The following is a 69,346-nucleotide window of genomic DNA, read 5'->3' on the forward strand; positions in this document are numbered from 1 at the left end:
GTGAAATTCTCAGGAAGTCTCAGAAAGGGAATGAAGAGCAGGTGATTGGATTTTTTAGGCTCCATCATGTAAAGAAGTCATGTGTGTTGTGGAGCTGCAGTGGAGCCGATGGCGTGGGCAGTTTCCACATCGGTGCTGGTAAACATGGAGCTTTCAGAGCATCTCTGGAATAAGCCGAACCGAATCCAAGTGAAACTGGGAGAACATAGAAAACTTTAACTGGCTGCTCTGCTGATCACTGATGATCTGACTAAAGCCAAACACTGAAACCTGCTCAGAAATGCTTTCTAAAAGCAGCGCTTGTGTTCCAGGAACTGCAGACTTTGGCCGGGTCTCCTTCATGTGCCGCCATGTGTTTCAGACTCTGAGCTGCACCCACACCTTATCATTCGCTGTTCATCATGAAAACACACACCCACACACACTGCAGTGAGTTATGGGAAGGAAAACAGAAGCTTGGAGTCAGAACGGATGAGGTCAGCCTGAAGGAATCTGCAGTCTTTCTCAGATTCTCGCCATGAGGAAGAGCTCCTCTTACACCGCCTGTGTTCTGGTGTGGATGCGTCCTCATGGTTCAGGAGAATCCTCAGCTTTGCCTCGTCTGAGGTGAAGATGTGAGGTGCTGCAGGCCTGTCTGGCCTCCAGCGAGCAGCTGCCGCTCTCTGGGCGAGGGAGGGCCGCCTTCAGAGCGTCGGAGAGAGATGAGGTGACGACTGAGCTCGCCACCCAGGGTCCAGGTCAGCCATTCATGGACCAGCTGAGTAGAGGAGGAGTTGAGGATGAGGAAGAGTTTGTTTACATGTTGAGATATCTCAGAGGATCTTTAAGAGGTCAACAGGCGGGCGAGCCACCCGGAAAGCTCTGCAGCATTCCTCACTGCTGCCCTGCGCTCTAACAACACTGGTCTGCACTGGGACAGATGAAGGGGATGTAAATTCATTATAATCTGCTTTTTATTCACACTCTTCTGTATTATATACAGATATATACACTCTCAAAAACAGAGATACAAGATCAGGACCTTTCTGTACCTATAGGTACATTTTAAAGAAATGTTCTCTCAAAAGTACAATACTGGTCTTTAAGAGACCAGAAGCACCTTCAGAGTACGAAAAAGGGTTCAAAGTGACATAAAGTACAAATTTGTACCATTTTGACCATAAGGGAACCTGCAGCATTGAAAAATGTGATGTTAATGGCTGTAATGTTACAAACTAGAGCAGAGTTGAGTGATGACAGTAGAACTACTTAACAGTCATTTACTACACCAGACAATGAAGGTCAGATGCTGCAAACTAAGTGTATGGCTGGTCAGTATTTTGAGTTTTTGAAGATTATTTCTAGATTAAAGATAAGATAATATTGCTAAGTGGAATGGACCAGGCCTAATGCTGTGGAAACATAAAAAACATAACTTGATAAGGTACAAAAATAGACCAGAACTGAAGGGTACAGAAATGTCTCTCAAAAGAGTACACCCCCAGCGACAAGCATTTGTACCTTTTTAGGTACAAGCTGGTACCTCTATTTTTGAGTGTGTGTATATATATATACATACATACATACATATATATATATATATATATATATATATATATATATATATATATATATATATATATATATATATATATATATATATATATATATATATATATATATATATATATATATATATATATATATATATATATATAAAAATAAATCCTATATTCTATGTCAACTTCTGCTCACAACTAATTTGAGGTAACTGATGTGTACTTTTATTTTTAATTTTGGGAGCTTTTAGTAGTAAAAATAATCCTGTACTTTTATAAAGTATTTTATTTATTTGGTTTTTCAGACATTTGGTGCAGAAATGATTCTAATAGTTTAATAGTTTCAGTTCAGAGAGGAAAATCTCTTATAAATAAATGAGGAATGAACAAATAAACTCTAATATCTTGTGTATTTTCTCATTTTTTCCTGATTCTTCCTTCTTATTTTTGTCTCCCTGATGATGTCCAGCACCTCGTCTCCTACTGGGAGGAAACCAGTTCTCAGGAAAACCTCTTCTGGTCTCCATACGGAACCAAAATAATCCTCCTTTCACCACAGACAGAGGTTCTCCAGATCTCTAAAATGACTCCAGACTCCCATAGACTGGGATTATCCAGCTTCTCTTCTGCAGCTCCTTCAGCTTCACATCAGGATGAATCTTCTGGACCTTAGAAGTTAGAAATTCTTTTGCTTTTTATCTTCCTGACAACAGACTCTTTTCTCTACAGTTTCCTTAACTTCAGGAAGAAATGAGCTAAAATGATCTGGCTTTACTTTGGTGAAAGTTTTAATCCCATCCATGGAGTCCAACCTGTAATGAATGATTTTTCATGCAGTTTGGACACTAAAATCCACAGCGATGCAGCCCAGTGGGTGAATCTGCTAAACCTGGACAGACCATCACCACATATTTATTTTACTTCTTTACTTACATGTTTATTCCATTGATTAACTTTTATTCTGGATTGCTTGACTGTGTATAAATATCACGTGTAAACGCACAAACAGAAACAGCCGCACGTCTACAATTCACAGAAATAAAACTCCATGAATCAAAGTCCATTTTACTCATCGTTCCCAACATCAGCTGTAAGAACGACAATAGAGAACGGAGGAGAACGGAGGAGAACGAGGAGAACGGAGGAGAACGGAGAAGAACGAGGAGAACGGAGAAGAACGAGGAGAACGGAGGAGAACGGAGGAGAACGAGGAGAACGGAGGAGAACGGAGGAGAACGAGGAGAACGGAGGAGAACGAGGAGAACGGAGGAGAATGAGGAGAACGGAGAAGAACGAGGAGAACGGAGAAGAACGGAGGAGAACGGAGGAGAACGAGGAGAACAGAGGAGAACGGAGAAGAACGAGGAGAACAGAGGAGAACGGAGAAGAACGAGGAGAACGGAGGAGAACGGAGGAGAACGAGGAGAACGGAGGAGAACGAGGAGAACGGAGGAGAATGAGGAGAACGGAGAAGAACGAGGAGAACGGAGAAGAACGGAGGAGAACGGAGGAGAACGAGGAGAACAGAGGAGAACGGAGAAGAACGAGGAGAACAGAGGAGAACGGAGAAGAACGAGGAGAACGAGGAGAACGGAGGAGAATGAGGAGAACGGAGGAGAACGGAGAAGAACGGAGGAGAACGGAGGAAAACGGAGGAGAACGAGGAGAACGGAGAAGAACGAGGAGAACGGAGAAGAACGAGGAGAACGGAGGAGAACGGAGAAGAACGAGGAGAACGAGGAGAACGGAGGAGAATGAGGAGAACGGAGGAGAACGGAGAAGAACGAGGAGAACGAGGAGAACGGAGGAGAACGAGGAGAACAGAGGAGAACGGAGGAGAACGAGGAGAACGGAGGAGAATGAGGAGAACGGAGAAGAACGAGGAGAACGGAGGAGAACGGAGGAGAACGGAGGAGAACGGAGAAGAACGGAGGAGAACGGAGGAAAACGGAGGAGAACGAGGAGAACGGAGAAGAACGAGGAGAACGGAGAAGAACGAGGAGAACGGAGGAGAACGGAGGAGAACGGAGAAGAACGAGGAGAACGAGGAGAACGGAGGAGAACGGAGAAGAACGAGGAGAACGAGGAGAACGGAGGAGAACGGAGGAGAACGGAGAAGAACGAGGAGAACGGAGGAGAATGAGGAGAACGGAGAAGAACGAGGAGAACGGAGGAGAACGGAGGAGAACGGAGAAGAACGGAGAAGAACGAGGAGAACGAGGAGAACGGAGGAGAATGAGGAGAACGGAGAAGAACGAGGAGAACGGAGGAAAACGGAGGAGAACGGAGAAGAACGAGGAGAACGGAGAAGAACGAGGAGAACAGAGGAGAACGGAGGAGAACGAGAAGAACGAGGAGAACGGAGGAGAACGGAGAAGAACGAGGAGAACGGAGAAGAACGAGGAGAACAGAGGAGAACGGAGGAGAACGGAGGAGAACGAGAAGAACGAGGAGAACGGAGGAGAACGGAGGAGAACGGAGAAGAACGAGGAGAACGGAGGAGAACGGAGGAGAACGGAGAAGAACGAGGAGAACGGAGAAGAACGAGGAGAACAGAGGAGAACGGAGGAGAACGGAGGAGAACGAGAAGAACGAGGAGAACGGAGGAGAACGGAGAAGAACGAGGAGAACGGAGAAGAACGAGGAGAACAGAGGAGAACGGAGGAGAACGGAGGAGAACGAGAAGAACGAGGAGAACGGAGAAGAACGAGGAGAACGGAGGAGAACGGAGGAGAACGGAGAAGAACGAGGAGAACGGAGGAGAACGGAGGAGAACGGAGAAGAACGAGGAGAACGGAGGAGAACGGAGGAGAACGAGGAGAACAGAGGAGAACGGAGAAGAATGAGGAGAACGGAGGAGAACGGAGAAGAACGAGGAGAACGGAGGAGAACGGAGGAGAACGGAGAAGAACGAGGAGAACGGAGAAGAACGAGGAGAACGGAGAAGAACGAGGAGAACGGAGGAGAACGAGGAGAACGGAGAAGAACGAGGAGAACGGAGGAGAATGGAGGAGAACGAGAAGAACGAGGAGAACGGAGGAGAACGAGGAGAACGGAGGAGAATGGAGGAGAACGAGAAGAACGAGGAGAACGGAGGAGAACGGAGGAGAACGGAGGAGAACGAGGAGAACGGAGAAGAACGGAGGAGAACGGAGAAGAACGAGGAGAACGGAGGAGAACGGAGAAGAACGAGGAGAACGGAGGAGAACGGAGAAGAACGGAGGAGAACGGAGAAGAACGAGGAGAACGGAGGAGAACGGAGAAGAACGAGGAGAACGGAGGAGAACGAGGAGAACGGAGTAGAACGGAGAAGAACGAGGAGAACGGAGGAGAACGGAGAAGAACGAGGAGAACGGAGAAGAACGAGGAGAACGGAGGAGAACGGAGAAGAACGAGGAGAATGGAGGAGAACGAGGAGAACGGAGTAGAACGGAGAAGAACGAGGAGAACGGAGGAGAACGACGAGAACGGAGGAGAACGGAGAAGAACGGAGAAGAACGAGGAGAACGGAGAAGAACGAGGAGAACGGAGAAGAACGAGGAGAACGGAGGAGAACGGAGAAGAACGAGGAGAACGGAGGAGAACGGAGGAGAACGGAGGAGAACGGAGGAGAACGGAGAAGAACGAGGAGAACGAGGAGAACGGAGGAGAACGGAGAAGAACGAGGAGAACGGAGAAGAACGAGGAGAACGAGGAGAACGGAGGAGAACGGAGAAGAACGAGGAGAACGGAGGAGAACGGAGGAGAACGAGGAGAACGGAGGAGAACGGAGGAGAACGGATAAGAACGAGGAGAACGAGGAGAACGGAGGAGAACGGAGGAGAACGGAGAAGAACGAGGAGAACGGAGGAGAACGGAGGAGAACGGAGAAGAACGAGGAGAACGGAGGAGAACGGAGAAGAACGAGGAGAACGGAGAAGAACGAGGAGAACGGAGGAGAACGGAGAAGAACGAGGAGAACGGAGGAGAACGGAGGAGAACGGAGGAGAACGGAGAAGAACGAGGAGAACGGAGAAGAACGAGGAGAACGGAGAAGAACGAGGAGAACGAGGAGAACGAGGAGAACGGAGGAGAACGGAGGAGAACGGAGGAGAACGGAGGAGAACGGAGAAGAACGAGGAGAACGGAGAAGAACGAGGAGAACGGAGGAGAACGGAGAAGAACGAGGAGAACGGAGGAGAACGGAGAAGAACGAGGAGAACGGAGGAGAACGAGGAGAACGGAGGAGAACGGAGAAGAACGGAGGAGAACGGAGAAGAACGAGGAGAACGGAGAAGAACGAGGAGAACGGAGGAGAACGGAGAAGAACGAGGAGAACGGAGGAGAACGGAGAAGAACGAGGAGAACGAGGAGAACGGAGGAGAACGGAGAAGAACGAGGAGAACGGAGGAGAACGAGGAGAACGGAGGAGAACGGAGGAGAACGGAGGAGAACGGAGGAGAACGGAGAAGAACGAGGAGAACGGAGAAGAACGAGGAGAACGGAGGAGAATGAGGAGAACGGAGGAGAACGGAGAAGAACGAGGAGAACGGAGGAGAACGGAGGAGAACGGAGGAGAACGGAGAAGAACGAGGAGAACGGAGGAGAACGGAGGAGAACGGAGAAGAACGAGGAGAACGAGGAGAACGGAGGAGAACGGAGGAGAACGGAGAAGAACGAGGAGAACGGAGGAGAACGGAGGAGAACGGAGAAGAACGGAGGAGAACGGAGAAGAACGAGGAGAACGGAGGAGAACGGAGAAGAACGAGGAGAACGGAGGAGAACGGAGAAGAACGAGGAGAACTGAGGAGAACGAGGAGAACGGAGGAGAACGGAGAAGAACGAGGAGAACGGAGGAGAATGGAGGACAACGGAGGACAACGGAGAAGAACGAGAAGAACGGAGGACAACGGAGAAGAACGGAGGAGAACGGAGAAGAACGAGGAGAACGGAGGAGAACGGAGGAGAACGGAGGAGAACGGAGAAGAACGAGGAGAACGGAGGAGAACGGAGGAGAATGAGGAGAACGAGGAGAACGAGGAGAACGGAGGAGAACGGAGGAGAACGGAGGACAACGGAGAAGAACGAGGAGAACGGAGGAGAACGGAGGACAACGGAGAAGAACGAGGAGAACTGAGGAGAACGAGGAGAACTGAGGAGAACGGAGGAGAACGGAGAAGAACGAGGAGAACGGAGGAGAACGGAGGAGAATGAGGAGAACGGAGGAGAACGAGGAGAACGGAGGAGAACGGAGGACAACGGAGAAGAACGAGAAGAACGGAGGACAACGGAGAAGAACGAGAAGAACGGAGGAGAACGGAGAAGAACGAGAAGAACGGAGGACAACGGAGAAGAACGAGAAGAACGAGAAGAACGGAGGAGAACGGAGAAGAACGAGGAGAACGGAGGAGAACGGAGAAGAACGAGGAGAACGGAGGAGAACGGAGAAGAACGAGGAGAACTGAGGAGAACGAGGAGAACGGAGGAGAACGGAGGACAACGGAGAAGAACGAGGAGAACGGAGGAGAACGGAGGAGAACGGAGAAGAACGAGGAGAACGGAGGAGAACGGAGGAGAACGGAGAAGAACGAGGAGAACGGAGGAGAACGGAGGAGAACGGAGAAGAACGAGGAGAACTGAGGAGAACGGAGGAGAACGGAGAAGAACGAGGAGAACTGAGGAGAACGAGGAGAACGGAGAAGAACGAGGAGAACGGAGGAGAACGAGGAGAACGAGGAGAACGGAGGACAACGGAGAAGAACGAGAAGAACGGAGGAGAACGGAGAAGAACGAGGAGAACGGAGGAGAACGGAGAAGAACGAGGAGAACTGAGGAGAACGAGGAGAACGGAGGAGAACGAGGAGAACGAGGAGAACGGAGGACAACGGAGAAGAACGAGAAGAACGGAGGAGAACGGAGAAGAACGAGGAGAACGGAGGAGAACGGAGAAGAACGAGGAGATCTGAGGAGAACGAGGAGAACGGAGGAGAACGGAGAAGAACGAGGAGAACGGAGGAGAACGGAGGAGAACGGAGAAGAACGAGGAGAACGGAGGAGAACGGAGAAGAACAAGGAGAACTGAGGAGAACGAGGAGAACGGAGAAGAACGAGGAGAACGGAGGAGAACGAGGAGAACGGAGAAGAACGAGGAGAACGGAGGAGAACGGAGAAGAACGAGGAGAACGGAGGAGAACGAGGAGAACGGAGAAGAACGAGGAGAACGGAGGAGAACGGAGAAGAACGAGGAGAACGGAGAAGAACGAGGAGAACGGAGAAGAACGAGGAGAACGGAGGAGAACGAGGAGAACGGAGGAGAACGAGGAGAACGGAGGAGAATGGAGGAGAACGAGGAGAACGGAGGAGAACGGAGGAGAACGGAGGAGAACGGAGGAGAACAGAGGAGAATGAGGAGAACGGAGGAGAACGGAGGAGAACGGAGGAGAACGTTGAGCATGAGAGTGTTGTGATCCATCTCTACAGGTGTGTTTGAGTCTAAAAAGACCTTCTTATCTGAACGAAAAAGCTTTTCTGAAAAGGAAATGGTTTCATCTCGGTGGATGTGTCCTGAAACCCTCTCATCACCACTCTGAAGCACGGTGGCGGCAGCGTCATGGTGTGGGGACGTTTTCATCAGTCACATTGGATTGTCGGAGTGCGACTGACGCCCCCCCCCAACAGAAGAAAAGCGCGAACTCTCAGTGGTCTGACAGAATGTTTATTGAGGTAGTTTCATGCAGACAAGCAGAGACATGATTGGAAGAGTTTTTAAGGCAGCAGAACTTATAAAACTCAGTCATTTAAAAACATTTCATTATCAAAATATACATCTGTGTCACATCATCAGGCCACATTCAGTCTAGTAGGTAATCTTCCACATCATGGAAACTATTCCTCAACTAAAACGCGCGTGTCCACATATAATTTAAAATTCTGTCATTGCAAACATTCACATATAATTTGGTCACATTGTCAGAAAACACCTCACAGTCTCCTCTCTACTGTCTGTCTTCATCATGATGAGACGCATCCAGTCAGTTCTTCTGAGGAGGAAGGAAACGGAAACTAAATATCATCACTCCCTGCTCACACACACCAGCCTGAGTCTAACAAGCCACATAAATATTTCCTCATCCTGAAAATAAGAAACATTTCATCACTGAGTTTGTCTGAAAATGGAGCCCAGTTCAGTGTTTCACGAAGACCTGAGCAACCTTTAAACTCCAGAATATTAATAACAGCAGTGACAAAAGCAGCTTCAATCCTGAAAACAAAGGTGGGATTTTCCATCAGAGACCCCGGATGAAGCTCATCTGTTTCAGCTGGTAAAGAATCAGGTTGGAAGAATCTCACCGGAATAAATCACTTTACATCAGTCACCGAGAGCTCCAGGTGACCGCCGTACAGAACTAGATCTGGAAGACATCATCAGCAGATATTTATATTCACTTAAATATCCCCAACCCCCCCCCCCCCCCCCCCCCCCCGATACACACACACACACACACACATCATCATCTTCATCTAAATCATCTTCATCTAAATCATCTTCATCGTCACACACCAGAGGCAGCATTTTGTGTGCAAAGTGTAAAACTCTCCGTCTTTTCTAAACCAAACAAATGTTTTGTAGAGAAAAAAAAAACTGTGGAAAAATATTAAAAAGTCCTGATCAGAGATGGATCCATCAGTTTCACGTCATTTCAGATGAGCGGTGGCCTGACATCATCGTTCCTTCCCAACCAGGATGTTTATCTGCATCACGCAGCTTTAGAGGGAATAAAACGCTCCATTCTAACCCCGAACACGACCTCGTCTGGAACGCTAAACTTCTCACTGACAACAGATCCCAGTAAGGAAGACTTTAAGCTGTCATTTTTCCTCCTTGTGCTGACTTTTCCCACCCCGAAACTACACTTGAATGCATCATGTCTTATGAAAGGCTGAGAGGTGATGCCTTCAGGTGTCTTAAAGGCTGAGAGGTGATGCCTTCAGGTGTCTTAAAGGCTGAGTGGTGATGCCTTCAGGTGTCCTATGAAAGGATGAGAGGTGATGCCTTCAGGTGTCTTATGAAAGGATGAGTGGTGATGCCTTCAGGTGTCTTATGAAAGGATGAGTGGTGATGCCTTCAGGTGTCTTATGAAAGGATGAGAGGTGATGCCTTCAGGTGTCTTATGAAAGGCTGAGAGGTGATGCCTTCAGGTGTCTTATGAAAGGATGAGTGGTGATGCCTTCAGGTGTCTTATGAAAGGCTGAGAGGTGATGCCTTCAGGTGTCTTAAAGGCTGAGTGGTGATGCCTTCAGGTGTCTTAAAGGCTGAGTGGTGATGCCTTCAGGTGTCTTATGAAAGGATGAGTGGTGATGCCTTCAGGTGTCTTAAAGGCTGAGTGGTGATGCCTTCAGGTGTCTTAAAGGATGAGTGGTGATGCCTTCAGGTGTCCTATGAAAGGATGAGTGGTGATGCCTTCAGGTGTCTTATGAAAGGATGAGTGGTGATGCCTTCAGGTGTCTTATGAAAGGATGAGTGGTGATGCCTTCAGGTGTCTTATGAAAGGATGAGAGGTGATGCCTTCAGGTGTCTTATGAAAGGCTGAGAGGTGATGCCTTCAGGTGTCTTATGAAAGGCTGAGAGGTGATGCCTTCAGGTGTCTTATGAAAGGATGAGTGGTGATGCCTTCAGGTGTCTTAAAGGCTGAGTGGTGATGCCTTCAGGTGTCTTAAAGGCTGAGTGGTGATGCCTTCAGGTGTCTTAAAGGCTGAGTGGTGATGCCTTCAGGTGTCCTATGAAAGGCTGAGTGGTGATGCCTTCAGGTGTCTTATGAAAGGCTGAGAGGTGATGCCTTCAGGTGTCTTATGAAAGGCTGAGTGGTGATGCCTTCAGGTGTCCTATGAAAGGCTGAGAGGTGATGCCTTCAGGTGTCTTAAAAGCTGAGTGGTGATGCCTTCAGGTGTCTTAAAGGCTGAGTGGTGATGCCTTCAGGTGTCTTAAAGGCTGAGAGGTGATGCCTTCAGGTGTCTTAAAGGCTGAGAGGTGATGCCTTCAGGTGTCTTAAAGGCTGGGAGGTGATGCCTTCAGGTGTCCTATGAAAGGCTGAGAGGTGATGCCTTCAGGTGTCTTATGAAAGGCTGAGAGGTGATGCCTTCAGGTGTCTTAAAGGCTGAGAGGTGATGCCTTCAGGTGTCTTAAAGGCTGAGAGGTGATGCCTTCAGGTGTCTTAAAGGCTGAGTGGTGATGCCTTCAGGTGTCTTAAAGGCTGAGAGGTGATGCCTTCAGGTGTCTTATGAAAGGCTGAGTGGTGATGCCTTCAGGTGTCTTAAAGGCTGAGAGGTGATGCCTTCAGGTGTCTTATGAAAGGCTGAGTGGTGATGCCTTCAGGTGTCTTAAAGGCTGAGTGGTGATGCCTTCAGGTGTCTTATGAAAGGCTGAGTGGTGATGCCTTCAGGTGTCTTAAAGGCTGAGTGGTGATGCCTTCAGGTGTCTTAAAGGCTGAGTGGTGATGCCTTCAGGTGTCTTAAAGGCTGAGAGGTGATGCCTTCAGGTGTCTTAAAGGCTGAGTGGTGATGCCTTCAGGTGTCTTAAAGGCTGAGAGGTGATGCCTTCAGGTGTCTTATGAAAGGCTGAGTGGTGATGCCTTCAGGTGTCCTATGAAAGGCTGAGTGGTGATGCCTTCAGGTGTCTTATGAAAGGCTGAGAGGTGATGCCTTCAGGTGTCCTATGAAAGGCTGAGTGGTGATGCCTTCAGGTGTCTTATGAAAGGCTGAGAGGTGATGCCTTCAGGTGTCCTATGAAAGGCTGAGAGGTGATGCCTTCAGGTGTCCTATGAAAGGCTGAGAGGTGATGCCTTCAGGTGTCGTGAGAACCCGTGCTCTGACTACGTCTCGGAGCTGGGGGACGCGCCTGGAGACGTGGACAGGGAGGACTGGTCCGTGTCCTCCAGCTCCTTCGTGAAACTGCCTCCGGCCTCACAGGAGGAGCGCGCCCCGGCCAGCACGCCCTCGCGCTCGCGCTTTTTCTGCTTCATGCGTCTGTTCTGGAACCAGATTTTTACTTGCGTCTCGTTCAGCTCCAGCGTGGCCGCGATCTCCACGCGCCGTGCCCGCGTCAGGTACTTGCTGAAGTGGAACTCCTTCTCCAGCTCGGTCAGCTGGCGCGTGCTGAAGTTGGTGCGCATGGCGTTGTTGTGGGTCCCCGACAGGCCGAAGTCCGACACTTTGACTGGGACACAAAACAGCAGCTGCACGTCACTTTAATGTGTCACAGAACATAAATAATAAATCTTCTGATAAAATTATTGTTCATCATCAATCACAGAACTTTCTGTCTGGGTTTTTAATTAAATATCATCCTGTTTATTCTGTTTATTTATTGTTTACTCTGTATATATATATATATATATATATATATATATATATATATATGTATGTATGTATATGAGTAGCCTATGTGAGTAAATGAGCAGAAGTCAGGGCTGGTTTGCGGAGTTGTCGGAGGGTGTTCTTTAAAAGATAACAGACTTCCTGGGGAGAAATAACCCTTCTGCTTTACCCATTGGGAGAGAAAGAAACGAGAGACCAGATGTCGGGCCTTCAGTGGACCCGGATCCAGATCCAGACCCAGACCTACTACTTGTCTACACATATGACTGAATTGTGATTCAGTACAAAATACTTTTTTTTTTTTTATCTGTCTGTAACGAGGAACCAGTTTACAAAAATATAAATATTCTGATTTTAAATGACTTTGTGTTTAAACTGCAGTAAATTACCTTCATCATGATAAACTAAAAAAAATGTATTTATGGTTATTTCATTCTAAGCTCAGAGAAGCTTTTTGAAGAGGAAGTTCCACAAAATGTTTTCCAGCACAAAAGTATTCACGTGACTGTATTATTTATTTATTTATTTATTTATTTATTAATTAATGTATTTATTTATCTATTTATGTATTTATTTATCTATTTGTTTATTTATTTATCTAGTTATTTCTTTATTTATCTAGTTATTTATTTATTTTTCTATTTATTTATTTATCTATTTATTTATTTATTTATTCTGGGGTTTCTATGAAAGGGATGTGTATTTTATCACAAAGCCAAATGAAAGCTCAGCTGTGTTCTGCTGTTGTTTCCATGTTAAAAGGCCTCCATCTCTCCCACAGTGCGTGCTTTTTCCACGTCGTTGCAGATAACGGGGAAACGAAGTCTTTCCTCCGTGGCAGACCCTGAACCCCCCCTCTACCTCCTCCCTGTGAGCATGATGAACCCTGCTCCTGACTCCTCCACTCCCCATCGGGCCTCACCTGTTCTCGGTGGGTTCCTCTTCACTTTCATCCAGTCGAAGGTCTGTCCGGCCTGCTGGCTCTCCTCATCCCCCCTCCCCGGATCCTGGGAAACCGTTAGTTCCTCATACCCCCCTCCATGCGACAGCCCCAGATAGCCCACCGTGTCCAGGCCCCCGCTGACCTGCTGCGGGTACTGGGCGCCCTGGGGCCCGCAGTAGGCCCCGGCCAGTGCGCTGTAGCTGCTTCCCACGGGTGGGGCCGAGCTGTGAAAAGTGGACTGGCGATAGTAGGTGGAGGGCACGGACTCCTCCATGAAATACTGGGTGTGGAGGGGGTTCGGAGGGCCTGCTGCGGGAACATAGTCTGAGTTGGTGGCGCACGCCGGAGCCGCGTACGAGCTGGTGTTGGACACGCTGAGGTTAGAGTAAGGACACAGTAACCCACTGTGGACGCTCTGGTTCTGGTGGAGGCTGGGCTGGTGATGGTAGTCACTGTGCTGCTGGAGGTGATTAGAAGGATGCTGATGCTGCTGGCTCGCTCCGGTGGGCTCGTGACTCCCTCCACCATCCGCCCCGGTGCTCCCATAGATCCTCCCCTCTGCTGGGTACCCGCTGTCCCCGTTAGCAGGAGCAGAGGGTCCTGCGTGGAGCGTGGAGGCCGCTGGGAAGGCCTGGTGCTGGTCCAGAGCAAGGTGCTGGTGCAGGTGGTGATGCTGGTATCCAGGTTTAGGCGCGGAGTGACCCGATCCCGGCCGGTTGAAGAAGGAGTATTCCACAAAGGAGTTCATGTTGTCCATGCAGACCAGAGGCAGACACAGTCCTGGGACACAGAAACACCACCAACCCACGCAGGGACTCCACTCAGTAAAATCTAAATTTGAAGGAAATTAAAAATAATGGTGAAAAAATGTTTCTAAAAGAGTCCAAGAACGAATAAACTCCTCCCACATCCACACAACAGGAGACATAAAGAAATAAAAATAAATAACAGCAGAAACTGGGGAAAAAATGTTTAAAAGGTATGATCCAGAAACCGAACCAGGCATGAAGCTCCAGCTGGTCAGGGAGTCTGGTGGGGGGGTGGGGGGTCCACTTCTGTCAGAACCACGCCGAGGTCCCCAAACTCACCTCTCCACCTGTAAAACTCCACTCAGACCTCTTTTTGTCCTGAAAATTCTCTCCTTTTCCTGCTTTTCCACAACTCTCTCCTCAGCGACTCTCTTCTCCGCTCTTCATCCACGCTGGCGCGCGTCACGTGACTCGTCGCCCATGGCGACCAGGCCAGAAGTTGTCAGATGGTTGTGTGAGAGGAAAAAGTGTGTGTGTGTGTGTGTGTGTGTGTGTGTGTGTGTGTGTGTGTGTGTGTGTGTGTGTGTGTTTGTATGTACAGGAGGAGGGAGGGGGGGGGGGGGGGGGGGGTCTTTTCGGTTCAGAAGTAGAGTTTACGCGCGTGTTAGCGGCGACGCACGCGCCTCATCCATCACTCGCCGTGACATTAGCACGACAAAGAGGCTTCAATCAAACCGGCCCATCAATCTGATATCAGGTCGGATCTGTCAGAGCAAAGAGAGAGGCCCAGAAGAAAAGAGGAGCTGCGAGCCGCTCTGCAGCCTCCGCACCTCCTCCTCTTCCTCCTCTTCCTCCTCTTTCTCCAAATGCTCCAAAATGTTGCAGAAAAGCCACAGAAGCTGGAAGAGTTTCAGCACACCGAGCAGCTGCACCCCATCACATGGAAGTCTGCTTCATCCCAGTCCTGCTGCTTCCAGGGGGAATTTTCTCTGCTGGTTTATTTCTGCTGCAGAAGTCCACATTTCCTCCTAAAGTCTGTTTTTAACCACGGGTCAGAAAACATGCAATCCTGTCTCCAGTAAAAACATCAGGTTTGCAGCGATCCTGTGTGGAAAAGCTCTGAAAGGAAACTTTTCCGCTCCGAGCAGAGAGGAGATGAACGTTTCAGAGGAAACTGATATTTTATAGATTTATGATCACTTCATGTTTTTCCTTTCATAGCAAACTGAAAACTGTCTTTAAATGAAGACACTGGTATCAAATGATGCTTTATGTGATCTCCATGACAACGTGTCTGTAAACATCAGCCATTTGGAAATAACCGGGTGGAATACTGAAGGTTTACCCACCAGTCTGGTTCCCAACAGAAAGAACTGGTTGTGCTGGGTTGGGACCTGAACCTTGACTCAACTCGTCCCTCTGCTCCGTTCTTCTTTGCTAACACTGATCATTGCTTTAAGGCTTGTTGATTTGACTTTATCTTTTCTTTGCACGTTGTCCGTGCTGGAAGGAGGAAGTCAAACTGGCCTTAATGGGCCCCATCACATGGGACTGGGAGTGAGCACACATCTCAACAATTGGTCTGGGCAGCGATAGATTTCTGATGGGGGACTGTGAGGTTCCACCAGCGTGAGTGTTTGCTAATTGAATGAGTGAGCTGATCAGTTACAGCAATGAAGTTAAGTTGGACAGGAGGCCTCCTGGTAGGCGGCGGCCTGCCAGTCCAGCAGCACCAGGTCCCGTCTCTGATCTCATTCTGTTTTACTCTTCAAACATCAGTAACAAATCATCACTTTCTTTCTTTTTCTTCCCATTTTTTTTTACAGCGTTTAACTCAGAAGGAGCAGAAGAAGACGAAGTTCTTCCAGTCTGGAACAAATGTCTCCTCATCAGGTGTGTTATTTACATTCCTCTCCTCACCCGTTGGAAGTGGCTCCAATGAAGCCATCATTCATTTTTCTCCTCCACAGCTTTCCTGAAGAGGCTGACAGCGAACGCGCTGCCATCCTGCTGCCAGCACAAAAACAGGACAAGAGATGTGGGCGAGCGACAAGGAGGGAGGTTAATCATCAGCGAGGGCTGAAAGGAGAGAGAGGCCGAGCGAGTGGGCAGGAAGGCTGCAGGAGCAGACCTGAACAAGAAGAGGATTAAATGACACCCACATATCTGTCTGAGCCGTGGAGAGAGGTCACAAGGTCAAACCTAGTTTTTACAGTTGTGTGAAACCTGTCTTTTTATCACATCAGGACTTTTAGAAACTTTATTTATACTGGGACTTTTTAACAGCTTAAGGTGAATAAAGGTCTAAAATCAAAGCCAGGTGTGTGACATCAGGTGCACAGGTCAAAACGTGGTTCCACAGCATGTGGAAGGAGACTTGTCCTGTTTAAACCTCAGGTTTTTGTCCCCTTGAACACTGAGATCCGAAGATCAGGTCTTCAGGAAGACGACTGGACTAAAGGGTTTGAGAAGATCTTCAGACTCTGACTCCGCTGTTCCACCAACTGGAAGCTGGTCGACAAGTGGAGGAAGTTTAAAACAACGTTCCAAATGTCCAAAAGCAGACTGCAGGATTCTGAAAGACGTCTCACAACGTCTTAAAGGGCCCTCCGGACCTGCAGCAGGATAGATCTACAGTCAGGAAGGCTGAAGTTCTGCCTGACTGGGAGGAAACATCTGATCTCTGAGAGAAACATGAAGGTTAGACTGATGTTCTCCAGACAGAACAGAGACAAACTCCAGGACTTCTGGAATGATGTTCTGTGGACAGATGAACTATCTGGACACCAGCACAGAGGACATCTTTAAATTTAACCGGATCCAGTTTTCCTGCACCTGAAGCTCATCTAAACTGGGAAGCATGGCAGAGGAAGTTTCATGGTATGGAGATGCTGTGCTGCTGCAGGACCTGGTCAGACTTCCGTTAGAGAATCCAGCATGAATCATGCCATCAATCAGAGCGTGAAGCTGCAAGATGAGACACAACAGACCAGGAAATCCTCCCAGAACTGGCAGAAACTGCGGGTCCATTCCTGTCAGGAGAGTCCGCTAGACTCAGCAGTCGGTAAAGCTGCACTCGGCCTGACGGTACCTGTCAGCTCCTTTACTTACTGCAGTTAAATCACTCTCTGTCCCAGACATGACTGGAAAACAAACAGACTGGATGTTAATCTGTGAAGAAAGAACTGAACCATGTCAGCAGATTTTATATTAAAGTCCTTCCCTCTGAAAATGTCTGGAAATCAGTCATTCTCCTAAAGACTGGAAAGGATTCAGCTTATGAGCAAACAGAACAAAGAAAACACTTTTTTATGTGAGGTAAAAAAAAACTGGTTTTGACTCGTGCTGCTGTTTCTTAGACATACTATCACACACACGCTCCTCTACCTCTTCGTTTCCATGGTGATGGAAACACTAGCCCATAGCCTAGCATGTAAATGTACAGTTCATTCATTCATCCATTCATCCATTCATTCGTTCATTCGTTCATTCATTCATCCATTCAGTATCCCAATCGCTTAATCTGATGAAGGGTTGGGGGGAAGCTGGAGCCAAGGCCGGATTATCCAATGGACATTATGGGCACAGGCCCAGGGGCCCACGCCTACTTGGGGCCCACCTGAGGCCCACGTAGGGAAAACACCAGCAGTTTGGACATGAAACTAAATGTAAATAAAAGCCAGACAGTTACCACAGAGTCCAGTGTGTTGCTATTGGTACCACTGGCTGAGAGATGTTAGAAATGTTCTTTCACAGTGAATCATTCACAATTTTCACAATGTTGTGGTGGGGAAGGGGCCCTCTGGAACACTCTGGGCCCAGGGGCCTGTGCACTTTTAATCCGGCCCTGGCTGGAACCCATCCATAGACTGTATATAAAAGATGGGTGGCGCCTCACCATCTTGGCAGGGGCATGCGTGTCGTCTCACCCGGAAAATACAAATATGGTCAAAGAGGTGGAGCTGAGAGGGGGGCTGTGAGCGTCATGGTGGATGATTGACATCGAGCGAACTCTGAGCTTTCTGTAGCTAAAAGCTAACCGAGCTAACTTGGAGATAACAGGAGCTAACCAGCTAACGGAGGTAAGCGGGCTAAAGCTAAGTCACGCTGTTAACCGGCTAAAAACCGCGGTTGTTCTATGATTTTCTGACTTGAAGCGGGAGATCGGGTACCTGTCAATCAAAAGGACACGCCCCTAAATATGCCGAACTTCAAGATTAAATTACATTTAAACGGTCGCGTTAGAAAATAATTCACTCCCCCCACAGTTGTCATGAAGGTAAACCTGACCTATTAAACCTAAAATGGATTTTTGTACCAGGCTGTAAACATGTTTATTTCTGCTGTAAACATGTTTATTTCTGCTGTAAACATGTTTATTCCTGCTGTAAACATGTTTATTTCTGCTGTGAAGTTGGTCTTTTTAACATGGGAGTCTATGGGGATTTGCTCTGTTTTGCAGCCCCTAGTGGATGAAGGGGGAACTGCAGGTTTAAGCACTTCTGCATAGACTTTACTTTTAACCGCTGCAGTCTATCCCAGCAGTCTTTGGGTGAAAGGCAGGCTACACCCTGGACAGATCACCAATCCATCACATGTAAATGTACAGTTTAATCCAAAACCTGAAGAAATGGGTGAGTGAGAAGCATTTATGGAACACTCCAACAAAGACAAAGTGTTTTGGAGCAGCCTGGTCAGACTCGGTGGGATAACTGGGAGAACAAGGTTGTTTGTTTCCACAGTCCAAGACGATACTGTTGCAGGGAAGTAAGCAGCTTCAGTGTACACACACGAAGCAGACAAATGTGTGTTTTCATCTGATGTTTCTGTAAATAAACCTGCATGGATCTTTTGTATCTTCTAAACACAGCAAACTGATTCTGGAGCACTAAACTAAATGTTCTGCCTTCTCCGTCCGTCACTTAAACAGTCCTGCCAGACAGGTCAGATAACTCCGCAACCAGGAAGTTATCCTCTACTATTCCTGGAAAAGAGGGAAGATGTGTGTGTGTGTGTGTGTGTGTGTGTGTGTGTGTGTGTGTGTGTGTGTGTGTGCTTTCTGAACGCCATGAAAGATGATACAGGAGGGAGAGTGAGAGAGAGAGACACCATCAGAATGAAAAGAGAGAGGAGACGGTGGACATGGCTGCATTAAGTCCTAAACCCGATCCTCTCATGCAGACACCCAGCATTTGTCTTTATTATCAGCAGCACTGAAACTTTTACTCACATTTTGTCTAAAAGTGGAAACGAAGCAAAGAGGCGACAGACGAAACAATTCAAGCAAAACTGTTCAAGATTAAGCTGTTCTTGATTTTTGTCATCATTTAAATAAACGTTCTAATGAAACAAAGCTATGATGAACACGTCTCTGTTCTACTCTGGGTCGTTCTCAGTCAGAATCTGGGAATCCTTGGTTCTTACCTGTCTGTGTGGCGTTACCGTGGAAACCTGCTTCCCTTTTCTGTTTGAGAAAACAAACAGCTTCTAGTTGCAAAAGAACCTTTTTATCAGAAATATTATGTGTAATATTTAATATGCTTTTCTCATTTTCGTAGCATTCAATTCAATTCAGTTCAATTCAGCTTTTTTTGTACTGAACCAGTTAACAGCAAAATAATGTCAAAGTATTTTTACAAACACTTTCCAGTTCAGTGAATTTTATTTAAATTAAATCAAATTTCATCTATAAATTGTTTTTCATGCTCAGAGCAAGAAGATTCCTTACAGAGTAAAACAATTCATCATTAAAATAAAACAAGCCTTATAAAAAAGTTTATCAGTTTTTCACACACACACACACACACACACACACACACACACACACACACACACACACACACACAAAGTAATGCAAGTACTTTCCTCCCTTCTATTCTGACCAGACGAGAACTCCAACCACTATTTTCTGTCTCTTAATGCAGGTATAAAAAACACAAATAAAAGAAAATAAACTGCAGTGAGGAAACTATTTTTAGGATCCATGCACAGCCGGACCCCCCCCCCCCCCCCCCCCCCCCCGCCCCCCCCCCGGACAGCAGGAGCCACCAGGAACGACCCCGATCAGCACAGCACCTGCGTGAAGCTGGTACCCCACACCATATAAAACTCAGCACAAATAGTCTCACTTGTTTGTGCTGCATTACGGCCGGTTTGTGTCAAAACCTTTTTCATTTCTGTTGCTTTCATTTTTAACCCTTTGATGCATCGTGTCTACCTGCAGTGGAAAGGCTGTTTTCTAGAACATTCACATGTCAGGATGGTATATTTGTCATTGTGCCACTTCAGTAGACGTTAGGAAAGTCCAGCAACACACTCCCAGTCACTGAAGATTAAACATATTTATAGTACAATATTTTATACATACACCTAATTACTAACTTTATCTCAGCGATAAACAGGACAAGAAACTGAAACGAGTCCATTTTATATAAAATTCATATTAAATGAATATGACAATATATTATTTCACAAATATTTCTGTAGAATAGATTAAAAAAAACTAAATAAAAACTTAAATAATGTTGAAGACAAAGAAAAGTGTCTGTGCATGTCTGTAAAAGTAAAATATAGCATGTGAAAAACAGTGGCATTGTTTTTTAATAATTCATGCATCAGAAGGTGAAGACATAAAACGTTGAGACGATGGCATCAAGCACCCCACTGCATGGTCCAAACTGAAGAAAAATGGTGTTTTTCATGCTGATAAATAAAATCACACTCAAAGACAACTTGGTGAACTTGGATATAATTTAATATCTGAAAAAAAAATTCTTTTTTTATTCATACAAACCAGCACCAACATAGAACGAGCAACTAAGGCTGTGCTGAATTTTGATCTGGTGGGGTGCCAGCTTCATGTAGGTGGGCTGCCCAGGGTCCCTACAACAGCCGTAGGGCTGCAGTGCAGGACCCCAGCTGTATCATACAGGGCACAGCAACCCTGCATCTATTTATTTATTTCTTATAAAGCCACACAAAATGTCTCAGAAATGACATGTCAATATGTTACGTTGTGCTCCATCGGGTTAAATAACATGAGCAGTCTGTGCAGCCTGGAGGTCCAGACCCTGGTGATGGAATGAAGCCTCGCTGTAGGTTTTACTCCTGACTTTAGCATTAATTAAAAGGCTGATATCAGAAGACCTCAAGTCAAGCTCATGACTTAAAAGTGGGTCAGATGAATAAGAAGATCATCAAGACATTTATAAACCTCTATCAGAACCAGGACCAGGAGGAAAAACCTCTATCAGAACCAGAACCAGGAGGAAAAACCTCCATCAGGACCAAAATCAGGAGGAAAAACCTCCATCAGGACCAGAACCAGGAAGAAAAACCTCCATCAGAACCAGAACCAGGAGGAAAAACCTCCATCAGAACCAGAACCAGGAAGAAAAACCTCCATCAGAACCAAAACCAGGAGGAAAAACCTCCATCAGAACCAGAACCAGGAGGAAAAACCTCCATCAGAACCAAAACCAGGAGGAAAAACCTCCATCAGGACCAGAACCAGGAAGAAAAACCTCCATCAGAACCAGAACCAGGAAGAAAAACCTCCATCAGAACCAAAACCAGGAGGAAAAACCTCCATCAGGACCAGAACCAGGAGGAAAAACCTCCATCAGAACCAAAACCAGGAGGAAAAACCTCCATCAGGACCAGAACCAGGAAGAAAAACCTCCATCAGAACCAAAATCAGGAGGAAAAACCTCCATCAGGACCAGAACCAGGAAGAAAAACCTCCATCAGAACCAAAATCAGGAGGAAAAACCTCCATCAGGACCAGAACCAGGAAGAAAAACCTCCATCAGAACCAGAACCAGGAGGAAAAACCTCCATCAGAACCAGAACCAGGAGGAAAACCTCCATCAGAACCAGAACCAGGAGGAAAAACCTCCATCAGAACCAGAACCAGGAGGAAAAACCTCCATCAGAACCAGAAGATTTATCAGAGGGGAAAGTTTGATGATCTAAAGGTAGCGAGGAAGTCTGCTTCTTCAAACCAAACTGGGATCTAATAAAGGTTCTACTACTGGGAACCAGCAGTAAACCTGCAGTCTGAGACATGATGGACCAGCGGTAAACCTGCAGTCTGAGACATGATGGACCAGCGGTAAACCTGCAGTCTGAGACATGATGGACCAGCGGTAAACCTGCAGTCTGAGACATGATGGACCAGCGGTAAACCTGCAGTCTGAGACATGATGGACCAGCAGTAAACCTGCAGTCTGAGACATGATGGACCAGCAGTAAACCTGCAGTCTGAGACATGATGGACCAGCAGTAAACCTGCAGTCTGAGACATGATGGACCAGCAGTAAACCTGCAGTCTGAGACATGATGGACCAGCAGTAAACCTGCAGTCTGAGACATGATGGACCAGCAGTAAACCTGCAGTCTGAGACATGATGGACCAGCAGGAAACCTGCAGTCTGAGACATGATGGACCAGCAGGAAACCTGCAGTCTGAGACATGATGGACCAGCAGTAAACCTGCATTCTGAGACATGATGGACCAGCAGTAAACCTGCAGTCTGAGACATGACGGACCAGCAGTAAACCTGCAGTCTGAGACATGATGGACCAGCAGTAAACCTGCAGTCTGAGACATGATGGACCAGCAGTAAACCTGCAGTCTGAGACATGATGGACCAGCAGTAAACCTGCAGTCTGAGACATGATGGACCAGCAGTAAACCTGCAGTCTGAGACATGATGGACCAGCAGTAAACCTGCAGTCTGAGACATGATGGACCAGCAGTAAACCTGCAGTCTGAGACATGATGGACCAGCAGTAAACCTGCAGTCTGAGACATGATGGACCAGCAGTAAACCTGCAGTCTGAGACATGATGGACCAGCAGTAAACCTGCAGTCTGAGACATGATGGACCAGCGGTAAACCTGCAGTCTGAGACATGATGGACCAGCGGTAAACCTGCAGTCTGAGACATGATGGACCAGCGGTAAACCTGCAGTCTGAGACATGATGGACCAGCGGTAAACCTGCAGTCTGAGACATGATGGACCAGCGGTAAACCTGCAGTCTGAGACATGATGGACCAGCGGTAAACCTGCAGTCTGAGACATGATGGACCAGCAGTAAACCTGCAGTCTGAGACATGATGGACCAGCAGTAAACCTGCAGTCTGAGACATGATGGACCAGCAGTAAACCTGCAGTCTGAGACATGATGGACCAGCAGTAAACCTGCAGTCTGAGACATGATGGACCAGCAGTAAACCTGCAGTCTGAGACATGATGGACCAGCAGTAAACCTGCAGTCTGAGACATGATGGACCATCGGTAAACCTGCAGTCTGAGACATGATGGACCAGCGGTAAACCTGCAGTCTGAGACATGATGGACCAGCGGTAAACCTGCAGTCTGAGACATGATGGACCAGCGGTAAACCTGCAGTCTGAGACATGATGGACCAGCGGTAAACCTGCAGTCTGAGACATGATGGACCAGCGGTAAACCTGCAGTCTGAGACATGATGGACCAGCGGTAAACCTGCAGTCTGAGACATGATGGACCAGCGGTAAACCTGCAGTCTGAGACATGATGGACCAGCAGTAAACCTGCAGTCTGAGACATGATGGACCAGCGGTAAACCTGCAGTCTGAGACATGATGGACCAGCAGTAAACCTGCAGTCTGAGACATGATGGACCAGCAGTAAACCTGCAGTCTGAGACATGATGGACCAGCGGTAAACCTGCAGTCTGAGACATGATGGACCAGCAGGAAACCTGCAGTCTGCAGCCCCATTTGGACATTATCTCCTGATAGGATGGACATTATGAATGGTTATCAGCCCATATGTATGGCTCTCTGGGTCTCCTAGTAGGTTCAGCAGGTTGTTATCTTTTATTCTCATCCCTGATAAACAAACCAAAAACATGGCGGACTTTCCTTCCGTTTTCATTGAAAACTTATATTTTAGGATAAACCGACTTTAAATTTGTTTTGATAACTTTCCCAGCAACAGGTGTACGTTTTACTTCCATAGTATCCATTTGTTGTATGAATACTATTTGTGTTAGTTTAGAGCAGAGGTTCCCAAACTGGGGGGCGGGCCCCCCAGGAGGGGCCCAGAGTAATCACAGGGGGGGCGCGGCAAGGCAAAATAAAACTTGGGAGTTTTTACACTGGATAAATTTGTAAAAATATCATTGTAAACGATGATAAATCAACAAAAGAGACTTCAAGAAATTTTTTTTAAAAAAAGCAAACTATGATGGAGTATATCTGTCCCAGCTTGACCAGTAATAATAATCACAAATGGTGGGTAATAATGAGACCATAGTCTTTTGCATGGACCAAAATAGTATCATTTAATATCATGAAGTACGAAGCCAAAGAAGTTACACCACTTGTGGACTTTTCATCCTGAGCACAAAGAAAAGCCTGCAGGTTACTCTAGAAATAAACTATCCAACTATCATATTTAGTAAAGTTGTTATACTGAAGCAGCATCGTCTCATAGAAAACTCCCCTCATCTAAAGTAGTAGTAGTGTTTGACACTAAAGCAGAAGAATGGATAATAATACTGACACGGCTTTAATTATAGTTACTTACAATACAGACACTAAAACTAAAGACACATTTCTTTGTATGTTTCCTTGGTTTATGTGACGGGAGGGGGGGGAGGGGCACGACATTATCGTCATCGATGAAAAAGTTTGGAAACCACTGTTTTAGAGAGTGTCCCTCAAAGAAACTGTAAGAAGAGCTACAACATTTTATCATAGTTGCTACGGTGGTTGCTAAGGGAACGGAGGAAGTTTTCTTGTTTTTATTTTTTTTACACTTCAGCTTCAACATTTTATTTTATCTCACAAAAAATATGTGAAACAGCCACGTATAACCATATATCTACTTTTTAGTAGTTACAACATATTAACTGTGGTACACACCACTGTGCTAAAAACCTTTGTCTCGTCCATTTTCTTCCCCTCCTCACAGGGGATGGAGGTGGCGGCGGGAGGGATTCTCAGGCGTTCCCACACGTCATCCCTCCATCCTTCCAGTATTCCCTGGAAACTCCTCCCAGTGGAACGTCCTGGGAAAACCTCAGGTGTCCAGAAAGCCGTCTGACCAAATCTCACCACTCCCCACATAACAAAGTACAGACAAACTTCCCAGTCATAATCAGAGAGACATATTACAGGTTTTATATAGTTTTACATTAAATTCTTCCTGCCAATAAGCTTACTGGTCATTTCAAGTAGGTACCGGTGATCAAATTAGTTAATTTAAACTATGACTATAAGCAAAACAACAATGAAAATGTTGCTTTCAACATGGATGTCCCAGTGGATGTTAAACAAATAACTTATTAAATAACAAATCTAAACAGAAGTTATTTATTTGTAAATGTTCTCTCAGGTCTTGCGACGAAGGTTGCTAACGTGGTTACTATGGATGTTGGCACGTTCCATTTCTGTTTGGCACATCTGCAAATAATGGGCTGTGTTCCATTTCAGATGACCTTTGGCCAACAGTATGAGGAGTTTATAGGCTCTAACTGGGTCTATTTAAATGTGTATTTCAAGAATATACATGTGGTTTTTATTTCTTCTATATTTTTAAACTATAAATTTATAATACTATAAAAACCCTGATATAACATTTTCTTATGCAAGTTTTTATAGACCACTTACCTCTTTAAATATGACTTTTTTCATTATGTCAAACTAGACTTAGTGCATTACGTTAACAGTCCCAACAGTGAATTACTCAGTTACTTCTGCACAAGCAAATCCTGAAAATGTGCTATAAAAAGTTTAAAAATGATGTGTTAATGTCTTCTGTGATTAATTTTTACAGCTATATTTCACTTGATTACCACGTTTTCATATTATTTCTCAAGGCTTATTGAACTGATTGCCTAGGGTCGGTACAAATATGATTATCAGTGATGTAACCCTTATTCTGACCCACGGACTGTGTGTGACCCTAAATCCAGCATTTCAGACCTTCTTTCAGTCGTCATACATTGTGGATCATTTTAATCTCCATGGACTCCTTTTGGAAAACACTTCCCGAAAACTTGAAGGAAAAAAAAAATTGAAGTTTATAAATAAGGGCTTTGTCCAGACATCCCCACGCTTCACTAACCCTTTACTTACAACCAGAGCAGATTATACAGGGCACTCGTTCTGTTGGCAAGATGTCCAAATCCAATCCAAACTCTTGTGGGAAAATCTTTTATTTCCTTATATTGTACTTTTTTCTTTCTGTGTTGCACATCTTATCAACGAAATGTTAAAAAAATAATGGTCTATAGTTATTTTTAACCTCCATGGGTGTTTGAGTCGTCATTTTGAGCTTCTCTCTGCAATGCATTGTGGTCTATGTCAACCCGTCTAGTGACCATCCGTTCAAGATGCATTGTGGGTAATTCTGAGTGCACTACTTTTTTCTTTCTGGACTTCTGGACAGCATAGAAAATGGTGTGAGCACTACATGAGCACTGTGTGGGGAATAGTGTGGACATTTGGACACAGCCAGGATCCTGCAATGCTCTCTGGAGAACATGTACAAGTCAAGGAAATGAGAAAAAAGAAAAACTTTGGCTTCACATAACCAAATGCATCACTGGAAAGGTCTTCATGTTGACAGTAACTTGTGTTAGTCTGATGTCTAACTGACCTTTGAACCTGGACCTCAGTCCAGGCCGATAACTTAACAATAAAAGGGTCAGAAGACACGGGACCAGCAGTTAGAGAGCTCTGGACCTGAGTTGCAACGTTGTGGATCAAAACAGCCAGTGTGTTTACATGAATTAAAACTGTTACGTCACACACCGGATGATTAAGGTGTGTGGAGCTTTCTCCTCTTTGGGAGCTGCTGGGCAGCAGCGCCTCCAGAAATACACGATAGATGTCACCGTGTCATCAAACAAGTCCAGGACGGAGTTTTAAGGTCAGAAAGTTACGTAACGTGTCTTTAAGATAAGTTTCAGTTTTATAAACCAGATCAAACTGAACTAGTTGTTATACTACTTAAATACAATACATCTGTTTTATTTGAGATGTAAAATCTTTTGTTAAATAAAATGGGTAAATTTAGTTTACAATCAGAAAAATGGTAAAAAAAAAAAAAAAAATGAAATTCTTTCTTCATATTTCACATCTATGGTAGAACCAAAGTACTAATCATTCAGTTACTAATTTATGTACGGTGAGAAAGTAAATACTTGATATATTCTAGCCAAATGTACAGCATGATGTCTACAGTTAACAGCACCGGAGGCCTATAGAAGGAGGAGAAAGTCTGTTTAAATAATAATAAGATAAAACAAACAAACTGCTGGAGAGCCTAAAGCAGGAAGATGTCCATGCAAAGCACAATGTGTGAGCTTGTTTATTATGACTGTAAAGCTCGTATGATGTAGATGAGGGGACAGGTGACATCTGGTGAGGGGGCTTCCTGGACTTTTCCTGGTCAGGTGTTCCAAAAACGTCCAACTGGGAGGAGGGTCCTCGGAGGGACCCCCGGCGCCACGTCTGGAGACATGTAAATGTGATGAAAGGGTTTCCATTCAACTTTTGCAATATGTTTCTATCTCCAAATGTCTGAAAAACCACCTCATGACAGCGTTAAAATATTTAGTGATATTTCAGTTTTCTTATTTTAGAATAAAGATTTTCCATTTTTAACGCAATATTTAGTTTTATGCAATTCTAGATGTAATGGAAACGTAGAAAAACGACAGTATTCATGAGCTACTTCTGTTTTTACTGGGATTGTTGTTTTATTCTCTTCTTTTTTTCTCCTGGAATTTCAGGCCAAACATGAAGAAGAGCTGGTGAACTGGTTATAACTGGTTATAACTGGTTATAACTGGCTCCAGGTAACAGATTTGGTTTTATCAGGTTTTCATGGATCTGAGCTCCCGGCTAACCCGTCACAAATCACTTCTACAGTTTGGCTTTTAGTTCTGACCTGTTTGCTATGAAGAAACTATGAAGCCGCCTTTTCTTTTTAAACCCTTTGCTGTGACTTGCAGGCAGCAGGGGATATCCAAGGCAGGGTTAGTGAAGCACACTAATGTGTGTCGGAGTCTCCAGTTTCCTCTTGACACCCAGGATGATAAAAAATCCACCGCTCACATATTTCACTACTGCTGCTAAGTGGGTGATCTGTCATGCCTGAGTTATGCAATATCATCCACGCACACACGCACACAAGCGCGCAGGCACACACACAAAGGTTGAAATCAAAGCAATGTTGGTGATGGTGATGTAAGAGATAAAGGAAGCGTCCACGTATTACAACATGGCAGCAAACCGACAGTCAGTGACAGCCGGGAAAGAGAGATTATTGGAAGGCGTGCACACACCCAGGCACGCACGCACACACACACACACACACACACAACCAAACACACAATCTCTTCTTAACACTCATACAAGGTGAGATATGTCTCCCTGCACAGAACTGCTGTAATCTCTGTCTACAACATGCACTTCAATGAATGGTTACAGGTGAGACTGGAGGTGTGAATGTGACACTGTTCCTTCAGTTTAAACATTTTTATGAGCCTAACATGTGAAATTATTTCTATTTAACCAGCTTATTATCCCTTGTTTATTTATATATATCATCCCTCCAGGACAGCTACATTAGTCAGATGTATCAAGCGACATAGCAGCATAAAGGCCAACCAGAAGAAGAAAACAGCATTTATTGTTGATAGAACTTATATAAATATATGTGACCAAGCATTTTCTCATCAATCATCAATCAATCTATCAATCATTCTACCAAGTCTTGGCTTTCAGGAGAAAAAATATTGTTATAGAAACAAACAAACAACAGAAACTATTTATACTTTTCCTTCATTTCCACTTATTTATGCTGCTATACTATCCTCAAAACATTCTCCACAGAATATTCTGCTCATCTTTGGCTGCTCTTGATTGGACGTTACAGTCTCTGTAAGCTCTCTGATTGGTGGAAGGTTTGACAGGAGGTGTCTTCATCATCATGTCCAGGATATAGACGAGGTGTCTTAGCAACATAGTAGGGATATTGATCTTTTATTGGTGTGAAAATGTGATAAATAATAGTAATATCATGGCTCATATTGATTCATACTGTGTTTTTAATCAACACTGCAATTTTTGTCACATCCTGGACAGGAGTGCAGAGCTGTTGTAGTTTTAATGATTAATTCTTTTGTTTGAATGTTTCTAAATGCAACAGAGGCACAGTCACATCTGTTTGTCACAAATAGTGTATTACGTAGTCATTACTGATCATCAGTGTAACCTGGATGTTTTGGTGTGCTTCCTAACACCGGCAGCGCTTTCAGCCCATAGACCGTATATGAAAGATGGAGTGAAGCCTATGCAGAAGTGCATAAAACTGCAGTTCCACCTTCATCCACTAGGGGCTGCAAAACAGAGCAAATCCCCATAGACTCCCATGTTAAAAAAAGACCAACTTCACAGCAGGAATAAACATGTTTACAGCAGAAATAAACATTTTTACAGTAAGAATAAACATGTTTACAGCAGGAATAAACATGTTTACAGCAGAAATAAACATGTTTACAGCAGGAATAAACATGTTTACAGCAGGAATAAACATGTTTACAGTAGAAATAAACGTGTTTATAGCAGAAATAAACATGTTTACAGCAGGAATAAACATGTTTACAGTAGAAATAAACGTATTTACAGCAGAAATAAACATGTTTACAGCAGAAATAAACATGTTTACAGTATAAATAAACATGTTTACAGCTGGAATAAACATGTTTACAGCAGAAATAAACATGTTTACAGCAGGAATAAACATGTTTACAGTAGAAATAAACGTGTTTACAGCAGAAATAAACATGTTTACAGCAAGATTAAACATGTTTACAGCTGGAATAAACATGTTTACAGCAGGAATAAACATGTTTACAGCAGAAATAAACATGTTTACAGCAGAAATAAACATGTTTACAGCAGGAATAAACATGTTTACAGCCTGGTTCAAAAATCCATTTTAGGTTTAATAGGTCAGGTTTACCTTCATGACAACTGTCGGGGGAGTGAATTTTTTTTCTAACTCGCCCGTTTAAAAGTAATTTAATCTCGAAGTTCGGCATATTTAGGGGCGTGGCCTTTTGATTGACAGGTACCCGATCTCCTGCTTCAAGTCAGAAGAACGTAGAACAACCGCGGTTTTTTAACGTTAACAACGTGACTTAGCTTTAGCCCGCTTACCTCCGTTAGCTGGTTAGCTCCTGTTATCTCCTGGTTAGCTCGGTTAGCTCTTAGCTACAGAAAGCTCAGAGTTCGCTCGATGTCAATCATCCACCATGACGCTCACAGCCCCCTCTCAGCTCCACCTCTTTGCCCATATTTGTATTTTCCGGGTGAGACGACAGGCATGCCCCTGCCAAGATGGTGATGGTAGGAACCGCCCACCGAGCTTCAATTCAGCTCTTCAGAAACCTACGGGTGACGTCACGGAGGCTCCGCCCATCTTTTTATATACAGTCTATGTTTCAGTCACATCCTGCTGCATCCGGTGGTTGACAGGTCTCTGTAAGACAAGGACAGAAACATCTTTCCAGACCTGCGTGGATCACCAGTACCACTACACCAGTTTCCAAGTTATTCCTCTTAAAAAATATTTCCAAGAGTCGAGAAGAGATTTCGTCCCTGTGTGTAAAAACATTTACTAATGTCACGCAAGGCTGTTAACCTGATGTTAGCTTGAAGCTACGTAGCAATGCTAATCTAGTCTATGCTAGCACTAGATTAGTTTTAAGTCATACTTTTCACTGAGTGTGTATGAGGACTGCACATCACCATGTTTATCAGGATTTTCACATTGGAGCTGAAAACTATCAAGTGGCTGAAAGGGAACCTCAGTCTCTATGTTATTTAGCATTGACGTGGCTAGAGCTACATCATCGTTTAAACAGGAGGCTAGCAAGGATGCTAGTTAGTTTAAAAGTACAACAGCATGAAAATGTGAACAAATATATCCTGTAACCAGTCTGATTCTGCTGAGACATAAGAATGAAGAGAACAACAGATATTTCTGACTGTTTGGTGAAGGCGGACATAGATCAGGAGGAGAGACCCCAGACTTAGCATTAGCTGCCCCACAGCTCCCAACACAAAGAACCAGTCTTCCACCACCAGACAGTAAGCCGGGCATGATAACTTCTATGGATTTCTATGGATCTGATCCAGACAGGGTTGGAGAGGGGAACACTCCCCCCATAGGACGTTGTTGTTAGAGTTGTTATTTATTTTGTCACATAGAGCCAAAACTACGTCTTAAACACCGATTAAGATTATTTCCTCATGGTCTGAAAGGTTTGTGGGTCAGGGTTTCCCTCCTTTCACAGTAAATATGATGGATCAAAATATCAATTTCTTTTCCTCATACCTGACTTTATATTTTCTTAAACACGTATATGGAAATACTTAAGATACTAAAACCAGTTGGAATGTTATATATAGTTGTGGACAAACCGGCACAACTTTAATTTCCCAACTTTAGCTGTCAGTGGAATAAAGTGAAATTCACAAAAACAATTTAGAAAAGAATTAAATGGTTAATTAATTAAATTAAAATCCAGACTATGCTTTTGAATTGGGCTTTAACAGAAGAAAAAAATCATGAAGACTAAAATGTTGCTTTGTGGTGATTACGAGTTGGTGATTTCTGTAAGCAGACTTCTGCAGCTCTTCACAGGTATTCCAGACCACAGCTCATCAGCAAAGTGCCCTATATTATCATTAACATTTTATTATTATCATTTTATTATTATTATTATTATTATCATTATTATTATTATTATTATTATTATTATTATTATTATTATTTAAAACACAATTTGGAATCAGTTTGTATTCCTACTAAATTGTAGTTTAGTGGTTTTTATCAGTTTGAAGTTATTTTAGCGACTATTGTAAATTTTGCATGTTTAAATAACCCATAATTGAATCAAATAAAGACTCAAATCAAACCAATAAATGGACAGTTTTTTCCATAGCTCAAATCTGTTGTTTTGTTTTCTTTCTGTCTCTTTTTAACCTCGTCCCACTAACAGGAGCGCCATCATGCTTATATCAGTCTATGGATAACATTATGAGGAAACTGATTTCAGTTTTTTGAAGCAGAATTTAATTCTTTTAGGGCAGATGTTTGGCTAAAGACTGTTAACTCATCAGCTGGGTTTAGGTGGATTACAGTTTAATATTGCATATTTTGTAGAATATTTACCTTTCTATCCTGCAGGAAGTTAATCATATGATGAATGAAATGAAAAATATTTTATTAATATTATTAATATATTCATATAATTAAGAGAAATTCAATAAAACTGATGCTAAATATGCTAAACTCCCAATGATATTTTTTACATTTGCACAAGGTTTTTGAAGTATTGGTGTAATACTTTGTTGTCTGAATGTTAAAATCCACCAACACCATCCAGAGCTGTGTTAGGCAACTGCAGAATGATGTCTAAAGCCATGTTGTCTGTGTCTCTGCTGTGTCTGCTAGTTGGGATTATTAACTAAAGTCATAAGATAAAATATAAAATAATTTGCATTCATTTTTGAAAAAAAAGTGCCAATTATTATTATTATCATTATTATTATTATTATTATTATTATTATTATTATTATTATTATTATTATTATTATTATTATTATATTTTTTATTATTACTATTATTTTATTTTGATTTTTATTTTTGTCATTATTTTATTATTATTATCATAATTGTTATCAATATTATTATTATTTATTTTGTTATTATTATTATTATTATTATTATTATTATTATTATTATTATTATTATTAACAGCAATAATGTGGTAGGCTGATGCATGCCTGCATCACTTTTACCTTTGTATCTGAATGTAGAGCAATCAGTCTTTTGTGACTTGCTCGCGCCCCCTCATACACGCGCGCGCTCGCACATTGCGCGTGTCCGTGGGGCCAGTCATCCTGTAATGGCTGCCACTGCTCATTGTTCACATCCTCTTTTGTCTTCAGCGCCATTTTGACTCTGCAGAAGGAGGAGCAGCTGCTTAGCATCCCAGCTAACCCTGCTAACCTGGAAAGCTGCAGCTTCACAGGACCATGATAGATCCTTTTCAGCCTGAAACCTCCAGCAGCTGCTCTCCTGCCAAAATTTACTCACTAAAATAAAAATTAAAATTATACTCTGAATCTTTGATAAATTTACATGTAAAGAAGATAAAAATGTATTAATCATATGTTTAATTTCCTCAGATGATCCTGAAGAAAAGTCATAGAGAGCCACTGTTATTTTAGACAATAGGAATTAATATGTTAGCTCGTGAGAAAATATCATTTCATGTACAGACTAAATCGTTTAGGAGAAAAGATGAACGATTTCTTTTTTTATTGGCTCCGGGACATTAGAAAAAAATAATGGGAATTTAGCCTGTTTGGAATAACCTTTTATAGACTTGACTCCTCGTGAAACCATAAATATTTATGATCCACGAATAAAAGATAATTATAAAAGAGCCTTCACAAATGTAGCCGTAAAATTATGAATGTATGAAACAGAACATGGAGCACCTTGTAAATGCTTGTTATTTATTATCATTATTATTATTATCCCGCTATGAAAATATATGTACAATAAATAATTTGGACTTTTACTATTAAAGAATCTGAATAAATAGACTAAGGTGTAGAGATCAGCAGGGTTTTCCAGGCGTCGTGCTTCGCTGGGAGGATGAATCCACTTCAGTTTGGCTTTTTCTGAGCAGTTCCAGTTTTCTGTGACCAGTTCCTGAGACGTTTTTAAGGATCCACGAAGCTGCAGCAGAACAGACTCCAGGAAACAAATCCACACTCTGACAAGTCCAGTCCATTTAGCAAAAATCCTTCCGAGAAAATTAAACTCTAATAAATAAAATAAAATTTGCACCAAGAGAAAAAAAAAAAATCATCGTTTAAAAGAGAAAAAGTGAAAAAAAAAAAGCTGCTTCCTCTCATGTCTGAAAGAAAAACGGTCTCTAGTCAGCTAAATTACACGTTCAAGAAGAAAGGAAATGAATATTTATTTGAAAGAAAACTTGTTGTCATTCATACATGTTTCAGGAATGTTTCCGAGTCGCTTGGGCCGCTCGGGAGCGCGCTTCTCTTTTCTCTTCTCCTCTTTTCTTCTCTTCTTCTCTCCAGTCAGCGAACTAAAGCTTCCTCTCAGAAGTTGAGGTGTTGCAGGTCTATGGTGCACAGTGTGCTTGTGAACAAGTCGAAGTCCTCCTCGGAGAAGTCCACCGGGCTGTCCAGGGAGCTCTGCAGGCTGGGGGACAGGCAGGCGTCCTCGGGGAAGAAGGTCAGGTCTGGCAGCGCGGAGGAGGATGAGGAGGAGTCCCGCTGCTCCGAGGCTCCCTCTCCGGGCTGGATCAGGTCTGAGGTGTCAGCGGAGTTTGTCAGCATGAATGCCGGCTGGGATTGATGAGCCGGGGCAGAGTCAAAGGAGCCAGATGTCCTGGGCAGCAGTGGGCGTTCGGGAAGGCTCAAACCGCCTTCCTCCTCCGCCGTGGGCTGTGCTTTGTCCACGCTGTCCGCAGCTAGAGCCGTGGAAACAGCGATGGAGGGTGGATTGTCGCCCCCGTGTTCGTCCTCCGTGGTGTCCCCGGTCCCAGATCCTTCCAGAGGCTGGCTGGAGTAGGGAGACGACGCGTCCGCGCCTTCCAGCGGCTCAAAGCCCGCAGAGTGCGGACTCCCTCCGCCACCGTCCCGGTGGTGCGTGGTCTGGCGTTTGTGTTTCATCCTCCGGTTCTGGAACCAGACTTTAACCTGTCTCTCTGTTAGATCCAGAAGAGCGGCGATCTCCACCCTCCTGGGTCGGCACAGGTATTTGTTGAAGTGGAACTCCTTCTCCAGCTCCAGCAGCTGCGTGTTGGTGTAGGCCGTGCGCAAGCGGCGGGACCCGGCTCCTCCAGCATCCAGACCGGCCTGGACCGGGTCTGCACGGAGACACAGAGGCATTTGTTACATTCCATAAACTTCATTTTATATTTTTCCTTTACATTTGAAATTCACTTTTATTTTATGAGAAACAAAACAAGAAAAAAAGAAAAAAAAACGGAAATGAAGAAATGAAAGATTTTCCTCAAACACACAGAACTAATTCTGTTTGACATGGATTTTTGGTTTTAAAGTTAAAATTAAATATATATATATATATATATATATATATATATATATATATATATATATATATATATATATATATATATATATATTTAATTATATATATATATAATTTATATATATATATATATATATATATATATATATATATATATATATATATATATATATATATATATATATATAATGTGTGTGTGTGTGTGTGTATGTGTGTGTGTAGTGAAAAAAATCTAAAGTGAGTAGGAGGAACAAAGCAGCTACAGATGATGAGGATGATGTTTTATCAGTGGAAATGTGGAAAATGTGAAAAAAAATTGTGGATCTCCTGAATTTTTTTTTTTTTTTTTTTTTTTACTGAAATGAAAAAATAGGAAGTTTTTCCAAACATGGAGAGGAGAAATAAACATTGTAAATTAATTAGATCACACTTTTATACAAGGATGGAAGAAGAAATAGATAGATAGATAGATAAATAAATAGACAGATAAACAAACAAATAAATAAATAAATCAAATTAAATAAATAAAAAATAAATATATAAATAAAAACTAAAATATATAAATAAATCTTTTTAAGGTGGGGGCAGACAAGGAGAGAAAATAAAAAATACAGTAAATGTGAGAGGAAGAAAACAAATGAGTCCGAGAAAATCTGATTGTGTTTGTTGTATGACTGGAGACACAGCTCTCCCCACCCCCACTCCCACTCCCACTCCACCCCACGTAGCCACTCTCTTTGCCTGGTTCTGTCCCTCTCCGCCTTCCAGCCCTGCAGCCAGAGATCTGGGTCACGGTGAGGAGACATATGAAGCTACTGCTGAGAAATAACTCTTAAATCCTGCTTTAAGTGTGCCGAGCACTGCAGCATAATGCAGTGGTCTGGATATGGCTTCCCTGTTCACAGCATCACAGCACTGCACAATGCAAGCACACGCACGTGCACACGCGCACATAGATGCATGCTGACTGGGGAAAAAAGACAATGTCATCTGCTGAAACCCATGCAGTTAAAAACTAGCTGTTTTCTTCCTACATATGAAACGAACTCAAAGTGCAAAGTGAACATGACACACGCTCCACACCCATCCACCACGCGCACACGTGCACACTGGTCCCTGCGTCCTAACACACCGACCTGTGGGGGACTCAATGCCCGCTGAAGCATACCCAGAAGCGTTTGGAGAGGGGAAGGATGGGGCCGGGCTGATGGTGGATCCCCCACCGCTGGAGCTGCCCCCGGGCTTCGGACTCTTTTTGGACGATTTCTTTTCCTTCATCCAGGGGAACTCGTGTGCCAGCGGACCGAGCAGGGCAGCCGGGGCTGGGGCCTGGCCGGGCGGGCAGGACTGCTGGGCGGCTCGGTGCTGCGTCTGGTGGCCATTAGTGGCGGAGGCTCTCCGGTTCTGCGGGCTCCCAGCTGCTGGTTTCGGCTGGCTGGCTGTGCAGGGGCTGAGGCTGGGGATGGTGTGCTCGAAGGGAGGCGGAATTACTGTCGACTCCTTGATTGATGAAGTTTGAAATGACTCCAGGACGGCGGGGAAGGATGTCAGGCACTCTGCGAGGGACGGCTGGCTGTTTATAAACCCGATCTCCCTCTCAAATTCAAAATTCATAGCTCCTTCATGCCGGTCCCCCCCCCAACCTGCGACAGCCCCGAACAATCCTTTCTGCACAATAAATTAAAAAAATAAATAAAAGGTGCAGATAAAAACATACAAGCACTGTCACATGCGCGCGCACGCGTACACCATATGGCTTGTGAGGAATAAAAACATGGAGAAAGTGAAGGCAGCAGTTTTCAGCTCCTGGCCGCAGTGGCGTAAAAACGGTGGCTAAATCATAATTGTGTATATTGGTTATATTACAGGCTGGGGATCTGGGAAGGCTGGGAAGGCTAAACTGGGGAGCTGTGGGGCGAAATTGCAGCGGATTCCTGGTCACGTGACCCGCCGCATCCAATCAGCGGCCTAGGCCTCGCGGCTGAGACGTCTGTGGGAAGTTGTATTATTATTTTTTCCGCCAAATGCAGAAGGAAAGAGGGGCTGTGTAGCTTTGTTCCCCCCTAACAGGGGGTAATGGTGAGAAGAAAGAAGGAGCCGGTCGCCATGTGCGCCGTGTGGGCGGCAGGTCGGCGCATCCCGGCCTCTCCAAGCTGCACACAAAAGACTACTGGACATTTTCTCCTGTCCTCTGTGTGATGTAATGGCGGGGAACATTAGGGAAACGGAGCTAGCCAGCGCCGTTTACAATATGTCTCCTCCTGGAAAAAAAAAACAGTTTGCAGCTCATTAATCTTAAGAAATGTGACAAAGTCTGAAAGCCCCAAAAGTCCGACCCAGAAAAGTTTAAGATGCGCATCAGACCAGGAGGAGAGGGCTTAGGAGCTCCACTCTGCTGTAAAACACATGGAGGAGACTTAGAGGGGAAGCTGTTCGTGTGTAAGTCCTTCATTTCTGTCTTTTCTCCTCATGTTTAGCAGCGTGGACGTGTGCGCGTGGGAGATCCTCCAGAGCCTCCTGGTTCAGGTTTATCTGAGCCTGAAGCAGGACTGCAGCCTCTCCTGGCCTGCTGCTCTCTCCCCTCTCCTCTCATGCTGTCCGGTAGAAACGTGCGTTCACGTGAAGAGTTCACAGCGAGGTCGTGCACGAGCTGGGGAGGGAAGGGAGAAACTCGAGCCTTCTCTTCTTCCTCCTGATAAAAAGCTCATTCTAGGCCTGCAGCAGTAATAAGATGAATGCTAACAGTGAGGGTGCACCGAGCTGCACGCGGGGATGTTTACAGATGGAGGATATTCTGGGGAAGACCAGGACCAGGAGAGACCCCAGACCGGATCATCAATCTTCCCTCCTTCCAGCGTCTGACAGCAGCTCCTCCAGCTTCCCGCCTGCTCTGCTGGTAGAGCAGCTAGGCTGCTGGATTATTAAACTTATTCCCAGTTTAACCAATTTATTAAACTTATTCCCAGTTTAACCAGTTAAATCTGACCAGCTCTTCTCCAGTTACCCCCCCCCCCCCCCCCCCCCCTCTCTGTTTATCTGGCTCCAAAAAAAGGCAAAAATGCAGAAATGTGTGTGGGAGTGGGGCCATTGAACGCAGCAGAAAAACAGGGCACTGAGTAGGCAGAAGCTGCGTGGACACACACACACACACACACACACACCAAGCTGCAGCTTCACATTACCGCGCGCACAACTGCTCCTTTTTACTTTATAACTTTTATTTTTAATTTTATTTTTTCTTCAAACATTTAGTTTAATGGCCTGAAACATTCTGGACTTCACTGGGACCTCTGGTGGAAAGCTGGGACTTGTGGGAGTCACGGAGCACGCGCAGCCGCAGAGCACGTTTACGTTTTATTTTATTTTATTTTATTTTATTTTATTTTATTTTATTTTATTTTATTTTATTCCATTTGAAATGTTTTTACAGATATTTTGAAGTGAAGATTAGGAAATTCAGAGTTAGATAATAATAATAATAATAATAATAATAATAATAATAATAATGTAAATGTGACGCAACAACACATTAGAGTCTAGAATCAGATTATTTTTCTCTTATTTGGACCAATCTGGTTCTTTCTGCAGGGAAACTGGTTGCTACATGATGCTGCAGACACTCCTGTTCCGTTTATCTATAAGTTACTTTAATTTCACAACATCAGTCGGTCCGCGCACCTTTGGGTGAGCGCGCGCGCGCGCTATGGAAACAGATCTAGAAATGTTCTGCAGAGAAACCGAGCTCTCCATCTGCTTTTATGAGGCAATAAATTAGATCCAGTCTCTGCTCATTGGTGTTTTTATTGTCTGTTAGTCCAGAGGAGATGTAAAAGGAAGTATGGTCATTATTTATGGGATTCTGATTTATGCCTCAGCTTTTATGTTGTCTGAGCACGCGCGCCACAGAGAGGGGAGAAAGTGAGAGAGTTGAGGGCTCAGAGTAAAACACCACATGAATGGACCAAAGACTTTTTCTTTCCTCTGCTTACATATATATATCTATATATCTATATATATATATATATATATATATATATATATATATATATATATATATATATATATATATATATATATATATATAGATATAGATATATACATATATACATTTATTTTATTTTATTTTTTTTATTTTATTTTTTTTTCCATTTATGTCTGAAAGAGAAAAGTTATTTGACTCCCATTTAAGTTTTGTTTATTATTTTAAGCCTGACCCGTCTTGTTGTGACACTGATACCAGATTTTGGCAGCAGATCTGATTGATTGTTGGATTTAAGTGACTGCCTGATTCTGACCTTTGACCTGCTTTACTCATGACAGTAATGTCAGAGTTTGGGACATTTTTCTGTTTCTGTAACATAAAAGCTAAAAGTCCTCAGGTTGCCGAACATATTTAAGCTTTCCGTTAAAGTTAAGCTCATTTTCTTTAACTTCTATCCTCATGTTGGTACCATGAGATGTTTAATTCCAGCTGTTGTGACTGGTACATCTGTCTAAAGCAGGAGGGATGCAACATGTCAACTCTTTTCAGCTTTAGTCTTTTAAAAAATGATGATTGGTCTGAATAACATAAAGTTTTATTAAAGAATTGTTTGACATACAACTCTCTCAACAATGAATGAAAAAAAGATCTACAAATAACAAAGAAAGATTCTGTTTTCCACCAGAAAAACTTCCGCTCTCCAGCTAATGGTTTGTCTCTATTTTTGGACTATGCACGGATGGGTCACCAGTCCCAACACTTGACTTTTTTTTCCCTGTACAAGCCAAGACATTTATGTACAAGGGTCATTATAGGAACATAAAAACTACTTATTTTCCTCTAAAAAACATGAACTAAAAAATGCAACTTCAGTACAATGGACAAGAGGAAACACATTTTTTCAGAACAGGTAAATACTAAAAAAGTACAGTATTTTTTTTCCTCAATATAAATACATGAAGGATAAATAATATTAATACAAAAAAGAAAGTCTTTTTAAACTGGCTATAACAAATAAATATTTATATATGAATGTTCACTTGAACACACATTGGCGAAAGGCGCTTTGATTGGAAGGCCTTCCGTCCTCAAAATAAGATTTTATTCTTTTTTTTTTTTAACCTTTTTACCATCAAAATGTAAACTCTAAGTGCAACAATGATGCCCAGATGTAAAAAGCATTTGTGTAAAACATTAACTTTTAAAAACAACTCCTGAACATGAGCGAGTTCAGAGGAGATCCTCCACTGAACACTTGGCTGGGTGGGGGAGGGGCCCTGCAGCTTGGACCAAACCAAACAGTTGTTTTAAAAATCTGTTGTACACATTTGCTCAGATCTCTGGGTCATGCATTTTGTTTAAATATATACCCTGTTTCCACGTTAAAAAATCAAGACAAGTAAAACAATAAAAAAACTGGACTTTTACACATTGTTGTCCTCCCGTGTGACAGAGAGCGAGAGAGCGGGGGGAGGAGGGGGGGGGGGGGGGGGGGGGGGGGGGGGGGTGGATGACTTATCAAAACGCAAATAAATAGTTCTCTTCTCTCTTATTATTTACCCTGTTTCAAAGATGTGCCAAAATGAAGAGTGTGTGTGCTCGGACATGTCACCGTGTTCTGGCTGCAGATCCACATGGACGGAGGTTGTGGTGCTGCAGGATAACTAGGTCAGCACACGTCGCTGCCAGAGAGCGAGATTCTCAGCTTATATCTTCTTAAACCCTGTTACTGTAATGGCATGTACGTCTAGAGATGAGCAGCTCTGTGTGTGTGTGTGTGTGTGTGTGTGTGTGTGTGTGTGTGTGTTGAGAGGGTGTGGGTTAGTAATGACTGGGTCAGGACGGAGACAGGTTCTGCAGGAAGCCAAATGAGACAGAGAATAAAAGGCCGTCCAGTGGTTTTTATGTGCTTCATGAAACAGAGGAAGATCCAGCTCCACCTACGTGTTTCTGTTCAGAGATGAAGCTGATGGAGCTGATGGAGGTGATGGAGCTGATGGAGCTGATGGAGGTGATGGAGCTGATAGAGGTGATGGAGCTGATGGAGGTGATGGAGGTGATGGAGGTGATGGAGCTGATGGAGCTGATGGAGGTGATGGAGCTGATGGAGCTGATGGAGGTGATGGAGGTGATGGAGCTGATGGAGCTGATGGAGGTGATGGAGCTGATGGAGCTGATGGAGGTGATGGAGCTGATGGAGGTGATGGAGGTGATGGAGCTGATGGAGGTGATGGAGCTGATGGAGCTGATGGAGGTGATGGAGCTGATGGAGCTGATGGAGGTGATGGAGCTGATGGAGGTGATGGAGGTGATGGAGCTGATGGAGGTGATGGAGTTGATGGAGCTGATGGAGGTGATGGAGGTGATGGAGGTGATGGAGGTGATGGAGCTGATGGAGGTGATGGAGGTGATGGAGCTGATGGAGGTGATGGAGGTGATGGAGTTGATGGAGCTGATGGAGTTGATGGAGCTGATGGAGCTGATGGAGGTGATGGAGCTGATGGAGGTGATGGAGGTGATGGAGGTGATGGAGGTGATGGAGGTGATGGAGCTGATGGAGCTGATGGAGGTGATGGAGCTGATAGAGGTGATGGAGCTGATGGAGGTGATGGAGGTGATGGAGGTGATGGAGCTGATGGAGCTGATGGAGGTGATGGAGCTGATGGAGCTGATGGAGGTGATGGAGGTGATGGAGCTGATGGAGCTGATGGAGGTGATGGAGCTGATGGAGCTGATGGAGGTGATGGAGCTGATGGAGGTGATGGAGGTGATGGAGCTGATGGAGGTGATGGAGCTGATGGAGCTGATGGAGGTGATGGAGCTGATGGAGCTGATGGAGGTGATGGAGCTGATGGAGGTGATGGAGGTGATGGAGCTGATGGAGGTGATGGAGTTGATGGAGCTGATGGAGGTGATGGAGGTGATGGAGGTGATGGAGGTGATGGAGCTGATGGAGGTGATGGAGGTGATGGAGCTGATGGAGGTGATGGAGGTGATGGAGTTGATGGAGCTGATGGAGTTGATGGAGCTGATGGAGCTGATGGAGGTGATGGAGCTGATGGAGGTGATGGAGGTGATGGAGCTGATGGAGTTGATGGAGCTGATGGAGCTGATGGAGGTGATGGAGCTGATGGAGGTGATGGAGGTGATGGAGCTGATGGAGCTGATGGAGGTGATGGAGGTGATGGAGCTGATGGAGCTGATGGAGCTGATGGAGGTGATGGAGGTGATGGAGCTGATGGAGCTGATGGAGCTGATGGAGGTGATGGAGGTGATGGAGCTGATGGAGTTGATGGAGCTGATGGAGCTGATGGAGCTGATGGAGTTGATGGAGCTGATGGAGCTGATGGAGGTGATGGAGGTGATGGAGCTGATGGAGCTGATGGAGGTGATGGAGCTGATGGAGCTGATGGAGGTGATGGAGCTGATGGAGGTGATGGAGCTGATGGAGCTGATGGAGGTGATGGAGCTGATGGAGCTGATGGAGCTGATGGAGGTGATGGAGGTGATGGAGCTGATGGAGGTGATGGAGGTGATGGAGGTGATGGAGCTGATGGAGCTGATGGAGGTGATGGAGCTGATGGAGTTGATGGAGCTGATGGAGCTGATGGAGGTGATGGAGTTGATGGAGGTGATGGAGCTGATGGAGCTGATGGAGGTGATGGAGGTGATGGAGCTGATGGAGGTGATGGAGGTGATGGAGCTGATGGAGCTGATGGAGGTGATGGAGCTGATGGAGTTGATGGAGGTGATGGAGCTGATGGAGTTGATGGAGCTGATGGAGCTGATGGAGGTGATGGAGCTGATGGAGGTGATGGAGCTGATGGAGCTGATGGAGGTGATGGAGTTGATGGAGGTGATGGAGGTGATGGAGCTGATGGAGCTGATGGAGGTGATGGAGCTGATGGAGGTGATGGAGCTGATGGAGCTGATGGAGGTGATGGAGCTGATGGAGGTGATGGAGCTGATGGAGTTGATGGAGCTGATGGAGGTGATGGAGGTGATGGAGCTGATGGAGCTGATGGAGCTGATGGAGGTGATGGAGGTGATGGAGCTGATGGAGCTGATGGAGGTGATGGAGCTGATGGAGCTGATGGAGGTGATGGAGGTGATGGAGCTGATGGAGCTGATGGAGGTGATGGAGCTGATGGAGCTGATGGAGGTGATGGAGGTGATGGAGGTGATGGAGCTGATGGAGCTGATGGAGCTGATGGAGGTGATGGAGCTGATGGAGAGGCCTCCTGCTGACAGCACCGCGCTGCCTGCAGGACCGCAGCGCAGCCTAATAAATCCAACCACCTCGTTAACTGCACATTAAAATCTCAACTACTTCACTTATCAGGCCGGAGAGCTGTGGGTGTGGACGTGTCTTCAGGGGAAATTTTACCATCAAAGAAGAAATTTAAACCCCTCAGTAACTCCACGAGGGCGATTATGGGCTGTTTTCATACATGCTAGCTGTACTGTTGCAATTTGCTTCAGCAACAGAAGAGCCGTCAGGAAACGATGCTTATAAATCCACAGAAAGGGATGATTAGCTACTAATTCTGAAACACAGACACGTGTTTTACAGCTAATATTGGATTTCTCTGTGATTTCTGTGTCTGATTGCGTTGATGCTGACTGTAAACACTGAGAGGTGGATGTTAACTAAAAGGTGGAGAAAGACGTGTCAGATAAATGTTTTATAAGTGAGCAGAGCTGATGGGGGGGGTTATCTCAGTGAAATGTGGAGCTGGAAACAGACCGATGCTGTCTCTATGAGGGGGTGAAACATAAAAGTGGCTCTTGGTGGCTGCTGATGGGAACAAACCACTGGATGGCTGTTGTCTGTCCTGTGTTGAGACCCCCGCTGTCACACGGCAGCGATGGCGCCCCCCCGTGAGTTAGTCTGTTAGTGAGTCGTGTTACTTGTTCTGCGACGTCTTCTTTTTTCCTACATTGTCACTTTGTTCCAAACCTGCTACAGGTGCGTGAGCTTGGGTGCTTCTTGGATTCTGCCCTGAGTTGAAGTGTGGTGCGCCGACAGCTCAGTGTAAGTCGGGTGTGTTGGCGGGTCACAGGGACCCTGGGGGCCCCCTCCACCCACATGGTGCTGGTTGGTGGCGGACATGGGCCCTGCGCCATTGTAGTCCATGGTTTGGTGGTGGGTTTGCGTGGGGCCGAGGTGGTTCAGCCCATACATGGAGGGCCCCGAGCCGGGCATGGGCTCCACGTAGCTACCGCTCCCAACGTAGACTGGACTGGCCTGCATGTTGGTTGGCGTCCCGTAGCCAGTGTTGTTGGCCTGGACTAGGCTGTGGTGGGGATGGGGATCACTGTAGTCTGGATCTGGGGCACCATACTTCTGGGGGGGGCAGCCCTTCATGGAAACATTGGAATAGGCCGCAGACATCGAGTAAGACACTCCTTGGTGAATCTTTCCAAAGGATGGCGGAGACGGGGTGTCGTAGGCTGGGCCCCCTCCTCCACCTCCTCCTCCCATGGGGTGCATCGAGTTCAGGAAGCTGGCGGAAGACTGCATGGGCAGAGGAGGAGAGCCTGTCGGTGATGGCCCCCCGGAGCTGGAACTCAAACCCTTGGCCTTCTGGTCTTTCTTGTACTTCATCCGCCTGTTCTGAAACCAGATTTTGATCTGGCGTTCCGACAGGTTGAGCAGGTTGGCCATCTCCACGCGCCGCGGCCGGCACAGGTAGCGGTTAAAGTGGAACTCCTTCTCCAGCTCCACCAGCTGGGCGCTGGTGTACGCCGTACGAGCTCGCTTCGATGACGCCGAGGAGCCACCGGTCGGACTTTTCTCCCCGCTGCTGCCGCTCTCAGCTCCTCCTGATACTGAGGACAGAAGAGAAAACAAAAAGCTGAGAAAATCACTGAATGCGTTTGGAAATTAGACTTTAGAAAAGGGATGAAATTTGTTTCTATTAGGAAAAATAGGAAATGATAATTAAGAAGTAAAATGATGAGTAGATAAAAGTTGATTGAGGCAGAGATGTAAGGAAAACTCCACGCAGCCAGGCTGCATGCTGGAGGAAATTGAAAGCATTCAGGTTCTTAATAAAGCAGAAGGGGGTACGGGCAGGCTGCCTGAATTATCCCTTGATATTAGTTGTCAACACTTCATAACAGAAGCAGTTATTAAAAGACAAAGACCCTGGTGCTGGCCGAGAACACGAAATTGCATCAAGGCTGTAAAGACAAACGCCCCAAAGCAAGAGCAGCGTCAGTAGCAGGAGGAAGGCCTCTAACTTCAATCAGCTCAATGAAAAAATCCCATTTCTCATCTCATTTACTTCACTCTGACTTCTGGTCCAACCAAACGCTTCAACTGGGAAGGCTTTCAGAAAATCAGATCCTGGTAAACAGGATGGATTTTTGACTTTCATACAATTATTTCTATGACATCATTTGATTTCATTGATGCTTTTAGTGGACACGTCATCTTACACTAGCAGAAACCTGCAACCTCTTGGTTTATTGATAAAACAACTGATAATTGGGAATATCTCCTAGGAAACGAGTGGTCACCATTGTGTCGCATAGTCCTCGACAGGTTTTAGATGTTCCCCTGCTCCACCACACCTTGTTCAACACCAACAGATCCAACAGCTCCTGCTCAGCAACTCGTTACTTTCAATCAGGTGTGTTGGAGCAGTGAAACATCTAAAACCTGCAGGACTGTGGCTCTTAAAAACCAGGGTCCCCCACCACTGCCACAGAGTCTGGCAACCTAAAACCCATGTGCCTTGGAACTTTAAGGGCTCAGATTAAAGGTTTGACTGATGTGTTGTCTGCCACAATGAATATGCAATATCGTGTGTTCACACACTGTTTTGTGTGTGTTGGAAGGATAAAATGTAAACACGTTAATTTAGCAGCCACACAGTGATCGATCCAACCTGAGAGCAATAATGCCAATAGAAAATGTGTCTATATTCTCATCTGTCTTAGAACTTTAAGGGCCAGACTACAGAAGATTTGTGTGCACTACAACGTCTGAAAACTCACTGGACACAAAAAATATTGTCAATGGAACATTTTATAACTTTTTTAATATATATTTTTAAACCTTTAATTTCCTTTGTTTTAATTTTCCCCTTTCATATTATTTCATTTTCTGTAAAGAACTTTAGGTTACTCTTATGCATTTGTTAAAGTGCTATAGAATTAAATGGACTTTAAATATAAATGAGAAGCGATAACACATGATGTACACTACAAGGTGGGGATATTCCGCTTTTTGTCTGATGTCAGAATGAAGCTAAAATCTAAAAGCTTTGCAACTGAACCTTATTTGAATTTGTCCAAACTTCTACATACAACCAGCCGTTCAATTTTTATTCCACAACATGCCGTTCTCCAACAAGATGATGAACCACAAATAACTAAAAGAAGCGTATGAATTATGGATGGAGCACTAAATATTCTGGTTTAGCATTAGCTTGTATCTAAACAGTCCTTTTCATTATCCTCTTCATCATCCTGTTCACATTTAGACATCATCAAGTCTACAAAACACACGACGAGTTATTGATATATTTTATATTGTGGTGTAGCCACTACTTTTAGTTTCTGTAAATAGCTTTAGATGGAGGAATTATCATTACGACTCTGAAATGTTCTAAATTCATGATAAAGCATCTGTGTTGCATCAAGTTTAATTATTTTCTGTGGATTTCACCTGAAGGTTGAACATCCTGAGCTGGTTAGCAGTGTTTAAATGTTCTTTAGGGTCAACTCTATATACGTAGCAAACCAACACATGAATATGTGCCGACAGTATGACGGAAGTGTCGTTTCTATTGGGTATAAAAGCACATTCAGACGTCAGCCCTAACATTCAAACAGCTACAACAGCTGTTGTGTTATTTGTTTGGTCCTTTCTGTGAGTTTACTCTGTCATATGAGTCATGTTTAAAATCTTGGTTTCCTCTGTGAAATACAGGACTGTATTACACAGATATGAACTGTATACAGTTCATATCTTTTATGTTATTCTTTAAAATATAGAAACAAAGTTTTGTTTGTTGTTGGGAAGAGCTTAAAGCTGTTTTAATCCATGTTTTTCATACAATGATTCTGACCAAAGCTAACAAGATAACGTTACAACATATGGCCACCCCACACTCACTTATGTCCACGCATGGCCACCCCATTACAGATGACCTGGATACACCCCTGTGTGACCTTTTAAAAGCTGCTAAATCTGGAATAAATGCACTAATGTCAAACATTCAGTTCACTCAGAGAACTGAATGGGATGAGAGCTGCAGGTAAAGACAGACTACATTCAGACCACCTGAATTACATGACAGAAAGTCTAACACAATACGACTGTTTGTTTGTTTAATATGCATAGAGATTACATTCTGTCCTGATTTTAGCACATTTAACATCATCATGATGTGATTAAGATGCAATGTGTCATTATATGACAAATCGTACAGCATGCTAACTTCTTTTCTTTGTTTCATGAACAGGAGACGGGTGATGACATGAAGCAAGAGCCGGCGACTTGTCGACTTATCTTTTATATTTGTTGTAATAGTTTTACTTCTAGACTTTTCTCTTATTTTTAAGAAAATTCTCAGGATTAATCAGAATATCTACATTTACAGGATGGTTTAGAAAAGTTACTGCAGCTTTTGCATCTTAATTCTGATGGACCACGGCTACTGTTGTAAAAATCCTCAGCAATAAGTTCCCATCTCAACATTTATGAGATGTGAGATTGTTATGCGTCAGATTGGTGCTTAAATTACACTTTTTCATGTAGAATTGGATCGTTTTTTCTCAAGCTACATGTTCATCTATCAATAGCGATGTATTAAAAACAGGTCAGAGATTATCTGACCATCCTATAGTAAATACTAACCTAAAGAAACACACATAACCCTGCCTCTCGCCCAGTGATGGCCGGGATGGACTCCAGCTTCCCAACGACCTTAACTGGACGAAGCGGTTGGGAAAATGAATGAAGAAACGCCTAAATGTCCGGGAGACACAGGTCAAAGGTGGAGCAGGAAGTCTGATATGGTATGATTTGGTTGTGATCTGATTATCTGTCTTCATCGTATCGAGAAAAGTTCAGACAACCTGAGAACTTTTCTCCAGTTCTGACCTGATTAACGATCTGATCCAGTAAAATCAGAGGTCTGAATCTGGGATCATATCTCTTCATCTCGCTGGGTGCTGAAAGATGTCTGCTGTTTATTTACACGGACAAAGATGAGGACATTTATCTCAAACCTCCATCATATTCTGCATAAATGATGTGAAATCAGTCCACAGATAACTGAAATCATTTAGACTCATTATCTCCATTCAGTTGAAACCATGTCACTCATCAGCAGATATTCAGCTCAGACTCAAACATTTCATCACATCGAAGCACCTTTCACTTATTTAAATACCTGCTTGTTGCTGTAAAAAGCTTCTCTAATGATATTTATCTTCCTCCTGCTAGCATCCTGCTTACAGCAGCGTTGTGTGAAATGAAGACGAAGGAAAAGCAAAAGGAGTGAAGGGAACAGCGGAGGAGAAATCCCTCCAGGAGCAAGGAGACGAGAAGGATGAGGAGAATGTCCACAGATGCGAGGCGGTGCTAATAAACCGTGTTCCTGTCTGATACGCAACGTCCCTGCTTATCGTTAGGATGAGGATATGACTCGTCCTGCATGCAGAAATGTTTCAGTGTGAAGCAGGAGTCTGAGGAGATCCCTTCCACCTCTGCATGCTGGTGAGAACATCTCCAGCGGGACTGCAGCTTCTATTAACACACTTCTGTGTGAAGTCCAGATGTTTCTGCATACGCTGAAGCTGCAATAGCAACACCGTGCAGACCCGCTTCCTTTTACTCAACGATCAACAGCAGTTTGTGAAGGAACAACATAGTTTGATGTTCTTCCTCTGAGCTGGTCGACTGGTCAGAATGTTGAGGTGCTAAGTCCTCCGGTTGGCGACGTGTGGGTGTTGGAGGTTTACAGGTGCTTTCACCTCTGACATATTTCATCACCGGTTTTTAACGTTTCCCACTCTGAGTCAGGATGAGATGAGCTGTGGTTTTAGGTTCTAACCAGAAGATTTAACCAGGCAGATTTTTCCTAACTGCTTGGACTGAGAGACGAACGCTTCTTCACGCTGACGACGTGTCAGATTCTCCTGCCTGATGAGATTTCCACTGATGAGAAACCTTCTAATCCACAAGGAATCAGAGTGGAGAGATGAGAGGAGGATGAGACTGATAGGAGGAGAAAAGGAGGCGAGTGAAAGAAGAGAAGAGGAGGAAGAGTTTGTTGTTCTGGGCGGACAGACAAACGGACGGATGGAGAGACAGATGGATGGACAGACAGACGGACGGACGGACAGACAGACAGACGGACAGACAGACAGACGGACGGAGAGACAGACGGACGGACGGAGAGACAAACGGACAGACAGACGGACGGACGGACGGACAGAGAGACGGACGGACGGACGGACAGAGAGAGACGGACAGACAGACAAACAGACAGACGGACAGACAGACGGACAGACAGCGAGACAGACAGACGGACGGATGGAGAGACAGATGGATGGACAGACAGACGGACAGAGAGACAGACAGACAGACGGACGGACGGACGGACAGAGAGACAGACAGACAGACAAACAGACAGACGGACAGACAGACGGAGAGTTAAAAAGATGGTCCCACACACCATTTCCAGAGTTGTTGCTGGGTGAGGAGTTTTTCTGTTTGGTGGTTTGCCGACACTCCTTCATCCAGGGGAAGATCTGCTTGGCCAGGGTCGGGTTGGGTGGCAGTGAAGAAGAGGACGAAGAGGAAGATGATGTGGACGAGGAAGAATTTGATGACTTATTGGGGCCTGATTTGGACACTGCAGAGGACCCAGCGCTGCCCCCCGGCTGCTGAGCTGTGCCATTACCGTTGCTCGGGTTGGGGGGCAGGGGGGGGGACACCTGGGAGACAGGGTGGTGCTCAGGCGGCAGACTGGGCCTCATACAGCTGCCATTCAGCTCCTTGGTCTTGGCTAGCTGCTGCTGCTGGTGGCCTCCGCTGCTGCCAAGTGACTGTAAAGAGCAGGCAGATCGCTGGTACGAGTCCACATCCAGATGGGTTGCTGACTGGAAGGCGGGCTGGTGGTGGGACACTGGAACCGGGGCGTCGTAGCCACCAAAGCCATTGGCTGCAGCTGCTGCCCCCTGCACCTGGTAGGACGAGTAGCCACCAAACAGCGTTGCCGAGTTGTCGTAGTATGTTGTCTTCTGCATTTCTGAGAGAGGTGGCAGCGTCTTGTTTTGCTCCGGTCCTTACTGAAAGCCACTGCCGGAAGACCATTTGGTACCAGAGGTCACGTGACGGTGTCTCTGCAACGGTCCCCTGCAATGTGACCTGAAAGGTTAGAAGAGACAGAATGAAGAAATGACAGACTTAAATCCATCTTCCTCCTCTGAAAGCACCATGACATGAATAGAAACCTCTGCTTTTCTCTCCTCATCACCTTCCCCTCCCCCATCCCTCAGAGCTCCTGCACAGCCAGCAGATGCTGTGGTGGAGGGAGCACAAGGAGGGCAAACTGTATGCTCTGTCTGCACATGCACGCTTATTCATGGCCCATTTTCACAGAAACGTCCCCCACTTTCATTCCTATTTCACCATAATAATCCTTCACATAGCAGCAGTGGTTTAATTATAATACAGTGTTTTATATCTATATCAACAGTAGTTGTGATTATTATTCATCTGCAGCCTTTTTACACATAAAACATGAGCTCATTGAGAAGTTTCACTTTGCAATAAAATTCTGTGCCTCACTTAAATATTTAAAATATTATATCATACATTTTCTGCCTGTTAAATATGTATTTGTTATATTTTTCTGCATCATTTCTGCTGATATTTATTCAGTGCTTTGCATACTGTTGTCTTAAAGAGGTAGTAAACAGGAATGAAGCATCAGCCCTCCACTGCACCAGCCTGGTAGTTCCCTGATTATTTATCTGATCTCTGTTCGTTGTTTAGCAGGTGGGAGGAAATCCGACGGATGCGGGGTAACAACAACAACAACAACAACAACAACAACAACAGAGAAAACGCGACGCTTTCTTAACGGCGGCAGTGAAATAAACGAATAAAAAATAACTAAAGCATTTTACCATAGATAGATAGATAGATAGATAGATAGAATTTTGGGAGTAAAAACAGCAGACTAAATCGCATTTTGACGCACAATCTGACGCAGACGCTGCGGAAGGCCCGCGCCAGCAGGCCGGTTTGAGGCGCGAGCGATCCGCTGCTTTTCATTTGTTGTTGGAGATAAAAACCAGAGGAAAAAAAAAAACACTTTGGTAGAAAAAACTTCTCTGTTTTTAGACACAAACTGGACCCAAAACTAGCTGCGTAACTGGTGGCCAGTACGTCAACTTCGGTGTCACGAAAAGTAAATAAAAACAGAAGCTTGCAGATAATAACAGTAACCAGCTGGAGCCATTCAGTTCCTCCGCCTGAAGGAACTCCATTTGTGTACGCGTAGTTATTTATTTATTTATATTTATTTTATTATTTATTGATTGATTGATTATACATATTTATTCTACTATTTATTTATTTACTATTTACATTTATTTATTTGTTATTATTTATTTATTGATTGATTATATATTTATTTTATTTTACATACATACATACATACATACATATATATATATATATATATATATATATATATATATATATATATATATATATATATATATATATATATATATATATATATAAAAATGTGTGTGTATGTGTGTGTGTGTTTTGTTTATGTATTTTAATTTGTTTGTTTGTTTGTTGAAAGTGCCAGTAAAAACTAACGACAACGTTGTGTATATGAAGCTACAAACAGCTAACAGGGAAAACAGGAGTGTTATTGTTGATGATAATAACACGTGTTAATGTGTTCTATGGATTTAAAATAAAAATAACAGAACAAAAGCGGGAACTTCTTCACAAATAATTTACAGAATAATCGGGAATTTACAGCCGAATTAACGGGATATAATTCTCTTTTAAAACATGTTAAATATTAAGCAGGCCTGTCCTTTTTTCTTGTGTTGTTTCTTGATGGAGCAGCTTTTCCTCCAGTTCTCAGCACGTCACACATGTCAGCCATTTATCTTTCTGGTAGACAAGCTGGAATCCTAATTATTTACTCTGAGGAATAGTCCCAAGGAGAGAGAGAGGCAGAGAGAGGCAGAGAGGCCGGAGCAGGGAGTGTGGGAGGAATATGTTATTAAATCATAACGCTGTTTGGTCATTAAACGCAACACGAGTTGTCTCTGCCCTTGGCATGTAAGGCTACGGCTTAATACAATCACCAAGTTTACTGGACGCCCCCTGAATAATGGACTCATAGGCTGCTGGTAGAGAGACGTTCACCCAAACAGAGAGAGAGAGAGAGGGAGGCCCGGGTGTCCGTGTCTGGGTTTTATCCCGGGATATAAAATTACAAATGGCGCCTGAACATGAAGACAGAAAGAGAATTCAGATTTGCCTCCTTCTTCATCTTCGGCACATTAACGCGCACGCGCACACGCACACGGAGGCGGGGAGACAGAATCACGTTTCTTTTCTAAATGTGTCCGTGGAACTAAAAACACGGAATCTGCGTGGTTCAGGTGCGAGGAGGAGCAGGAGGAGGTGCTAGATGAGCAACATGGACAGGAGGAGGTGTTAGAGGAGCAACATGGACATGAGGAGGTGTTAGAGGATCAACATGGACAGGAGGAGGTGTTAGAGGAGGAACATGGACAGGAGGAGGTGTTAGAGGATCAACATGGACAGGAAGAGGTGTTAGAGGAGGAACATGGACATGAGGAGGTGTTAGAGGAGGAACATGGACATGAGGAGGTGTTAGAGGAGGAACATGGACATGAGGAGGTGTTAGAGGAGGAACATGGACATGAGGAGGTGTTAGAGGAGGAACATGGACAGCAGGAGGAGATGTTAGAGGAGGAACATGGACAGCAGGAGGAGATGTTAGAGGAGGAACATGGACAGCATGAGGAGGTGTTAGAGGAGGAACATGGACAGTAGGAGGAGGTGGAGGAACATGGACAGAAGGAGGAGGTGGAGGAACATGGACAGAAGGAGGAGGTGGAGGAACATGGACAGAAGGAGGAGGTGGAGGAACATGGACGGAAGGAGGTGTTAGAGGAGGAACATGGACAGAAGGAGGTGTTAGAGGAGGAACATGGACAGGAGGAGGTGTTAGAGGAGGAACATGGACAGAAGGAGGTGTTAGAGGAGGAACATGGACAGGAGGAGGTGTTAGAGGAGGAACATGGACATGAGGAGGTGTTAGAGGAGGAACATGGACAGCAAGAGGAGATGTTAGAGGAGGAACATGGACAGCAGGAGGAGATGTTAGAGGAGGAACATGGACAGAAGGAGGTGTTAGAGGAGGAACGCGGATAGAAGGAGGTGTTAGAGGAGGAACGTGGACAGAAGGAGGTGTTAGAGGAGGAACGTGGACAGAAGGAGGTGTTAGAGGAGGAACATGGACAGAAGGAGGTGTTAGAGGAGGAACGTGGACAGAAGGAGGTGTTAGAGGAGGAATAGGGACAGAAGGAGGTGTTAGAGGAGGAACGTGGACAGAAGGAGGTGTTAGAGGAGGAACGTGGACAGAAGGAGGTGTTAGAGGAGGAATAGGGACAGAAGGAGGTGTTAGAGGAGGAACATGGACAGAAGGAGGTGTTAGAGGAGGAACGTGGACAGAAGGAGGTGTTAGAGGAGGGACGTGGACAGAAGGAGGTGTTAGAGGAGGAACATGGACAGAAGGAGGTGTTAGAGGAGGAACGTGGACAGAAGGAGGTGTTAGAGGAGGAATAGGGACAGAAGGAGGTGTTAGAGGAGGAACATGGACAGAAGGAGGTGTTAGAGGAGGAATAGGGACAGAAGGAGGTGTTAGAGGAGGAACATGGACAGAAGGAGGTGTTAGAGGAGGAACATGGACAGAAGGAGGTGTTAGAGGAGGAACATGGACAGAAGGAGGTGTTAGAGGAGGAACGTGGACAGGAGGAGGAGGTGTTAGAGGAGGAACATGGACAGAAGGAGGTGTTAGAGGAGGAACATGGACAGAAGGAGGTGTTAGAGGAGGAACATGGACAGGAGGAGGAGGTGTTAGAGGAGGAACATGGACAGAAGGAGGTGTTAGAGGAGGAACGTGGACAGGAGGAGGTGTTAGAGGAGGAACGTGGACAGAAGGAGGTGTTAGAGGAGGAACGTGGACAGAAGGAGGTGTTAGAGGAGGAATAGGGACAGAAGGAGGTGTTAGAGGAGGAACATGGACAGAAGGAGGTGTTAGAGGAGGAATAGGGACAGGAGGAGGAGGTGTTAGAGGAGGAACATGGACAGAAGGAGGTGTTAGAGGAGGAACGTGGACAGAAGGAGGTGTTAGAGGAGGAACATGGACAGAAGGAGGTGTTAGAGGAGGAACATGGACAGAAGGAGGTGTTAGAGGAGGAACGTGGACAGAAGGAGGTGTTAGAGGAGGAACGTGGACAGAAGGAGGTGTTAGAGGAGGAACATGGACAGCAGGAGGAGATGTTAGAGGAGGAACATGGACAGAAGGAGGTGTTAGAGGAGGAACGTGGACAGAAGGAGGTGTTAGAGGAGGAACGTGGACAGAAGGAGGTGTTAGAGGAGGAACGTGGACAGAAGGAGGTGTTAGAGGAGGAACGTGGACAGAAGGAGGTGTTAGAGGAGGAACGTGGACAGAAGGAGGTGTTAGAGGAGGAACATGGACAGAAGGAGGTGTTAGAGGAGGAACATGGACAGAAGGAGGTGTTAGAGGAGGAACATGGACAGAAGGAGGTGTTAGAGGAGGAACATGGACAGAAGGAGGTGTTAGAGGAGGAACGTGGACAGAAGGAGGTGTTAGAGGAGGAACGTGGACAGGAGGAGGTGTTAGAGGAGGGACGTGGACAGAAGGAGGTGTTAGAGGAGGAACGTGGACAGAAGGAGGTGTTAGAGGAGGAACGTGGACAGAAGGAGGTGTTAGAGGAGGAACATGGACAGAAGGAGGTGTTAGAGGAGGAACATGGACAGCAGGAGGAGATGTTAGAGGAGGAACATGGACAGAAGGAGGTGTTAGAGGAGGAACGTGGACAGAAGGAGGTGTTAGAGGAGGAACGTGGACAGAAGGAGGTGTTAGAGGAGGAACGTGGACAGAAGGAGGTGTTAGAGGAGGAACGTGGACAGAAGGAGGTGTTAGAGGAGGAACGTGGACAGAAGGAGGTGTTAGAGGAGGAACATGGACAGAAGGAGGTGTTAGAGGAGGAACATGGACAGAAGGAGGTGTTAGAGGAGGAACATGGACAGAAGGAGGTGTTAGAGGAGGAACATGGACAGAAGGAGGTGTTAGAGGAGGAACGTGGACAGGAGGAGGTGTTAGAGGAGGGACGTGGACAGAAGGAGGTGTTAGAGGAGGAACGTGGACAGAAGGAGGTGTTAGAGGAGGAACGTGGACAGAAGGAGGTGTTAGAGGAGGAACATGGACAGAAGGAGGTGTTAGAGGAGGAACATGGACAGAAGGAGGTGTTAGAGGAGGAACATGGACAGAAGGAGGTGTTAGAGGAGGAATAGGGACAGGAGGAGGTGTTAGAGGAGGAACATGGACAGAAGGAGGTGTTAGAGGAGGAATAGGGACAGAAGGAGGTGTTAGAGGAGGAATAGGGACAGAAGGAGGAATGAGGAGTAAAAAGGAGAAAAGGCGGAGAGCAGAGATGAGGAGCAGTGAGGAGGAGGTCTGTCAGAGCCTCCTTCAAGCCTCCTGAACTCTGCATGAACCGGACTCCAGGCGGACCAGGAACCACTGGGTCTACGTGGGCCTGCTTTTTGTTTGTTTTTAGCGCGCGCGCTCAGGGCCGACCGGTTCTCCTACCTTAGCCCCGGTGGTCCCGGTCCAGTCCGGCCCGGACCCAGCAGCCTATGTGGGCCTGCTTTTTGTTTGTTTTTAGCGCGCGCGTTCAGGGCCGACCGGTTCTCTTACCTTAGCCCCGGTGGTCCCGGTCCAGTCCGGCCCGGACCCAGCAGCGCCGCATCGGAGCTCCACTTCTCCCACACGATCAATGATTAGAATAAAGAACGAAATGGCTCAAATCCCGGGCTGGTTCTCCTCCTTTCTCCTCTCCGACCTGCTCCTCCTCCTCTACCGCGCGCTGTGGAGACTAGCGCGGCCGCTCGCGACAACCGCAACACCTCCAGGAGCCGCAGCGGCGGCAGAGCGGGCTGCGCGAGCCGAACACCTTGTGGCATGAACGGCGGAGGGGTGAGGCAGCTGGGGGGGAGTCCACAGTGCGAGGAGGGGCTCGGTCCACGAGCCAGACGGGATGAGTGGAGGATGCAGGCGGGCTAGCTCGCGCCAGAGCTGAACGAGCTTACCGGGAGCCTGCCTCCCCCCCCCTCTGCCCCCCACCTCCACCTCCACCCTCCAGGCTCCAAGGCTGCCTGATAACAATGGCCTCAGATTTCTCTCCTTTTAGCCTGGTTCACCCAGCCAACCAGTAACCAGTAGCCTAACCAGTAGCCTAACCAGTAACCAGTAGCCTAACCAGTAGCCTAACCAGTAACCAGTAGCCTAACCAGTAACCAGTAACCAGTAACCAGTAGCCCAGAATCAGTCAGTCAGGAAATAAACCAGATCATTCACCAACTTCTCTCCATCTCATCCCGGATCTCCGTTCTGGTTTGTAATATTTCCTCCGCGCGTGCTCCACGTCCTTCTGCGTGTTTTCTCTCTGCCTCGCTCTGATCTGTGAGAGTGGGGTCTAGTCCACGGCAGTGGGAGCCCACGGTGTCCTCATCACGCTGCCAACAGGGACCAGAGAGACCAGGACCAGACTCAGGGACACAATGACCCGCGTCACGCACAGATTGTGCTAATGTGAGTGCGTGAAAATGAAACACGCGCACATTCAGGCTGGTTCCCACGCGAGTTCTGAAACTCTTCCAGACTTCTGTGATGTGCTGCTGAGTTCAGAACAAGTTGGACTCCACAGGTTTTACTGGGACCACGTCAGCACGCTGCTGGTCCAACAAGTAAAACATGAAAGTAGTTTTATACAGTAATGTTATCACACACACACACACACACACACACACACACACACACACACACACCAGCAGCAGCTATCTGCCTGCTGACACAGCGGAGCTCTGAGTCAGAGGTTATCTGTTCTCATTCAGGCTCAGATTCCTCCAAACAAGTCACTAAAAACCTGCAAACATTCAAATTTCTGCAGTTTTGGCAAAAATTGGGATAAAATATGACAAAACTTTCTCTTTCCAGGCTGCATTTCCAGGACTTTCCAGGACTTGTACAGCAGCTACAGAAATAAACTAAGTTTGTTTCGTAAAGATGAAAATAATTCTCATTCTTCAGCTGCTACACATGAAAGTAAAACAATAAATAAATAAATAAATAAAAGCTGGAGAAGAGACAACAGGGAAACTCTGATGTTAACATTTTCTGTTTTTTTTTTTTACATCTAATAAAGGATTATTTTTTTGTTTTACTGATAATTATTACTGAACAGCAGAAAGCAGGATGGCAGGACCCCCCCCCCCTCTCTCTGTTTTTATTATTCACGACTCTACCCTGTCGTTTATGGCTACGTAAGATTTATGAGTCTTCTCGCGCCCGGCTCTGTGTGTGTGTGTGTGTGTGTGTGTGTGTGTGTGTGTGTGTGTGTGTGTGTGTGTGTGTGTGTGTGTGTAAACTCTAAAGCAGATAGCATTTGCTGCGGACTGCTGAAATGAGCGGATGAGCTCCGTGGGTGGAAGGTGGGAGCCTGAAATGTGTCCGTGTGCAACTTTCCCTCCCCGGACAGAAGGATGTGCAAACTGCGGCGGAACGCACTGGTTACCCATTAACCAGACCAGTAATCAGCTTTTCTTCACTGGGAGCTGCTGGGAAGAGGCTTGCAGCGGCGTGGGTTACATGGAGACTCTGTGATGACTGGTAAAATCACGCCGCTGCGTGTGGAGGATGGACGGCAGGCGCGCGCACGGCTGCGGATTGGATTGCGTAAAGACATGGAGCTCTTCTTTCAGGTTTTCCCAGCGGGATTCAGACATGTGGGTCACCGTGAACCTCCTCTTTTCCACGCAGCCTGCCTCTCACGCACGTTTTTCTGCGGTGACCTGGCCTGTCTGCTCCTTCAGCAGCTCCTTTTATTTCTGTCAAACCAAGGCTGAATCTACTGCTTGTTTGTTTGTTTGTTTGTTTGTTTGTTTGACTCGGACGCAGGAAGAGACGCAGGATCAGTATACTTCAGTGTTAGTATTACTACTAGTATACTACTAGTATACTACTAGAAGTATACTAGTAGAAAGTACACGGTTATAGTTATTATTTAATGAAATAATAAACTGAGTGTTCAGCCAATAAACAGCCTGGATCACTGTTACCTGCATCATCGCCACATGTCTTCTTCTGCACTTTAAATCTGCATATTTACACCCCAGTCAATAATAATAATATAATAATAATAATAATAATAATAATAATAATAATAATAATAATAATAATAATAATAATAATAATAATAATATAACAATAGTAATAATAATAATAATAATAATAGTAATAATAATAACAGTTATAATAACAATAATAATAATATAATAATAATAATAATAATAATAATAATAATAATAATATAACAATAATAATAATAATAATAATAATAACAGTTATAATAATAATAATAATCATAATAATAGTAATAATAATAATAATAATAATAATAATAATAATAATAATAATGGTGAGCGGAGGCTTTGTGATGTGGAAGTGAGTTGGAGGTGTGAGAATGGCTGCAGAAGAACCAGCTGAAGGTCTGCGGACTCACCGGAAGGTTTCCTGCTCTATCTGATGTTTTTAGGGAGGAAAACTGCTCCCAGAAACCTCTGAAGAACTGGAGGGGACGCGGGGAAGGGTGAGATGGAGAGGTGATCTGATGGAGCAGCCTGACAGACATTCCTGACCTGAACTTATTCCCGGAATAAAAGCAAAAAGCAGCAGAGAGGAGGGTGGAGGATGGGTGGCTGTGATATGAGATGTTATTGATTCCAGTAATCATATTACACATCCTATTATACTCCCAGTGTTTTTTTGTTTTTCTTTCTTTCTTTTAAAGCCTAATGGACGTTTTCATGGTGATTTATTTATAAGGTAAAACCTTCCTGTTATCCAACACGGAAACATGACTTTTCCTCCCATCTAGTGCCCAGAAGAAACGCTGGAAAACTCAGAAGCATGAATGCTGGAACTGAAAGACTGATGGAATAAAGCAACACAGCATGTCAGGCTGAGCTCCTGGTCCCAAACAGGCTGAGTTGTAAACATTAAAACTCATTCATCATTAATCTCTCAAATCTGCGTTTTTACTCAAAACACTTTCATTCACAGCAAGTTCGCGCGTGGAACAGCATGAAGCTTCTCTCCTTCACTTCGCCACGTTCCTTTCACCCAAACACCAAATGTTGGAGGAAAAATAAGCATTTTTAAATCAGCTACTGAAAACAGGAGGACTAAAAAAAAAAACCTCTAAAGTCACATGAGAAACGGCGCCAAAGAAGCTCTTCTGTCTCACATAACCTCCCATCAGCCTGAGACAGAAAGAAGACTTTATTATTATTATTATTATTATTATTATTATTATTATTATTATTATTGTTATTATTATTATTATTATTTCTTTTATTATTATTATTATTGTTAAATGTAAAAATAGTGATAATAATCTGAAAGACTGCAAGAATCTTGTTAAATAAAAATAGTCATAATAATAATAATAATAATAGTCATAATAATAATAATAATAATAATAATAATAATAATAATAATAATAATAATAATAAACAAGTCTTTTTCTGCCTCTCCGTCGCGACCATTAATGTTTCTAAATTAACAACTTTCTGCTGCTTTAAACTGAAGTTATTTCTGAGTTTTTCCACTCACGCGCATCTCTGGTCGTGCTCCACGCGGACGGCCGCAGCCTGCTGCTCCCCTGCGGGCCGTGAGCTCCGTGGGAAGCCAGTCCACGGAGAGGTGGTGCACTAACATTTAGCTGCTCAGAAAGTAGGGAGTAGCTGTTAAGTCCACACAAAGAGAGGAGGTCTCCAGAGCCCCCGCAGCTGCTGAGGAGCCAGGAGGAGAGGGAAGCTGTCGGACTGAAGGACTTCTGGAGTTTCTGACTGAAAACCTCTGAATGGTGGTATTTCTCAGCCAAAGCTTCCCGTTGGAGCCACACAGCTGCGGCTGCAGCTGGGACTGAGATGAGAAACTAACCCCAACACAGAAATACTTTTAATAATCCTCATGAAACAGAAATAATCCTCCTTTCTTTGGTTGAGATGCTTCCAGTCTGTTTGGGATACTTCTGGGATTCCTGACTCTCTGTAGGAAATCTGAGTTTCATTTTCACATGAAACAGTTGTTCCAACACAAACAACCAGTTTCTTTTACTAAAAATCAGCAGATTTTCTCATTTTCCTTACAGCTGAAATCTTTAACATTTAACTTTATTTAAATCCTTCAGATCTTTTGGCTCAACAGTCTGGATGATATGACAGCATCTCATGTAAGCAGGTTATTATTATTCCATGCAGAGTCCCGGGAAGCTGGAGTCTGTCCCAGCAACTGGACCCAACCTTGACTGGTCTGCATGGAAAGTCAGATTACAGTACGCAAGTTGTTCCACATTAAATTCTTTACACTGAATTTCTCTTTTTAAATGAACGAGATTAGATGACATGAAGCAACGTCTAACCAGTAATACACCCAGTACGAGGGTCCCAACATCCAGACAGACCGTAAACACACATCCTGCTGGGTCAGCTCCATAAGACAAGAAACGACGACACCTGAAGTTCCTTCTGAGAGAAATGAAGTGTTTTTCCTTCCAGTTGCAGCAACACGGTCTACATGTCCACACAGGGAGGAAAGCACGTCTCAGATTTAAAGATTAACCATCAGAAAAGTGCATTAAAAGTGCAGAGGAAGCACCGGGTCAGTGACACCAGCTTCTATCTGCTTCTATCTGCTTCTATCTGCCTCTATCTGCTTCTATCTGCCTCTATCTGCTTCTATCTGCTTCTATCTGCTTCTATCTGCCTCTATCTGCTTCTATCTGCCTCTATCTGCTTCTATCTGCTTCTATCTGCCTCTATCTGCTTCTATCTGCTTCTATCTGCCTCTATCTGCTTCTATCTGCCTCTATCTGCTTCTATCTGCTTCTATCTGCCTCTATCTGCTTCTATCTGCCTCTATCTGCCTCTATCTGCTTCTATCTGCCTCTATCTGCTTCTATCTGCCTCTATCTGCTTCTATCTGCTTCTATCTGCCTCTATCTGCTTCTATCTGCCTCTATCTGCTTCTATCTGCCTCTATCTGCTTCTATCTGCCCCTATCTGCTTCTATCTGCTTCTATCTGCCTCTATCTGCTTCTATCTGCCTCTATCTGCTTCTATCTGCTTCTATCTGCCTCTATCTGCTTCTATCTGCTTCTATCTGCCTCTATCTGCTTCTATCTGCCTCTATCTGCTTCTATCTGCTTCTATCTGCCTCTATCTGCTTCTATCTGCCTCTATCTGCTTCTATCTGCTTCTATCTGCTTCTATCTGCCTCTATCTGCCTCTATCTGCTTCTATCTGCTTCTATCTGCCTCTATCTGCTTCTATCTGCTTCTATCTGCTTCTATCTGCTTCTATCTGCCTCTATCTGCTTCTATCTGCTTCTATCTGCTTCTATCTGCCTCTATCTGCTTCTATCTGCCTCTATCTGCCTCTATCTGCTTCTATCTGCCTCTATCTGCTTCTATCTGCCTCTATCTGCTTCTATCTGCTTCTATCTGCCTCTATCTGCTTCTATCTGCCTCTATCTGCTTCTATCTGCCTCTATCTGCTTCTATCTGCCCCTATCTGCTTCTATCTGCTTCTATCTGCCTCTATCTGCTTCTATCTGCCTCTATCTGCTTCTATCTGCTTCTATCTGCCTCTATCTGCTTCTATCTGCTTCTATCTGCCTCTATCTGCTTCTATCTGCCTCTATCTGCTTCTATCTGCTTCTATCTGCCTCTATCTGCTTCTATCTGCCTCTATCTGCTTCTATCTGCTTCTATCTGCTTCTATCTGCCTCTATCTGCCTCTATCTGCTTCTATCTGCTTCTATCTGCCTCTATCTGCTTCTATCTGCTTCTATCTGCTTCTATCTGCCTCTATCTGCTTCTATCTGCCTCTATCTGCTTCTATCTGCTTCTATCTGCCTCTATCTGCTTCTATCTGCCTCTATCTGCTTCTATCTGCTTCTATCTGCCTCTATCTGCTTCTATCTGCCTCTATCTGCCTCTATCTGCTTCTATCTGCCTCTATCTGCTTCTATCTGCCTCTATCTGCTTCTATCTGCTTCTATCTGCCTCTATCTGCTTCTATCTGCCTCTATCTGCTTCTATCTGCCTCTATCTGCTTCTATCTGCTTCTATCTGCCTCTATCTGCTTCTATCTGCTTCTATCTGCCTCTATTCTGCCTCTATCTGCTTCTATCTGCTTCTATCTGCCTCTATCTGCTTCTATCTGCTTCTATCTGCCTCTATCTGCTTCTATCTGCTTCTATCTGCCTTCTATCTGCTTCTATCTGCTTCTATCTGCCTATATCTGCTTCTATCTGCTTCTATCTGCCTCTATCTGCTTCTATCTGCTTCTATCTGCCTCTATCTGCCTTCTATCTGCTTCTATCTGCTTCTATCTGCCTCTATCTGCTTCTATCTGCCTCTATCTGCCTCTATCTGCTTCTATCTGCTTCTATCTGCCTTCTATCTGCTTCTATCTGCTTCTATCTGCCTCTATCTGCTTCTATCTGCCTCTATCTGCTTCTATCTGCTTCTATCTGCCTCTATCTGCTTCTATCTGCTTCTATCTGCTTCTATCTGCCTCTATCTGCTTCTATCTGCCTCTATCTGCTTCTATCTGCTTCTATCTGCCTCTATCTGCTTCTATCTGCTTCTATCTGCCTCTATCTGCCTCTATCTGCTTCTATCTGCTTCTATCTGCCTCTATCTGCTTCTATCTGCTTCTATCTGCTTCTATCTGCCTCTATCTGCTTCTATCTGCTTCTATCTGCCTTCTATCTGCTTCTATCTGCTTCTATCTGCCTCTATCTGCTTCTATCTGCTTCTATCTGCCTCTATCTGCTTCTATCTGCCTCTATCTGCTTCTATCTGCTTCTATCTGCCTCTATCTGCTTCTATCTGCCTCTATCTGCTTCTATCTGCTTCTATCTGCCTCTATCTGCCTCTATCTGCTTCTATCTGCTTCTATCTGCTTCTATCTGCCTCTATCTGCTTCTATCTGCCTCTATCTGCTTCTATCTGCTTCTATCTGCTTCTATCTGCCTTCTATCTGCTTCTATCTGCTTCTATCTGCCTCTATCTGCCTCTATCTGCTTCTATCTGCCTCTATCTGCTTCTATCTGCCTTCTATCTGCTTCTATCTGCTTCTATCTGCCTCTATCTGCTTCTACCTGCTTCTATCTGCTTCTATCTGCCTTCTATCTGCTTCTATCTGCCTCTATCTGCTTCTATCTGCTTCTATCTGCTTCTATCTCCTTCTATCTGCTTCTATCTGCTTCTCTCTGCTTCTATCTGCCTCTATCTGCTTCTATCTGCTTCTATCTGCTTCTATCTCCTTCTATCTGCTTCTATCTGCTTCTCTCTGCTTCTATCTGCTTCTATCTGCCTTTTTTGCTGGGAAACATCCAGGAACTTTTAAAGACTCTCAGACTGGATGTTGTTTGAGTTTCTTTTGTTTTTAATCCGAATATTTGATGGGTTTTAATTTTAGTTCCCTGTTTTCTGGCCCTCAGAAGCTCTGACAGGCTGGTTTTCTTCCATCTGAGAGTGACCTTTGACCCGAGAAGCTGCGGTTTAATGAGCCAGCCGACCGCGTGCAGCAGCAGCCTGCTTTTATGCAACTTTACAGAAAAGAATCAGGTTGGCAGTGAAACTGAATCCTTCACAATGCTGATAAATCTATTCTAAATAAATAAATGAACGACAGACAGAAAGACAGAAGGAGGGTTGACGGTTATCTCTGCTTATATGGCAGGAGAAACTAAACTCTGTCTTAATAAGTTTATTGTAGAAAATTTTGGTTTTTATTCTAACATTTTTAATTCTACAGATTTATTTCTGTGTGTATCAGCTGGGTCTGGTAGCTTTGCTCTGACGGGACGATTCTTTGGGGATGAAATAAGATAAGAAGCGCAGCTCCTGCTGTTTTCCCCACGGTGTGACTGGTTGGACATGTTCAGGTCATTCTGCTCTTTTAGACTAAGACCCTTTAAAAAATAGAAATGTTTCTGTGCCTTGAAGGTTAATGAGGTCTGATGCATCATCATCATCATCATCGTGAAGTGAAGACTAACTGGCATTGCAGCAGGTTTCATCCCTCCTCCTCTGATCTGGGAAGTGACGAGCTGCTTTCAACACCAACTTTCAGAGCCTGACTTCAGAAACAACTAGAAAAACAGAGAAATCTTCTATTCATCTTATTCTGCTGACTCTTTCCCACGTTCAGCTGATCTAATAACATCTAAGTGTCATTTTGGTCATTTGTGTTGTATTTTTAAGGAAAGTTATGGGAATAAAGTGAAATGTTTTCAGAGGAACACTCGTCCCGCAGCCCGTTTGTTTCACATGTCAAAACCTCCACAGGTGTGTACAGTCATGTTTGTAAAGAAGGATGTCTCTCAGCCAACCGAGCAAGACACCGAGGTGTGAACTGAGAAGGAATTCCTGCTGCAGAAAAACACGATAAAGCTTCTGCTCACATTTTATTTTATTTTATTTTATTTTATTTTATTTTATATTGTTGTTTTGTTTTGTTTTGTTTTGTTTAATTTAATTTAATTTAATTTAATTTAATTTAATTTAATTTAATTTAATTTCATTTCATTTCATTTCATTTCATTTAATTTTCTGTCTTAATTTTTTGTTTTATTTTATTTTATTTTGTGGGGCTTTTTTGGGGTTTTTTTTTCTGAAAAAAACATTTTGATCCATAGAGCAAGCAGTGCTGCCTTTGTTCGCCAGCAAGTTGCCCTGAGGTAGAACCAGGCCTGAACCCGAAACTCATAACATCAGCTCCTTCCCTTGACAGAGGGTTAATCTTTATCTGAGATGCTAATCTTTAACCAGCAAGTGAAAGAAAGACCTGACACCAGAAAAGGGAGGAGGAGAAGAAAGAGGGAGAGAAGGGAGGGAGGGGTTTGCTGCAGGGGTCAAATCAGCCTTTCTGCTGCTGGGCCAGAAAAGTGCCAACCTCACCGACTTCTGTCACACAGCTGATGAACAGCCACGTTTTCTGCCTGCCTCATTCCCGGACTGCTTGTTCCTCACGTCTAGCTGGTGCTTCTAAAGGTTAAAGCAGTTTTAAACTACATTTAAAGAGAAGGTAGAGAAGGTGGAACACTGGGGAAGAGTCTGTGTTACAAACTAATATGTCTGATCTGCTTCATGACGTCCAGTTTAAACATCATCACTTTGGAAAGGTTTATATCTTTCATCATGTATTTAATGTAAAGTTAAAGTTTTTCCTGAAATGTTCCCATCATTAAAGCAACATGCCATCAGATGACTTCCTGCTTGGGCCTGGAACGCTTTCAGGTAAAACGAACCGCGTGTTTCCTCACACTGAGCTCCTCTTCTGACCCGCGGGTCAGGAAAAGAAGTGGCTGATAATGTGATCAGAGCAGTCGTCCAGCAGCCAGCAGGCCGGGTGTGACGCCTGTTACAGCAGGAGAAAGCTGCTGTCAGCCATCACACACAGCAGCAGTGTTCCTCTGCTTGTGTTTCAGCCATAGTCTGTCAGTGATGTATGAAAAAATCAATTAAATCCCACATTTGTTGGTGTTGCTGTCGTTTTTCAGGCTTTTAAAATGTCCATGCAGCGGCGTGCAGAAACCACCAGGTCAAGCCAGAGGCCTCTTCCTCACCATGACACACATGTTTAGCATGTTTAGCAGCCACTCTGCCATCCTCTCAGCTTCACGTTTGTTCTGTGAAAGTCCAGAACTTCAGTTCTGCAAACATTCTGCCTGTTGTTGCACTGAGACTTTTAGTGTCCAGAGGAGAGAAGAGGACCTGCTGGGTGATAAAAAACCTTTTCTCATCATCCTGGAGCTGAATATTCACATCCAGTCCGTCCCACGCTGCAGTTTAACACATTTCTGTTGCTTCATCCTGCAGCGGATTCCTTCTCATTTCCTGCTTTCCTCTTTAAAAAGAAAAAAGCGGTTTGTTGTGTGTTGGGGGGGGGGGGGGGGATCTTTTCACACTGCCATAAATCACAGAGGAGCAAACATGTATCTTCTTCTTTCACCATCAGCTCTCTGCAACTCATTCAGCTTTTCACGCGCTCACGCGCACGCCGACCTGAGCAGCTAAATTCCCTCAAACCCACGGAGAAAGATGGAGGAGAGGAGTGGAGGGTGGCGCGCGGGTGTGTGTGTGTGTGTGTGTGTGTGTGTGAGACAGGGGGGTCAGTGTGTGGCGCCCTTTTAGACTCGTCTTCTTTCTATTCTATGGCGTCTGTCTTCAGCTACACACACGCGCGCGCGCACCTACAGAGCGTGTACAAAGAGCGTGCACGCGGGCACAGCCAGGGGAAGCCCGTGAGTGTGAAACGGAGCAGAGTGTGTGTGTGACATGTGGAGGACACACCCCGACCTTACCTGCTCTTCTTCTGCTTCTCCTTCTGCCGCGCGCCGTCCCTCCCCACGACCGAAAGCTTCTCCCCCTCACCTCCTTCTGCCAAGCCGTGGGTCAGGACGAAGGCTGCCGTGATGGCGCGCAGAGAACTCCTTCCGAATCGTGGACGTGTTTTTCACACCGGTGCGTGAAATGCGCGCGGTCGTCCTGGTTGTTTGGTTTTTTTTACCAACTTAAGCTGAAATGTAAGGTCCGGGTTTTCCTGCTGGGGGAGGGGGGGGGGGGGGGGGGGGGGGGGGGGGCTCTTCCAGCAGTTTGTCTGGTGGAATAAATCTCCAACCATCACGCTGACCTGCAGCGCGAGCTGACGGGGACTGGTCGGACTGGAGCTCGTTGGACTACTTAAAAAGAAAAGCTGGAGAAAGAAAAAACACCGCGCGCGCGCTCACCCCCCCCCCCCCCCCCCCTCCGCCTGCGTGGGCTGCAAAATACCAAAATAGCCCATCCACCGGGGTGACCAGAGACCAGATCCAGACCGGATCCACCAGCGGGGCTCCAGTCTGTCTTTCCTTTTCAGTCTTTTATTTAAAGTGAACCTCTACTGGTAACTGCACCAGAACCAGAACCAGAACCAGAACCAGACTGGTCCTGAACAGCTCAGATGGTCCAGCAGGGGAGGACTGAGGCTTCCTGGATCTGGCTTTCCTCTCGGTTCTTCTTCTGTGACCTGAAAGTCGACCTTTAGGTTCAGGACTTTCTGTCTCCTCCATCCGGAGAGATCACAGTCAGTCCTCATCACGCAACCTCCACGTGCGCGTGCAGCTCAACATCTGGCTGACTGACAGCCTGAACTTCTCCTGAACCGGGTTGTGGTGTCAGAACCCGGGGAGCAGGGGGACCAGAACCCGGGGAGCAGGGGGACCAGAACCCGGGGAGCAGGGGGACCAGAACCCGGGGAGCAGGGGGACCAGAACCCGGAGAGCAGGGGGACCAGAACCCGGGGAGCAGGGGGACCAGAACCCGGAGAGCAGGGGGACCAGAACCCGGGGAGCAGGGGGACCAGAACCCGGAGAGCAGGGGGACCAGAACCCGGAGAGCAGGGGGACCAGAACCCGGAGAGCAGGGGGACCAGAACCCGGAGAGCAGGCCAGGGGGAGGAGGCTGCTGCTTCTCCGTGGGTCGGTGAGATTCTGCGTGGTCCGTCCGGTCTCCACGAGGCCAGATGTTCCTCATTACATGGCCTCAGACTGCGCGCGATCAGAGGACAGGAAGACAGGCAGGCAGAAGATGAGGAACTGAGATTTGACCTGCGCGTGCACACTGGGAACCAGTAGGTCTCCGCGCGCCGAGGCCGGCTGACTTCCGGTCAGTCCGGTCCGGACTCGTTCCTGCAGCGAACCAGCTTCCACTGGAAACCCAACAGAACCATTCTGTAAAACCCAGAGCCGACAGGAACACTTGCCAGCCGCGTGGGAACAGTTCGGGTTAACACGCAGAAGGCGCGCGCCTGGCACGGCTCGGCACGGCTCGCGCAGATGATCCCGTCACGGAATGAGTTTTTTCTTTCATTCTTCCAGATCAGTTCTAGACCCGATCCCCATCCAGCTGCACTTGGCTTTGGGTTCCCTCTTTCTCTGCCTCCTGTGCGCTCTTGTTCTCTCTGCCCACGCGTATAGACAGGCCTCGTGCCACGCACGCACACCCACGGGCCTCCACGGCAAAGTGAGAGAGGAAAAACACGGAGGATAAAACCAGTTAACAGTAAAACCAGTTAATGTGACTGGTTCCTGTTTTCATTAAGCGACACGTCGGGGGGAAATGACCTCCCGCGTGTTTCTGTGCGCGTGGAAACGGTTCCGGTTCCGCCGCCGGCCTGCTGGAAAAATGTGCAGCTCGCGGGCTTTTGATTCCGTTTCAGAGGCTCATTTTTCACGCGCCGTGGATCACCGCCGTCCGCGAGACGGTTATAGATGAGCGGGAAGCGTGATTTATTTCCACGCAGATAATCATCTCCACGCGGGGAAGTCAGGAAGCAGGACCCAGCCCGGATATCCGTAAGATAATAATAATAACAATAATAATTCTACTGATAATAATACTAATATTAACAATAATACTAATAAATATAATAGTAAATATAATAATAATAATAATAATAATAATAATAATAATAATAATAATAATAATAATAATAACAATAATAATAATAATAACAATAATACTAATACTACTACTAATAAAATAATAATACTAAAACGATTATAATACTAATAAATATAATAGTAAATATAATAATAATAATAATAATAATAATAATAATAACAATAATAATAATAATAACAATAATACTAATACTACTACTAATAAAATAATAATACTAAAACGATTATAATACTAATAAATATAATAGTAAATATAATAATAATAATAATGATAATATTAATAATAATAATAATAATAATAATAATGATGATGATAATAATAATAATAATAAATAATGATGATGATACTATCTGCTCCAGCGGCTTCATGCCTCCACCCTGTCAGCAGCAACACTCTGCTTAAACCTGCAGCTTGTTCAGGATGAAGGCTGCAGATTTATGACTCTTTTTGCTGCTTTGATTTATTTCTATCCGTCCTGGAAAACTCCCCTTCAGTCAAACTGGTCGGGTTTTCAGGCTTTCCCCTCCTTCCCAGTCTGCCCAGCAGGGAAAGGAGAAATCCTGTTTCAGTTTAATAAAAGAGACTTTTAATCGGGTTTTAGCTTTAATTTGAGTTTATTTTTTAACTTTGGATTATTTTCAGATCCCTTCCTTTTGGAATATTTAGGGTTTTTTACTGATTAAATCCT

At 45.0% G+C, this 69,346-nt stretch overlaps 3 protein-coding genes across 3 annotated transcripts; all 3 read right to left on the reverse strand.

Annotated features, from left to right (window-relative positions):
* Positions 1 to 11,386: 11,386 nt before the first annotated feature.
* On the reverse strand, positions 11,387 to 13,591 carry hoxb1a (homeobox B1a; the record flags this gene model as incomplete). Its single annotated transcript, XM_079253466.1, has 2 exons — positions 11,387 to 11,730; positions 12,814 to 13,591. 2 exons carry the CDS (start codon positions 13,589 to 13,591, stop codon positions 11,387 to 11,389), a joined length of 1,122 nt encoding a protein of 373 aa, XP_079109592.1.
* Positions 13,592 to 33,796: 20,205 nt separating this feature from the next.
* Positions 33,797 to 36,368, reverse strand: hoxb2a (homeobox B2a; the record flags this gene model as incomplete). Its single annotated transcript, XM_079253371.1, has 2 exons — positions 33,797 to 34,569; positions 35,891 to 36,368. The coding sequence occupies 2 exons, from the start codon at positions 36,366 to 36,368 to the stop codon at positions 33,797 to 33,799; spliced, it is 1,251 nt and encodes a 416-aa protein (XP_079109497.1).
* A 7,008-nt stretch (positions 36,369 to 43,376) lies between these two features.
* hoxb3a (homeobox B3a) lies at positions 43,377 to 50,007 on the reverse strand (the record flags this gene model as incomplete). The annotated part of the gene is made up of 2 exons (XM_079252506.1): positions 43,377 to 44,568; positions 49,434 to 50,007. 2 exons carry the CDS (start codon positions 50,005 to 50,007, stop codon positions 43,700 to 43,702), a joined length of 1,443 nt encoding a protein of 480 aa, XP_079108632.1. The 3' UTR covers positions 43,377 to 43,699.
* Between the last annotated feature and the right edge of the window lie 19,339 nt (positions 50,008 to 69,346).

Source organism: Telmatherina bonti (assembly GCF_933228915.1).
Source record: "Telmatherina bonti genome assembly, chromosome: 14".
NCBI lineage: Eukaryota > Metazoa > Chordata > Actinopteri > Atheriniformes > Telmatherinidae > Telmatherina > Telmatherina bonti.